This window comes from Nothobranchius furzeri, chromosome 4 (genome assembly GCF_043380555.1).
Source record: "Nothobranchius furzeri strain GRZ-AD chromosome 4, NfurGRZ-RIMD1, whole genome shotgun sequence".
In the NCBI taxonomy this organism is placed as follows: domain Eukaryota; kingdom Metazoa; phylum Chordata; class Actinopteri; order Cyprinodontiformes; family Nothobranchiidae; genus Nothobranchius; species Nothobranchius furzeri.
The window spans coordinates 20,627,924-20,700,012 of record NC_091744.1 but is presented as its reverse complement, the minus strand read 5'-3'; the positions used below and the strand labels follow the sequence as shown (position 1 = coordinate 20,700,012).

Below are 72,089 nucleotides of genomic sequence, written 5' to 3'. Positions count from 1 at the left end.
GACGCTGGAAGAAATGTAAGATTTTTCAAACAGTAATTCCTGTGTCACAACTCAACATTCTAGATGTGATTGTGTGTGCTGCTCTAACAAACCTCTGTAAGAGCGTTGTTCCCAAAAAAAAACACACCAAAAATTATCAACTCCCATGATCCCATGCAGACAAGAAACAGTGCTACTGTCATTTGCTAGAATATGTAAAACTGATTTTGCATTAGTGTACGAAAATAATGTAAATCTGCTGTTTTTTTGTACTAAATAATAAATTTTAAATTTTCTTTGTATGTGATTGTCAGAAACATTTCGATTGTGCACTAATTAAATCTTTGTAGTTTCAACATTAGATGCAAACTAAAATACACACATACAAACACCGTTGAATCCTAAAGAATTGTTTATTTGAAAATAATTTGAGCATCAACACCATTCTTTTAAATCTAAGAATTAGCCAGAAGGCTTTTTATTTTAAAAAATAAATAAATACAATTAACAATAATCACATATTCTAAGTTAATTGTGTGTTTTGTAACAAAAATAAATCATATATATATATATTTCTATTTTGGTCTCTGCCGGTCTCTGCCGGTCTCTGCCGAGCGGTGGAGGCTGTGTGTTGTGTTTCAATCGGCCAAACGGGACGAGACCAGTCGTCCAATTGCTGACAAGAAAATCAAAGGGTAGGAATGGGAATGTATCCAATCAGCGTCGACGTTGTTTCAGAAGCATGACGGGCGATAGAGCTACCGCCAAAGGCTTTCGTTAGTGCTCGGTAGAACTCGGAGATCTACTCCAGCACGTTTTTGGTCGTGACTCGTGATGGTCGTGACGCATACGGAATAAACATGGAAGCCAGTGCGCCTACAACCAGCAGCAGCATGGATACCGGATCTCAGCAGCCACTGAATTCAGTTCGGTCTCTTCTCCAGTTCGAGAGGAGAACTATGGTGGAAAAACTTAATGTCAAAGAGCTTGGACCAGATCAGCCCGACGTAAAGATAAGCCAGCAGGAGGAGGAGAGAGGTAAACTGTACACACGAGGCTTCTGGGAAGGCTTGGCTAGCTGGATGCAATCATGCTAATGCGTTATTTTGCTTTCCAAACGACTGTGACAGATGAGGCATGGATTGAGTCAGGAGTTACGAACATGAAACATTTTTCTGAGAAGGTGAAGAAACATGAGTTATCCCGGGCGCACATGGACAACACGGTGAAGCTAGCTATGCTAGGCAGAGCTAACATAGCCATGCAGCTCGAGACGAGGGACGCAGGCTTGCAGTGAATAAACACAATGAAGAAGTGGATCAGAACCGGCACATTTTGTCCAAGAGAGAGAGATGTCAGCACAGTGTATGAGCACAATGATGACCTCCTCAGATTTTTCCAGATGATCAGACTCGGATGACTTTGATCCAGTCACTGAGAGAGAGGCAGGAGGCTTTGTGAGAATGCTGGAGGAAGAAGATTTCGGCTTTCTGCTGGCATTGTTTCACAAGATCATGCCACATGTGGACATGCTGTTCAACCAGCTGCAGAAGAGGAACATTGAGTCTGTCTCCATCACAGGGGTCATCCAGAGCTTCACCAACAGTATGCAAAAGATCAGGTACATACTTGTTTATTTAATATTATTGTGATAAATTCTCCAGTATGTTAGTTTCACAAACGGTAATGTGGATGTGGACCATATATGGTCATGTTATTTTATGTGCAATTCAATGCAGTATTTTTCAGCCTTGGTCCGCAAGGCAGCGTGCCAATAGTCAGACACACGTGGATTAATCCCTTTGTCCAATAATGTAAGACAGGAAATAAAAGAGCTGTGCTTAATTCAGGAAATAGTGAAGTTGTGCACAAAGGTCAGAAAGCATAAGTTTGTTAAAAAAAAATAGCACAGCCCCACCAAAAATATTTTTCACCAGCCGCCACTGTTCTCTTATACTGATATAATAAATATTTTCGGTAAGTATCGTACTTTATGTTTGCATTTAGTAATTTAGCATACATTGAGACTTTTGTGACATTTTTTGCCATGTTTGTTTTTGTTTTACCACCCGTATTTTTTTTTTCAGATGCATTTTTCACGGAGGCTTTTTATTGTTTTATGTTAGATTCGTTTTTGTAAATAATGAAAGAAATCAGGAAATCTTCTAGAAATAGGAAATGTTCCTCAAGATCTGTTGATGAGGAGCAAGATGTGCCCTCATCGTTTTTCCATCACAAACGCAGTAAGTTTCTCTGCACTAAATATTTCCACTAAAGACGTTCCAGTTTTTGTTGTCCAGTATTTGTGCTAATACTATTACTATTCTATTATACTACTACTGCTACTTCCAGGAAAACAAAACCTCCATATACATCTGTGGTTGAGGATTCAGGTGCGAGTGAAGATGATTTCCCATCACAGCTGCAGTAAGTTTATCTACAGTTCAAAAATATTTTTAACTTTAGTTCTGTGTTTAATTTTATTTTATTCAGTTTTCATTTACCAGTATTTACTGCTTGAAAATTTAAATGTTATATGATTTGATATATTTTTAATTTTAGAGATTCTTCTGATGAGCCATTCACCAGCAATGGGCAGTGTCAGAGGAAGGATCTTGCTGGAGATGCTCCACATCTTCTGGACTCCTGGACAACAAAGTCAAACCCAGGTACTGTCACCCCACGCCACCCAGATTTATCCCCAGAAGAACTCCTGGCTATCAGCTTCCCGTCATGGATAAACCAGGTACACGCAGTGCAAAAAAGCACTCCCTGGATGTGCTAAGAATGCAAGAAAGTATTTTGTCTGCAGCAGGACAGGAATTGCTCTGCAGAAGACCACAGCAGCTAAAAACGCCTGAACATTGACAGACAATATCACCTGAAAGTCAGACACTGAAAGTTGTAAATGTAAAAAAATCAATACAAGGTTGTAATCCATGTTAGGTTTGATTTCTGGTATTTCAGATTTTTTATTCATGTACATCTGTATTTTCTATTCATACATTTCTGAAGAAAAATGAAATCAGTTTTTTTCTGTTATTACATTTTTTTTTTTGGGTAATTTCAAACAAAATAGCTGCAAAATCTTTACAGATGATACGGAAAGCTAAGCTTGTCCTGAAAATGTTTTGTGCAGATACGACCTTTTTTGACAAATTTATTCAAAGATAAAGATAAACAAGGCCAGGCAGAGTTGAATAATGGCAGAACTAAAAGGTTTTAAGAGCTGGAATTACAGTAACATGAAGCTGAGCTCACAGCTGGTAATGGGGCTCAGGAGGTGACTGTGCTCATTACGTGCTTTATGAGAATACCTTTGATGAGCAATCAAATCACAGGTATGACGTAGAGGCTGCTAGAGCACGCAGAGAGAGTCGGGAGATGAAGAATCCAGCAGGAGAGATGGTCCGTTATGTAGGAAGGAAGAAAAATAGCGCGGCAGAGAAACAAAACACGACGTGTAAGTTCACCCTATTAAACACGTTGATTGTATGCATTTGTATGATTATACATTTTAACTGTATTCTATTGTTTTTCTGCTGTAGTTTAAAAACAGCTGCTGTGTGCTTCCTAACCTCAGTGAGCGTCCAGAGAAGAGTGAAAACAGCCAACATCCACAGCTATGTTGGATGTTTATCAGAGAGAACATATGTGTTGATATGAATTCACACTATTAAAGGTAAAATGTTCCTTTGGAAGTAAAGTGATGTTTACATGCTAAATACATATCCCATTACCTGACTAAGCTTGGTGTGAACATTCAAGTCACTATGAAATCTGCTGCAAGCCTCTAAGGTGACAGAGCTTCATTGCAAGTGCTATATGTGACTGATGGGTTAGAAAACATGTGAGAGTTTCTAAAATGTGTCACATGTGAGGTTAAAATGTAGAAAGTGGTGTGTGTGCTTTAAGCTGCCCAACATTTTTGAGTGTGTGACCTTTGTTAAATGTGATCCACTTCCTGCTGTAATGTGGACTTTTATAGAGCTGAGTAACTGGAGTAGATTACACACCTAAGTAGCTGTAGTACATTACACACCTTGTCGCGTGCCCGTCCCATTTACCGGTTCCTTTAAAACCTAGTTCCGTTAGAACTTATGAGACGGTGCATCCATCAGGGTTCGATGGGGATGTCGGTGAGTATTATAGTATTAGATCCTGGTTTGGGCGTCCTAAGTTAGAATCATATCTTTTATTTTAAAGGTGAAATAATATGTAAGACCTTTCCTTCTGTAGTAGCTCACTTCTTTTTAAGCAATCCCGTTATCTTAAGGTTTCTTTATATTAATCTGTCACAAACCGTAAAGTAAGTCCTGATAATTCCAGAACCCATAATTAATGTGCTTACCTCTGTGCAATTAATGATCAGAGCCCCCACTCGTGAAGCTTTAGAGAAAACCTGAAAGAATCAGGATTATGTTTCTTTTTCAAAAAAGGTTTATTACAAAATCAAAATACAAAAATGGGTAGATGAAAAAACAACTGCTATCCCCCACGGAGGAATTAGTTCAAAATGATTAAATAAGAGTTAGTTTACACCAGCTCTTGTCTTCTCAGAATCGAACTCTTTCTAGTCTCTCTCTCTCTGTCATCCCCCATCCAGGTTTGGACGGGGGATGACCCCTCCCCATCTGCTCTCCTCTCTGTCCTCTGCCCCAACTGCTGTCGAATCTCTCAATCTCCATCTGCTGTTCAGAGCTGTTCTTATATACCCTTCCTGGACCAGCTTAAGGTCATGGGGTCATTTACCAGATACACACTTTGTAGCTCAACACAAAACATTTGGTGTCATTTTCCTTCTTAACACAGGTCATTGCATCATCTTTTGCAGCATTCTTCAGTTTCTCTCCAATGTTCCCGAGAGGGCTTCTGGATCTGATGGGCTTGTCTTCATTCTGTTCTCCTCCAATCCCATCTTTCCAAGCCAGGGGTGGGGCAAAGAGGTGGGGTCAGTCTCCTGACCCTTCGCCCAGTTCTGTCCTCTTGTCCCTGTGACCCTTGTGTGACCCTTGTTTCTGACCACAGTTTTTTTGACCTGCAGCCCAGCTCCTGTCGACTGGCTGATTTTGCTCGCACAAGCCAGTCCAGTATGGCTCACCTTTTGACCCCGTACTTGCCACTGTCTTTGGCATGTGGGACTCGCAACATCCCCCATGCGAGAAAAATCTAGCCAGGGGACTGCAACAGCCTTCTTTGGGGTGGGGCTGCCTCCTCCTCTGGATCATCTTCATCTCCAGTCTCAGACCCAGAGTCTGACTAGCTCAGAGTCCAGATACACACCATCATCATCATCACTCACTTCAGTCTCTGAAGAACCAGATGTTTGTTCATGAGGGTTCAGAACTGGGTTCCTGCTTCTCCACCAGTTTCTACTTCCATCTGGTCAGCTGAGCTGCTGGTTGGAACATCTCAGTCTCCACCTTCAAGCAGAGACTCTCTCCCTCCAGACTGAAGACATCTTTTACTGCAGAGCTTCAAATATTCTCCTCACACACCTGAACAGCAACAAGCTAACTCTGCTTGCAGCTGCAGGTGGGAAGCTTACGCTAAAAACTATAAAGTGTGGCAAGGTGGTTTAATGAGGGCCCGGGCGGGATTCGATCCCGAGACCCCCGGGGTGGGAGTCATACGCTCTAACCACTCAGCCAAAGGGACATTCCCTTAGCTAACTAGCCAGGGCGCATCATCAATCAAGACATTGTGACAGAACGCTCACACTGTCACACCTTCCCCCCTCTTTCCACCAGCGCGTCCTCGTACTCCCGCGCAGGGTGCCACAAACTTCACATCCACGGACCTACTTGACAGTACTACATGGATCCTGCCAACAACACCAAATGTGGCAAGGTTAAAAATGCTTACGCCTTTTTAGTGTAGCTGTCTGTCAGGTCAGAATCATACGGAGCTGTTAGTTCAGGACTCTCCCTTCTCAACAGAACTAGTAGGGGGAGGGGTGATGTCACCACATCCTGCTTGTCTGTTGTTGCTCAGCTGACTGAGTGCTTTTTCTCTGTTCAGCTGTGGCTTCTCATATCTGCAGGCTGCCGAGAGCGGAAGCTAGGTGCTTGTTTCAAGCAGATCCTCTAAAAACAAAGTTTAATTGGAGCAGAGTTCCAATGCTCCCAGTTATAAGTCCGTCCTTTACAGGCGGCACGGTTTCTCCCCTCACGGAGCCCTTAAGCACAGAGGTTCACACATTATACATGTTCCCGGCTTCTAGCCTCCATTGCGCGTGACGATGCCCGACATGAGATTCTATGAAGCTAGGAAACATGATTACTTTACAGTTCGTGACAAATACCTCCCCGTGTTACCAGAAACGAGGCCCAAGTCACACAGATTCTTACATATCAGTCCTTCACTAGATTTTGATCCAGCCATGACGTTTAATCGCATCTCACTTGTGCCTCAGCACCCGGACAGCGCCCCGCTGCGGCTTGAGCCGTTCCGGCCTCGTTCTGAAAGCTCCGGTTACAGGATATTGAAAGATCTATCTGCCATGGCTGGTTAAAAGTTTTTCTTATTCTTTATTTATTTTTATTTTTTGCCTAGCTTTTATCCTTGGCTTTTCTTGCGTCGGAATGCCGTATTTTCTTTATACCTTTTTAAGTTGATCGTCCGTTCTCCCAGATTTCTTTCTTTTTCGAGAAACTGGTGCGGTTTTCACTCCAAGGTTATAAGCTTAATAGGTCCTTAGCGCGCAAGCTTTTATCAGCCTAAAAGACAGTTCTACGTCGGATAGCCCGGTATCTAATATTTAGACCTTCACTCCGTAGCCCCACGTTTGGCGCGCCATGTCGCGTGCCCGTCCCATTTACCGGTTCCTTTAAAACCTAGTTCCGTTAGAACTTATGAGACGGTGCATCCATCAGGGTTCGATGGGGATGTCGGTGAGTATTATAGTATTAGATCCTGGTTTGGGCGTCCTAAGTTAGAATCATATCTTTTATTTTAAAGGTGAAATAATATGTAAGACCTTTCCTTCTGTAGTAGCTCACTTCTTTTTAAGCAATCCCGTTATCTTAAGGTTTCTTTATATTAATCTGTCACAAACCGTAAAGTAAGTCCTGATAATTCCAGAACCCATAATTAATGTGCTTACCTCTGTGCAATTAATGATCAGAGCCCCCACTCGTGAAGCTTTAGAGAAAACCTGAAAGAATCAGGATTATGTTTCTTTTTCAAAAAAGGTTTATTACAAAATCAAAATACAAAAATGGGTAGATGAAAAAACAACTGCTATCCCCCACGGAGGAATTAGTTCAAAATGATTAAATAAGAGTTAGTTTACACCAGCTCTTGTCTTCTCAGAATCGAACTCTTTCTAGTCTCTCTCTCTCTGTCATCCCCCATCCAGGTTTGGACGGGGGATGACCCCTCCCCATCTGCTCTCCTCTCTGTCCTCTGCCCCAACTGCTGTCGAATCTCTCAATCTCCATCTGCTGTTCAGAGCTGTTCTTATATACCCTTCCTGGACCAGCTTAAGGTCATGGGGTCATTTACCAGATACACACTTTGTAGCTCAACACAAAACATTTGGTGTCATTTTCCTTCTTAACACAGGTCATTGCATCATCTTTTGCAGCATTCTTCAGTTTCTCTCCAATGTTCCCGAGAGGGCTTCTGGATCTGATGGGCTTGTCTTCATTCTGTTCTCCTCCAATCCCATCTTTCCAAGCCAGGGGTGGGGCAAAGAGGTGGGGTCAGTCTCCTGACCCTTCGCCCAGTTCTGTCCTCTTGTCCCTGTGACCCTTGTGTGACCCTTGTTTCTGACCACAGTTTTTTTGACCTGCAGCCCAGCTCCTGTCGACTGGCTGATTTTGCTCGCACAAGCCAGTCCAGTATGGCTCACCTTTTGACCCCATACTTGCCACTGTCTTTGGCATGTGGGACTCGCAACAACCTGAGTAACTGGAGTAGATTACACACCTGAGGATGAGAGCCAGTAGTTTATATTTAATGTGAGTAAACTGCATCTACCTGACATCACTCAGAGACAAAGTACTTCTGACTCTTAAAGTCATTTATTAAAAGCATGCCTGTTACAAACTCAAGTATTTCAGTGTAAAAATAACTTCACATGTGTGATATGCACGTGGAGTCACAAGTTAACTTTTATCTGCTAAGGTGTTCACTGCAGTCAAAACACCCTCCATGCTTCTGCTGGTTGGCTGCTTTGTCCAGGTGAGCTGTGTGTTTTTAGACTGCCTGTCTGTCAGTTCACAGAAGAACTGCATCATGGTATTAAACTGTTCATCTGCCCTGTTTTCAGCCTCTGACCCAAGCATCTGTACTGTCTTGTGGTTCTGTGTACAGTGAGTTTGCAGCGCTGCAGTGCTCTTGTTCAGGCTTGGTGTGGAGGCCTTTTACACCTGTTGATTTACTGTGATCTTGTCATGGCTCTGCTTTTCCTCTGCTGCTGTGCTCTTAACCCCTTCTTTCCACAGGAGTCGTCAGCAGCACGTTACTGCAGCAGCACGTCATAGCTGCTGATAGGAGCCGCTGTGGTCAACAGAACCTTTTCCACCGGAGCCGTCAGCAGCGCGAGTCGGCCGCGTCTCAGGAGCAGCATGTCGCGGCCTTTACGCGCCGGTTCTATTTTCTACGCGCGATGCCTCTGAAACTGGTCAAGTTCGACATTTTTGGGGAAGGAAAGACAGGAAATCGGACGCGGAAATGGAGAGAAGCTCCCGAGATTTTCAGAATAAAGAAACGTACTGCCTTCGGTTGCTTTACTTTAAAAAAGGTTACTAACTGTGCGGCCCCGTGAGAAGTTATCACCAGGCTAGCGGTCTCCTTTGTTTTTCAGGTCCGTATTGGCGATTATAAAACGGACAGAACATAAAACACAAACCATGTTGTAGTTTTCTCCTGCTTGTTGTTGTGTTTACTGACGAAGTCACTCGTGTGACTTCGTGCTCGGTCGGTGACAGCTGCTCCCCTGCTGCTTCACGTCTCGTGGGAAGGGCCGAGCAGCAGCTTGACGTGCTGCTGCAGTAACGTGCTGCTGACGGCTCCAGTGGAAAGAAGGGGTAAGTGTTTGCAGGTGAGCAGGTTGGAGAGCCCCAGCTGCAGCTGATGACCATCAGCCAGGCCAGAGGATATAAGGAGCAGTGTTGCCACACTTCAGCGCCGGTTGATACTCTATTGTTGGGTACTGTAGCTCTCCTCGTTCCTGTTTAAATCTAGCCTCGTATTTTTTCTCCCCCGTGCTTAGTTTTATTCTCCTTGTCTGCTGCAGTACCAGCCCTGGATTCTTACCTCAGCTTCCTGCTGTCTGAAGTGGATTTTTCACCCAACGCCGCTCAACTCCTCTGGTCTCCCGCTCTCCACCTCTCACCTGTCCTGGATTACTTCACTGCCTGCTACTCCTCTCCACCAGACCATCTCCAGCTCAAACCTGACTTGCCTCCCTCTCCTGCTCAAAACCCCACTTCACACAGTAAGACTACGCCACCATTACTCCGGTGTTTGCCTGGTTGTCAGTATTCATTTTGTTATCTTCTATTTTAGGATTGGAATACTCCCCCTGGCCCAGTTTGGATCAGCGCTTTTTGTTATTATTTTTCTTTATAATAAAACATGTATAATTTTACTCACCTCTCTCTCCGTGTGTGATTCTTTCATGTGGGTTAAAAGACTGCAGCCCTACATGACAAATCTGGATGAGCTTGTTGTGTCCTTAGTGTTCCCTGTGTGTAGCCTTGTTTGTAACTGAATAAATGTTGTGATTTCTGGTAGTGATTGAGTCCTTGTTGTTTGAGATATTCTCAGGTACCAACACAAACCTGGGTTTAATCGTGATGGTTATTACCATAAGTGAGGCTCGTAATTCCATAGACAAAGGATGGTTAAATGGTTAAAAATTTTAGAAAGACAAATGTTAATTTTACAGCACTGTAATTTGACATCAATGATGTATTGTGATGTAATTACAGTTGACATTTTGTGTAATTTACAGAAATTGAACAGAAACATGAAAATCAAATCATATTCAATAGGTGTAACATGGCTACAATCTTCATTAAATAATAGCTAACAGAAGTTATTTGACAAATGTTTGTTTTCAAAAGGGTTATGTAATGCAAATGTTCCTTATTTTCTTGTTGTCATTGGGGTCTTCATTATTACATGTAGCAAAAATTATGTATTTCAGTGTGGAGAAAGCAAAGTTGTGGGCAGGTGAGAAGATCCATATGGAATCAGGAAGTGTACATGAGCAACAGTCTATAAGAGAATGGTGATGATGCATTTAGGAAACAGCTTACAGTGTTTATTTGGAGTGTGGACAGGACATGCACTGAAGACCAGATGATTTAAGTAAGGGAGGCCATCCATGGAGCCAGGGAACAGATTCAAACGTGGTTCTGGAGGAGAGGATGGTAGCTATTAAGGCGTCATGAGTTGCTGGAGTTTTGCAATCCTACGGAATGAACAAAGGCAGATGAAGAGGTAAAGTTTCAAAAAGATAAACTGACTGGATGCTACCCCTTAGGAATACAATCTGGTGGTGAGGAGCTGTTGATCTGATTCCTTTATTCCTCCTATCTGATAGGTGGGCCAGCCCCCTGTGTGGAATTACCATCCAACAGCCTACAGGACAAAATGAAAAGTTCACATGGGTTACAGACTACATTTTGACATGTGTGTTATTCTTCTGGTATTATTTAATGTGTATATATTACTGATATTAGTAAATTTTTCATTTTAAAGGTAATGTCATATGCAAGGATCAACTCATTTATATGTGATGTACGTTAAAAACGGTATAAATAATTAAACTCTAATGCAAGATATGAGAGTACTGTAGAATGTTGTAAAAGCTGAATGTCAGGCTCTATCATGGAGAATGAAATGACTATATATTAAGCGTTCTTGCAAGAAAAGGCAAAGCACAGTAGACTGATATCCTAGTATAAAATTACTCACATAAAATAACTGTCACATATTTTAGCATGTGCAAATGGGGTAGGAACCTGCAGCATGCTGATATGATCATTTGTGCAGCTGATTCCTTTTTCTAGTAAAAAATCACGTGTAAAACATACACAGCATTGTAATTTAAAGAGATGGGGAAAAAATCTAATTTATGTTTAATGCTCAGTTAATCATTACAGTGTTTGAATTGAAACATGATGTCAAAGTATTCGGTAAAACCAGTAGGAAAATGGCTGCAAGTTCAGCGAACTTATAATTGTTTATTCGACAGGAAAAAAGAACACCATAAATCTGGCGATGTGGTAAGTAGCACCTACGCTATGGGAGACGTTTCTACGTGCTGATTTTCGATTTGTAGTGTTTTTTTTTTTCAAAACTTTATTGAACAAGGTGAAACCGATTTGTAGCGTTACTAATTGTGAAAAAAGTAAAGTAACGTCAAGTCCCGGAGTTCTATTGGTTGTTTGGTTTCAAAAACCGTCTTCCGCCCCACTGATTGGTTGAGACAACCTTTAACTGAAATAGGCACCCAAAACGCTTCAGTCTTTTACAGACCCGCTTTGAGTGTACCTCGTGTATATTCAGAGTACTCCCTAACCCTCGTTTTCCAAGTTGGTATCAACCATATTTGGAGAGCTTCCTTCACCTCTGTTCCTCTGTTTGCATTTAACGCAGCGCATCGTCTTCTGTTGAGGTGAGTCAAATTTGCTTGTTTTTTGGCGGTGTTTAAACATGATAAGATTTGGCTGTTGTAAGTTAGCTTCTCTGCTATTCTGCTGGCTCTAAATCCATGTTAATAGCCTGTGTGTGCAAATTTATTTCAGTGGGGTGTTTGTGTAGGCTTGTAAATTAGACTGCTAGTTTTGCTGTAATTGTCAGGGAAAGCATTCTTTGGAAGCTGCGGAGGTCTGGTTTAGCAATGTTCGAAGACTGGGATCAAGGCCGGATTAAACATATGGGCAAGTGGGCAATTGCCCAGGGCCAGAGGTGGAAAGTAATGAATTACATTTACTCACGTTACTGTCATTGAGTAGCTTTTTTGTATATTTATACTTTTTAAGTCGTTTTTAAAAGCTGTACTTTTACTTTTCCTTGAGTAAGTTTTTAAAAAAGAATTGTAATTCGCTACATTTTAAATCATATCCGTTACTGAGTAAAAATAAATTATAGGCTAAATAAATTACAAATATTACGTGAAGCAGCGTCGGAACGGAAAGAGACACCTGCATGAGCGCCACGTCTAAACCGTTGGGGGTGTGTGGGTGTACACTTTTGCTCAAAGACATAAGTTCAGTCGATCAACTTGCTGTTCACCTCCTCTCTCCCTCCTCCTGTGGGTTGGAACCCGCACTTTCGCGCACCGGTGTGACGTCATCGGAATTCTGCTCGGTTCGGTAGCCGGACTCGGTTGCGTGTTTGAAATGTGTTTCCCTACCGCTCCGCACGGCAGCGGCAAAGTAACGTTTAGCGCTCATAACAAGCGGATTCTCAGCGCTCTGCTCATAAAACAGAAGACCTGCAGGCCTCTGTGATTTAAAACATTCTCATACTGTTCAGGTGTAAACATTGTGCTCCATCCCTGTGTTTGAACTCAGAAGATGCTTCTTGATGCCAGATATGTGATGATTTAGCTTGTTTCTTTATTTTAGTCCAGAATAAGTGATTAAATTATTACAAAAGCAGTTCAGTGTAGTTAAATTAGTCATTCAAATTATTCGAACATGCTGCAGTGTGTGTGTGTGTGCGCGCGCGCTTGCGTGTGCATGTGCGAGCGTGCATGTGTGTGTGTGTGTGTGTGTGTGTGTGTGTGTTACACATGTAGAACTGCTTGAGACAGCGTGGTTTCATTAAATGCATCTTATATCTTGGCTGAAGTAATGGCTCAGGAAAATAACTTATATTTCATAAATAATGACATCTTAATAGTGTCTATGATAATGTTTTATCTTATCTTTGGTCTGGGAGGTGTAACTTATCATGATACATGCCTTTTAAAACATGTTAATGTGCTACAAGAGGAGATGAATGCAGTGTGTGTGTGTGTGTGTTACACATATAGAACTGCATGAGACAGCGTGGTTTCATCAAATCCATGCATCTTATATCTTGGCTGAAGTAATGGCTCAGGAAAATAACTTATATTTCATAAATAATGACATCTTAATAGTGTTTATGATAATGTTTTATCTTATCTTTGGTCTGGGAGGTGTAACATATCATGATACAAGCCTTTTAAAACATGTTAATGTGCTACAAGAGGAGATGAATGCATTAATTTAAAGTTCATGTTTGGAGTCCAACTTTCACAGACTGGCTCACGCTGGTGAGGAGACACCATTAGTTCTAGTAACACCTGGGCTCCCAAGGCCTGTTCTGACAGGATGGACGTTACGGGACCCTTAAGGATTCCAGTTGGATGATTGGAGGATTATTTAGGAGGACTGGAATGAACAAACTGATTTCAGTGGTGAAGGGTTAAATGAGTGAGTGAACCCACTACCAAGGATGAACTCTGCTAACTTTAAAAATCAGCTACTCTAAATAAGCATGAAGGTCAGAGAGGAGCTCTAGGATGGACATGGATAAAGGAACTGTAATGTAGAGGTAAAGTAGGGCAGGGCCAACGTTAACAGCTGTCATACGGTCCATCTGAAATATTTGACTTTCATTTAGCTTGTTATGTGACAGGTTAGAGCACAGTCTCATGTTAGAGTTTTGTCATGAAAACATTGAGATAGCTCACATACTGATGGCATCTAAAAAATATATTTTTTTCTCAAAATAAAGAATAATGTTAATCACAATTGAAACTAACCATCCTAGAAAAACCTCGTCCAGTCAATGTGCACGTCCTGTTCTCACTGATTGAATAGAAATCCCTCCTTCAAGCCTTGCGGGTTTGAGTGTGTGTGTGTGCGCACACACGAGCGCATTGTGAACTGGCGTTGTGATTTAGCACTACTTAGATGTAGCCATTTTTACGCTTACAAAAATGTAACTAAGTAACTTTTACTTTGAGTACATTTTGTTTACGATACTTTTTACTTTTACTTGAGTAAAAATTTAGGCAAGTGCTTTTACTTGTAATTGAGTAAAAAATTATCAAAGTATTGGTACTCGTCATTAAGTAGGTAATTTTAGTAGTCTTTCCACCTCTGCCCAGGGCGCAAGATCTCTAAAGGGCCCAGGGCAGCAAGGGCACGAGCAAAATAGTGTAGGCCTATGTGTAATCTCCCGCTTTATATTAAACTAGGGTGACCGTACGTCCGGTTTTCCCCGGACATGTCCACTTTTCACTCTGTCCGGGCAGATAGGACAAGAAAATAGTTAAATAAAGACAAGAAAACAAAACAAAGTGTTGAAAAGTAAAATGTAGGTAGATTTATCTCCACTACACGTTTTTACCTGTACAAAACAATAAGTTCTACACATATTTATACATCTGATACAATTCAGATCACCTTCAAAACTCAGTCACACACCCAGGGCCGTTTCAAGACATTTTGGGGGCCAAGGCAAAATGACCCCGCCCACCCCCACCCCCCATAACTGGGCTCCCTAGAAGCCTCTGTGTAATTCATACCCTCTCCAGGAGTGTTAGTTATACAGTGTTTATAAAAGCTCCTCAGACATCGCTGACATGTTATCAGATGGAAAACTAAATTATCAGACACGCTGTCTCATCTGCTGCTTTTCTGAACCTGCAAAAAGTAACAAAACCATTTGAAAGCCACTATTTGTGGATTCTCTGAAAGTTTCCGTGGAGTGTGTGAACACTTATTTTTTCATTGATCCTATCGTCTAATCTCACAGCTGAAACAAGCATCCTTAATAATCTGTGCACAGGAAGCTTACCGTTGCTGTAGTAAAACAAAAGGTATAATAATTTATTATTAATAAAACCTTGTTGCAGCACTAAAGCAGAAAAATTAGATTTTGCAATAAATATGCTAAATATGTACATATGAATTGTTTTGGAGCCCTTTTATTGGCAGAATTTGATATTAATTTAGTTCTTACAAAAAATGGGTCCCAACGTGGTTTGTGTGGCGTTGCCATAGTGTGATGTCATAGGCACAGATCCCCTGTCCTCTTGTTTGGAAATGGAAATATGGTCACCCTATATTCAACTAACTCCACCTGGGCTTTTGCGCTGCACAGAGACGCTTCGCTGCCTATGACTTTGAACGTCAGTTGAGAGTCAGTCTCATGCAGACTGACCAATGAAGAGAGGGCCTCAAGTTAAGACCCTCTCCTCATTGGTCAGTCCACACGAGGTGGGTCAAAGGTTACCCTGAGCAGGTTACGTGATGTCAGGCATTCAAGTATTGAGTATATTTACTGCATATTACAGTAAAATATTCTGTATGTGACCATATTGTGGTGATCCTTGGGTCGTGATGATGGGGCCCTTGAATATTGTTGCCCAGGGTACAACAAAGTGTTAATCTGGCCCTAACTGGGATGACAGGCTGGAATAAAATGGCGGCTTGTTTAAAGACAGTGTTGGCTGGCAGCCCTGTAACAGTGCTAACCACCGTGCTGCCGTAATAATAACATTAAATAACATTCATGATGACATTTAAAGGGGCATGCCAGTAGGTGTGTATCAGTTTATAACTACATAAGGTATTTTGAGCCAATAAGTTGGTTGTGGATCACTGACTACCATGTTTCTTAACATTACCTTACTCCATCTAGAGTGCTACCAGCAGAGTATGTGGTAAAATGGTAATGGTTGTTAAAACATTAACCTAATATGTGAACTGTAGCTTTTAAGTCAAATGCTACTGGCATAGCTCACCTTCAGTCTGCTGTTGAACAAGGGCTAAACCTTCTAGAATTACCATGTCAAAGACCAATCAAAAGTCCTGATCCATCTCCAACAGCATTTAAAACAGATTCATCTGGAAAGCAACTTTGCACAGGGATGGTTTGTCACAGTTACAGCCTGAGAGAGCTTGTATGGATTGACACAGACCTTGGAAAATGCTCAACAGAAACTTTGGGGCACCATTTACACAGTCCAAAAAAGGTTTTGCTTATTGAATTCCCATCCACTCTGCTACTTCAAGGCGAGAAATTCACACTGAAAGCAGTCATTACATTTCAGGAGGGCCCAACACCATAAACACTCGGGCATTATGTGACGTTCTGTAACAGGACCTCGTACAGTAGCGGCGTTTAAAACAAAGCTAAAGACCCACTTTTATGGTTTTGCTTTTAATTCTGCAGGTTAGATGTTTATATATATATATATTTACATGAGTTTATTCTGCTTTTAAATGATAGTTTTTATTTTTAGTCTCTCAGTCTTACTGTGACACACACAGAAAGATGTGGTCACATTTTTCGTATTGATGCTTTAACCATCTGATGTAATTTATTCCTGTGTGAAAAAAATATATATATTTAATGGATTCAGGCTAAAAGGAAAAGAAAAAAAAAACTTAGAGTCTCTAAGGACATTGTCTTTGTAAACTGTTCTGTAAAGGTAATGCACCTTAATGCCAGTAGAGGGCAGTATGATACTTGGCAGCTGACCGGGACAGTTTGGTGCGGACATTGGCACAGCCGTTAGCTTTTCCTCATTCTGCAATGAAGAGCTAACTCAGCAACACCATACTGATGTCCTGTCTGCTCATTTGACTGTTTTTAACAGGTTAGTGTCCTCATATAAGAGCGATAAACAGGTGAAAATGGGAGAAAACCGTGTCAAGATGTGTTTGTCAAGCACCTGTTAATCGGTTTGGGAGGAAGTTTTGTTCTTAATGTGTGGTTTAAATGTGCTGTACGCCTGGCGCCCCCCGATGGTGAAGTTGATATGGCGGCACAATAACGGCTTCATGTTTACTTGGATTTTATCCTGTGTGCTCCATGTAAAATGAATGGCATTGCTGAGAAAGAAGTGTTATTTTGTTCATGTAGGTGAAATAGTGAAAATAAGCAAGGTAGTTGATGAGAAAGAGTTATTTAAACTGGTTTGCATTTATATTATTTTAAAGCTCAAGTGGGGTAGAAATATTAAGTTTGTTCCATGAGTGTCTTATTATATTATGAACATGTAGTGATGAACCAGTATTGCAAGAAAATGTCAAATGCGGTAAAATAAGTGTCTGACTATTCAGAATTTGTCAAAAGGGAACTGCTTAAACAAGGTGAATGGTAGAAAATATGCTGCTTGACATGGTTGAAAGTGTTAATAAAATTCTGCAATGAAGAGCTAACGCAGCAACACCGTACTGATGTCCTGTCTGCTCATTTGACTGTTTTTAACAGAATCACCTGTTGCATGGTCACATACCTGGGACCTGTAACATTAATTTACTGTGCAGCACATTGGTGGCATGCCTCATGCTTGTAAGAGGCTCCAAAAATCAAGGTTGATGATAATGCAGGGTATCCGCGGGTCCTTAAAGTCTTAAAAAGGCTTAAATGAGCTTTTCCAAATTTAAGGCCTTAAAAATCCTTAAAAATTAAAAATAATCCTTAAATACAGTTTCCAAAGGTCTTAAATTACCAAGGACCCAATAAACAAGACTTATTTCTATAAAAATTCCATGAATTTCTAGTTGGTGTTCAGCATTTTTTGTGTATGATATTGGCATAAGCGGAACCGTACACATTCAGTCTGTTGTGAAAGGGGGCTATTTTTAGATTAGCATATTCAGGGTTTTACCTGGCTCAAATTGAGGCAGAGGTGGAACCATCTTGACCATGCGCCAACACATGCATACTCTGTGTATTCAACTGCATCACTTTTTTAAAGGCAAAATATTTTTTTGTTAAGTGTTCTAATCTAAGCTTCTGTTGATTAATTGAATATTCCATTTGACAATGTTTCAAGTGAAACAAAACAGGTTTGCTGCTAAAAAATATGAAATGAAACAAACAAAATTGTCAGGCTGAAATAATGGACTTTTATTATGAAAGGCCCATTAATATGCACTAGATTGGTGTTTAGTTCCTTTTTTCCCATCTGATATTTATAGTTAAAATATTTTTAAATATTTGACCTACATTTCAGTAACATTTTAGGTTTGTATTAAAAACACTCATCTCAGTCTAAATGACATAAATATATTCAGTAAAATATCATTAACATGCATTTTTATTGGATATGGTAATAACATTTAATTTCTGCTGCTAACAATGTAACAGTGGCGTGTCTGTTATGTACGGCTTGTGAATAATCCAGTTCAAATTATGTTCAAAGATGGAAGCGTTTGTGAATTATATACTACAATGGCTTGCCTTAGACTTGTAGCAGTAATGTGACTCGTATCTGCAGCGGTTCTGATGAGTACTGCTGCAGGATGCAGAATAAACAGGATGGTGGGGACTTTTCATCCGCTTGTAGAGTTTAGTCTTTCTTAATTTTACGATCATCCTGTATTTTTCTGTGTGCCACTTGATAATGAGACTGCTACCTGTTAGCTTTAGCATTAGCCAGTCTGCGTGTAGCTGCACTTTTGATCCCAAACTTTGGACCGGTTCTGCCTTTGTGCCTTTGCTGGTTCCTTTATTTTCCTCCACTGCATCCAGATTTCCACACTGTGCGCCAGCAAAAAGCATTTTTCTTACACGTAACTTACCTTTGTTCAATAAAGTTCTGGGGAAAATAGAAATTCGAAGATGTTGCACCAGTGCTTTGTTTAAAAATAGACAGACACGCACAGACAGTTTTTGTCGTCGCACTGTACAGCTCTGCTATGGAAGAGCCTGGGTGAAATCAGGACGTCAATAGCACCAACCATAGATATGTACCAACTAGTGAGAAAAGCAAGTTTTGATCTTTGTCTGCTGCGGTTTTGCCGCTTTTCAGTGAACCGCTGCTCATACAATGCCCTAGTGGCGCAATGGTGCATCTGCTGTTAAAATAACATCAATATAGCTGGGGGCAGAGTGAAATCAGGCTGGGGCGGCACAAAATTAGCTGGAGGCAGCCACCACACAAATTAGAATGCAGGAAAAACCCTGGCACATTAGTTGGTTAAGCTAGTGGGAGCTTGCGCCATGGGGAAGTGCAAGTTTTATGGTAACTGGAAGGCTAATCCCACGTTCGTGACGTGGTTAACACCGGTTCCAGGCAATAGCTGGAAATTATAGCTTGAATTTAATTTTAAAAATAGCTTAAATTTGGTCAAAGTGGCCTTAAAAAAGGTCTGAAAAAGTCTTAAATTTGGCTCCCTTAAACCTGCACATACCCTGTAATGAAGACGAGTATTAGAATTTGTCTTAAACCCGAAATTGCATTTTTTTTAATTATTATTACCCTCTTCAAAGGGTAGAACCAGAAAAATGCCCTTTTCAGCATGTTGGCATGGCAGCTTGTTAGCAGTCAGAGAGGAGAGTCTGACACATGAGACATATGTGATACCAGGAAGATTTGTTTAATTTCTGCAGCAGCATTGTTGTATCAGCTGTAATAGAAGTTGGTGTTTTGGAATAAATGATTAATAAAGTCTCATTTTGCATTTGCTTTCAGGGCAACCAGCAGTGAGCATGTAGCTAATGTTGGCTGACTAGGAGGTGCTGCTGGTGAACATAAATGTAGTATAGCAATGTTATATTTACTAAATAGAAACAACAAACATGATCAAATGTACTTGTGAAAAGTAATCCCTGAGCTATGCAACTTCAGAGTATTCAGGCTGGTCCCTGTTCATCTCAGTAAAGTGTAGCTGACATTCTGGAGCTTGAGTCTGCTTCCATCGCATGTTGCCTACATGTCTTCAATGTTGAACACAGTTCATTTGTTTGATATAGTGAAACTGCTCCTGTACAAACTAATGAAGGCTGAGGACACATTTTAGCAGTTAGATGAAGTTGTTAAAAAGACAAATGCACAGCAAGAAGTTAAGTAGCATTTCTGCTTGTTAAACAGTCAATTACTTACAAACTTTAGGGGGTGTTAAAAGCAAGCAGGAATTGTATTGTTTCCCTTTAAGGTACAAAACTGGTTATTTTGTATGTTTACAACTTTACTTAAAGAGCAAGTCAACCCCTACCAGAGTCTAACTCCACTCTCACTTAGGGTTGTCACGGTATGAAAATTTAACCTCACGGTTATTGTGACCAAAATTATCACGGTTTTCGGTATTATCGCGGTATTTTTTAAACGGTGTTGCATATGTTCAGAAAGCATTGATAGTCCTGTTCTACACAAACTGAAATAGTTTTGAAAAGGTTTAACAGTGTTTATTAAACCTAAAATAACACAAGCCTTAGCAAAAGTGCAACTTTTCACAAGTAAAGGAACAAATAGCTTCTTTTTCTCGAACATGTTACAGTAGTCAATGCAGGTTTAAATTATACAAATCCAAACATTCAAAACATAAACAATATGTAAACAAATCAAAGAAACACCACTTGTTTTCTCATATACTTGTTTTCTTCATCATAAAAATGAAAATCTAAAACTCCAGTCCACACTTGACTTGAGCACTGTACAAGTCAACCTTAAAAAATATGCATTTAAAATAAATAGCCACTTTAAACAAATTACTAAAATAACTACTACACTATGTAATCAAATCCAAATGTTCAAGTATAAATGGCATTGAATAAGTAAACAAATCAATGACAAGGAACTAACTGTATATTTCTCTTCATCATCAACAAATACGATGCTTCATCCAGCAACAGGGTGTCCGTGACACGGTTTAAATGCTGGCAGAGGACACTGCGGCTGCAGTATATAGTGACTAGTTGCATTCTCCCTCAACCAAAAGTCCTCGCGTCATGCATTTAAGCTAAAATGCTAATGTTATCTTACCTTGCACTGGCTGTAGAGACGTGGTTGATGGTCACGCAGATGTGCCATTAGATTCGAAGTGTTGCTGCCTTTTGCAGACACTTGTTTCCTGCACGTTCTGCAAACGGGATAGCAGTCTTCTATTAACTGTCCCTCAGCATTTTTCAGAAATCCAAAATATGCCCATACTTCCGAGTTAGTCTTCTTTGAGGGCTGATGGATGTCCTGGGCGCTGCCGTCTCCTCCTTCGGCCATTATTTCAGTTTCAAAGTTTTGGTGCCGTTGCAAACTAAAAAGTGCGTGTGCGCGCCGCGGGAACTTCAGCTGAAGCGACGGTGGCTGGTAAGGGTCACCGCGCTGAAACCGCGGCCACGGTAAACCCACCGAGATAATTTAGTTTTTTAAAAACTGGACGGTTATTTTTATTGTCAACTTTTTTACCGGGGTTTACCGCTATACCGGTTACCGTGACAACCCTACTCTCACTTCATGTTTGAAAAATGCAACAAATGCTGTTGCCTGGCAGACCGAGAAGGCGGAGCTGCTAACAAATGCACACACACACACAGGCTCACAACAGCATTGTGACATCATAATGTACCAGTTTACATCATAGCATATAGGGCTGTAGCGAAGCTTCGATGACGTCGACGGCTCGATTCTAAAAATTCGTCGACGTCAGATCCGGTAGTCGACGCACCGCGCCCACTTGTTGCATCCCCAGGAGTTTGTAAATAGAGGTGGAATCTGCCTGTTTTTCCTCTAGTTCGCCCTCTTCTCCGCCTTCACTAACATCTCAGCCAAATACCGAAGACCCGGAACAAAGTCCATCCGCTACTAGGTTCCTTTCCTGTTTTGCCCGCCTTCGTTTCCCGGCAACGGACAACAACTTCCGGGGTCAGATGCGCTGCTCCGTCTCTATAGCAGATGTAGAAAATCACCGGGAGCGTTTCTCCCTTCATAAAGGAGCTTCTTTCAGACATTAGGAGAGCTGTTTTGGTGGTAGCAGTCTCTCCTCCGAGCTGGTCTGTTTGCTGCTGGGTGTTTTTGGTTTATTTAAACTTGGCAACTTAACGTTGGTAAAGCTACTGTTAGCATTTTTGCTAACAGCTTCTTGCGTTTGGATAAGCTATTACGTTTTGGTTTAGAGTTCATCTTTTTACAATCCAATCCAATCCAATTTTATTTATAAAGCGCATTCTCAAGGCATTACAACCAAACAAGGCGCTGTACACTAGAAATGTTGGTTAATTAAACAAGCGATATTTAAACATGTTGAACACATATAAAAAATAATAATTTGTGATACAAATTAATAAATGTCTAAATGTAATAAAATCTCCCTTTTGTTACATTTAGAGTGTTTTGGGTTTTCGGTTTAGTTTAAAATATCACCTTGAGGTTGGTTTAACCGCCCAGTTTAGAGTTTGGAACTTTGGAGATTCTTATTTTGGTCCAAAACCCTGTAATCTTTGCACAGTGGGACATCCCTAGTTATCTGTACTTTTGTTTTAATTCCCCACAGGCAGAATTAGTTTTATTACTCCCAACCTGTGGATGGAAAGATTTGGTTTTTTGTAGTTGTAAATAAACCCGATCATCATTTTAACTTTTAAATCCCATATTATTGTCCCTTCCTTTTTGCACACGAGCCAAACTCCCCAGGAAGAGTCGTAACACCACTCGCCTCACGCACATAAGTGACCAAGACGAAGCAGCATGGAGACACTCCGTCTCCAACCACCTCTCAGGCAGCAGCCTGTACTCCCAAGTTCTACACGTCACCAGAACATAACCAACCAACACAATAAAAGCAGTGTTATACAAAATGGGAGGCCTGTAGTGTTTATTCTCTTACAGTAACAATTTATCCATTTTTTTGAGGAATTTATTAGAGATTTTTTGGTTTTTATTAACTGTGCAATAGAAAAATAATCATTAGATTAATTGTATAAATAGTCATTAGAATAGTCGACTATTCGATAAAATAATCGTCAGAATAATCGTTTTAAAAATAATCGTTTACCCCCAGCCCTAATAGCATACCTCTTAGCCAATAGCGGTGGCAGATTTAAATTAAAATACAGTGCAGAGTTTTTACCTGACAACGACACAACACTGCCAGTTTTAGGGAGAATATTGAAATTTGAACTAAGATGCACTGAAGTGCCAAATTATTGACTACACGTGTCTGCAGCACGATTAGACACTCGTTTATTTAGTTTATCAGCGAAAAAAAAGTTTAGTTGGGGGTGACTTGCTCTTTAATGTTTAACAAGTGACAGGCAACTTGTGTGACAGTCAGTTGTGTACTGCTTGGAGCTAATGTGGGGTTGCCTTCTAAATAATTAACTTACTTCATTTGTTTCAAACAGCATTCACCATGCCTGGCAAAGTGTCCAAACGCAAGGCGGATGCTGCCAAGCGCAGCACACGTCCACCTCCGCCCCTTCGTATTGGGATTCCAACGCCTAGCAGTGACGACGTTCATCGTATGTATTATTTAGTAGAACAAATTAATGTAGTGTTATACAATTCATTTAATTTATACTGTATTTATGTAAGGTGAAAAAATTATTGGACAAAAAAAGATTGAATTTTTTTTTAAAATTATTATTGTGTGTGTTTTTAAGTCTCTGGTACCGGCTGGCGCCATAGAGTTCGTCGTTGGCCAACTAGTGCAGTGTCCAACAAATCTCACAAGTTGGTCCTTCCGGGTGGGATTCCTGACAAGAAAGTGAGTGTAATGTTCACAAATATTTACAATGTAAACATAGATTTCCTTCCAATACTATGTAGCAGTACTATGGGATCCTAAGGAAACAGTCAGATGGTGTTGAAGCTGCTGTCAGTTACAGTGCTGCAAACGGATTGAATCGGCTTCTTTTAGACTTGTGCCCCAAGTCTACCAACTTTTGAATCTTAATAGAAAACCGAGTTGTAATCATCTTCCTTTTTATTCAGTGCTTCTCAATCTGTGATTTAGAACTTAAACTGCTCAGTTATTTACATGTCTTTATTTTTATTTACATGTCGTTATGTTGGTGTATTTTGTAATTGGTTTTACCATTTCATGTTTTATTGTTTGTAAACTTCGACTGTTTAATGTTATCTCTTTCTTCCTGACAAGCATATTGCATTGTCTTTTGTATGAAATGTCATTTAATACAGATTGTTTTATATGAAAATGTATTTATTTCTTTTTCTAATTTAGTTCGTCCTACTTGTTGGGGACTCCCACTTGAGGTCCGTGGCAGACGGCATAGTCCCTATGCCGGTTGGCGGCCTCGCTTTTGGAGTGATGTCCACTCCAGGAGCTTGTGCAGATCTTCTGCGCCTTGAGGTTTCACAGGCTGTGTTACCTCGGGAGCCTGATGCTGTTTGCGTCATGGCTCCTTCTAACAACCTTACGGCCAGCAGAACAGTTGAAGAGGCAGGGGATGCTTTTGAGCGGTACCTTTTGGCTATTCTCAGTCGCTGGCCTAAGGTGAGGAGCTGATTTGTGTAATTTTGGAGGTATAGAAAGTGACTGTAAACGTACATTAAAAAAAATAATTTCTTTATTTTTTTAGGTTTTCTGTACCGCCATGATTCCCCGTTTAGTTGGATCCTGGGAGCGTCAAGACCTGTTTCAGCAGGAGTACCACCGCAGATCGGCTAAGCTACGTAAGTTGCAACATAATTGGATAAAAAGGTAGTATTGACGACATGTGTTATTGCTATATACTCTTAGGCATCAAACAATCACATTTCATAACTTTACATAAATTTTTTCCTTCTGCTTCGAAGGTGTAAGTTACGTGCCGATCCACGATGACCTACCCAGGTACCGTCGCGAACTGTGGTGCCGTGATGGTGTAAGTATATTGCTTGGAAGAAAACAAGGTAAAGATTCTTAAATTTGAGGTAATAAATTTGTATTTTCTTTTGTTTGTGGTTGCAGATCCACCTCAGTGATGACCACGGGATGCCTATACTCACGCAACTGATGTGGAATGCCTCCTATCAGTTCTTGGAGACACCCGCACCAAAGCCACTGGTGCAGCACCAGGTGTCTCGTCCGCTGAAAGCGAGTATTGTGCCCCGTGTGGTTGTGAAGGGTGTGGAACGCATTCCACCTCCACGCCCTTCCGAATGGACATTTGTGAGACCTAGCGGGAAGGTGAGACACTTTATAAAGTATAAATATTGTAAAATGTTTATAATTTTAAGCAGCTGTGCCACTAATGCTTCTAAATGTGTTTTCTTTTATTTACCATTGCAGAGGAACCATTCAGGGGAATTTGAAAAGGCTTCTAATTCCCCCAAGAAACGAGTGGTTCTTTCTGAGGTTTGTGAATGTTTTTGATTGATCTTTTTCAAAGAATTTTGATTAGATGATAATATGTGGTGAATTTTCTTCAATAGACTGATGACACTTCAGTGGCCTTGAAGGAGTGTTTCATCCCCCTGAATCCCGTTAGGTTCTCACCTACAATTCTGGCTGCCATGGACACGCTAGCTCCATCGGCTCTTGGTGATGTCCCCACAGACATCCAGGTATCTTTAGACAAAGGGTTTATTATCTCTTAATGTATAGTGTAATGGTGTTCCTGATGGTTGTAATATGGGCTGTCGGTATGTCATTTTTAAAAGTATTACACTAAACTAAAAAATAATACTTTTGTGTTTGTAGACTACGTCTGTGGGACATCACAAGAAGCCTGCTGTCTTGAAGCCCAGGCCAGTAAAGCAGCGGGTAAATAATTGTTTGATTAATTAAAGACTCTTGCACACAAATACATTATGGTGTCAGTGATCATACAACTGTTGTGAATTACTTCAGTTCTTGGAGACATCCTCACCAAAGCCACTGGTGCAGCGCCAGGTGTCTCATCCAGTTACGGCAAGTAATGTGCCACGCGTTGTTGCGAAGGTTGTGGAAACCATTACACCTCCACCCCCTTCCCAATGGACACCCGTGAGACCTGATGGGATGGTAAGATACTTTGTAAAGTATAAATATTCTTAAAAGTGTATGAGTTTAGGTGACACTGCTAGTAATGCCTTTCAATGTGCATATTATTTTTTTATTTAATCATTACAGAGGAACCATTCAGGGGAGTCTGAACACGCTTCTGATTCCCCCAAGAAAGGAGTGGTTCTTGGTGAAGTTAGTGAATGTTTTTGATTACATTTTTTTAGATTATTTCCATATAGATGGTAATATCTGGTCATTCTTGTTCATTAGATTGGCACTCCAGTGGCTGTGAAGGAGTGTTCCATCCCACAGTTCTCACCTGACAATGTGGTTGCCATGGACACACTTGCTCCATCGGCTGGTTCAGATGGTCCCACAGACATACAGGTAACTTCAAAGTAAATGTTTATTATTATCTTCTAATGTTAAGTGTAATGTACTTCCTGATGTTTGTAATATGGGCTGTCTGTATGGTATATTTGAAAGTATTGTACTTAAACGTATTATTTTCTGTTTGTAGACTACGTCTGTGCGACATTTTAAGAAAGCAGCTAGGCGTGTCCAGCAGGAGGTTGATTCATTAAATTATCTGGCATACAAATACATTGTGGTGTTATTTTTGTTGACTGTTGTTGTTCTTGAATTATAGGTTGCATCCCCACCTTGCATAAATCCTCTTGCAGACGAGGAGTCTGTTCATTTTAGGAAGGAGGTAAGAAGTGTGTGTTTCAAACATAAAAACTAAACAAATCTTGATGGTGTTTAGGATGTATTGCCCTTTAATTTCTTTTATATAGGCGTTGGACTGTGACTGTTCACAGGTTTTGCTATCGTCTCTAGTTCCAGAGACAACTGTTCAAGAACCTTCAAGCAGTTCTGTTGTAAATAATTTTGATGAAGATGATACAATCTTACACAAGGATGATACAGTTTTAGACTCTATCCTAGGATCATTTCACCAGGGCGATAGGCGTTTTAAATATGGGGGAGTTCAGTGTGCAGCTATTACTGTTGTTGCTTTAACAAAGCACAAACAGAAGAGTGTTTTTTCTTGGGATTTTGCCGTGTTGGATAAGGTTGTTGAGTTAGGAGATGAGCTGTACACAGATTTGCGTGACAACAAAAAGATTAGAGGTGGGCATGAGTTTCTCTCTGTTCCAGACTTGCCAAAGGAAATTGACATAGAATAACAGCATTTTAAGCTTGTTTATGGGGATTTTGTTTCAGGAGATGTAGATGTAGTTGAAGGCGAGTTGATAGATGCTGGTGTGTACACTCCTCTCCTGGATGGATTGCAGAAGATGTGCACACAGCATAAAACTTGCATTATGACATTAAGTGGCAATACTTGCGCTATCATTTGTGATAATGGACGTTATGCTGTAGTAGATTCCCATGCACGCTCTGCAGACGGCATGGTAGACCCGACAGGACAGAGTGTAGTTCTGTACTTTGCAAACCTTGATAATGTTTTTCAACATTTTCAGAGGTTTGCTAGTAAACTAGTGGGATCTCAGAAGTCATTTGAGATCACTGGAGTGGATATTGTTCAGATGGACACATTTAAAAATGTATCTGAACAAACAAGCGCAGTTCCCACGAAGGCCAAAGGGGAGAAGCGCAAAAGGTCATCCACATCCACAGCATGCAAAAGGATGAAGATTGATGATATTAAGGATATGGACTCTGTTGTTTTTGTTAGTGATGTTGCGACAAAGGTTTTGCAGTTTGATCCCATCTCTAGTGATGTGTCAGAGGTTCTGTGTAAACGGTTGAATGTGGAGTGTGAAAAGTGTGATTATGCTTTTTGTGGTGTTGGTGAGTTGGGTGTACCATGTGTGAATGAGGAAATAGTGGGTGACGGAAACTGTTTTTTCAGGGCAGTAAGTCGAGCTGTTACTGGCACCCAGAAACATCATAGAAAAATTCGGCTCGCTGTGGTAAATCAGTTAAAAAGGAATCCTCAAACATATCAAAGTATTTTAAGAAGTGAGTATTCCTCGGTTCCACACTATCTTAACTTGTCTAGGATGCAATATGTAGGAAACTGGGCAACTGAGGTAGAAATTCAAGCTGCTGCTGATTATTTTGGCATTAACATTTTCACTTACTGTAATGATAAATGGCTTGAATACAGCTCCACCAGCAGCATATCTAATCAAGGTGTTTATTTACAAAATTGTAATGGTAACCATTATGAGACAGTCATTTGTGTTAAGCAGCCTAACATGGAAACATGTTATGGGTATTGCAAGACTGTAGATGATGATTCTGGAAAATATAACACTCGACAAGCTGCTACTGAACCTTGTTCCATAGAAGCACATGATGCCAGTGCCATTGATGATTCCAATACTTTTAGTCCTCTGTCAGCAGATGTTTGTAAAACTCTTTGTAACATGTTGAAAATAGATTATGACAAACACACTTCCCAAGACACTACATCATGTGGGACTTTAGGAAATATGTGTAAGACAGAGGATATTGTAGAAGATGGTAATAGTTTTTTCAGTGCTGTAGCTCATTCAATTAATGGGTCACAGAAAGGCCATCGTAAGGTCAGACTTTCTGTTGTTTCCAGGGTGTCCGCGGGGTTTTAAAAAGTATTAAAAAGTGATAAATAAAAATAGTCAAATTTAAGGCCATTAAAAGTGTTAAATTTGGTCTCAGAGGTATTATATTTTCCAAATTAGGTATTATTTTTTTCAGACTATCAGATGTCGTATTCTGAACATCGACATAGAAATATATTCCGAATGAAATGTTTTGAACGATTATAAAAACAAAACAAGCCGATTAATTGCACTGCCCACTTGCGCTGCTATGAGTTGCAAATGAAGCGCTCCTCCACAGTGTTGCCAACTTGGCGACTTTGACGCTATTTCTAACAGCTTCTCAGACCCCCTTCTTGACTTTTTGAATCTTAAAAGTACCTACTACCTAGCGAACACCTCAGAAACATCTCTGGTAACCCTTAGCTACTTTCTGGATAGCTGTCGTTGACGTTTCCTGCAGGTTAGCTAAACACTCCGCCTGCGCTCCGGACCGTTCTTCAGGACATTAGGAAAGGGAATGATGTAGTGATGTGTCAGTCGCTAAAGAAACAGCTCTCAGAGCCGGTTCCCTGTTGGATTAATCAGAGTAAGTGAGTGACACACACACCGCACCTGCGGACTCCTCGATAAAAACGGCTAAATGTGTGCGTGCGGCGTGCTAAACACACGTGCAGCTTGCCCCTGATTGCTGTGAGACCGGGTTGGGGGGTGGGGTGCAGCTGTGGTTGGGACAATTATTACATTAACTGATGGACTTGTAAATAGTTTATAAATAAGGTAGAAATAAGTTCCTCACGCTGATAAATAACTAATCTCTCTGAGGACACGGTGCTAGTGCACTCTCCTATAGCACCTTGACATGACTAAATAAATGTTATGCAAAATTTAGTGAACATCAATTTGCATGTATTTGTTATAAATGCCACTGTATAATTCTTGCTGTCAGTATTTGCAAGATATTGGTATTTGGGTCTGTACTGGTTAGACTTAAATGAGTTAAACCAAGGTCTATAGCCCTTGGGTCATAAACTATGAGCTATAAGCATATTGGTCTTTTTATACTGGGAATCAGGAGTTATTTTAGTGATCATCTTGTTTCTTGTTTATTTTTGCCCTGATTGTGCCCTGAGCAATTTTATGACTGAATAAAAATAAAAAAAATAAAAATCTACATAAATTGAAACATCGTCTTAAATAATCGAGATCTCAATTTCAGTCACAATAATCGTGATTATTGTTTTTGCCATAATCGAGCAGCCCTACTTTAGCATATCCGGTCACATAATGATGACGTCATATTCAGTGGTCATTCTGCATCATTTCAGGCCTCGTGGTCAACTGTCTGAACCGCTGAAACGAAGTGCCTGGCTTATTTTCTAAGTAAAATAAATATATGCAATACGTTGTCAACATCAGTGAGTCTCTAAGTCTATTCTTTTTGTATGTTATATATGTTAAAATATGTGTAAATAGGTCGGTGATTAACACTTGCAATTTAGTGTTGTGATGGTTTTAAAAAAATTCTGAAGGTAGTAAAAAAAAGTATTAAAAAGTAGTAAATTTTACTTAAGGATTGCTGTATATACCCTGTGTTTCATACATGTTAAAAAATACTGAACATTGTCAACAGTTCCTGGGAAAACATGCTTCTGTGTCACAATACATAGAACACTCACAGATGAAGTATGTAGGTCACTGTGCTACAGAAGTAGAATTTAGGGCTGCAGCTAATATGTTAGGCGTGCACATATTTATTAATAATGGCACTGAGTGGATCAAATATAGTCCTAAATCCAGTAATTTCATCATTGAGGGACTATATTTGTCAAACTGTAATAATATTTTTAAACCTATTATTTGCACTAAGCAGGGTGACAAAGAAACATGTTTGGGTTTTTGTAAAGTTGAGTCTTTGTCAGACACTGTAAACAGGTGCAGAAGGTCAACAAAAAAGCAGTTAAATGCTGACCCAAACATTAAAAGTGTCAAAATGAATACAGTTTTGTCTAAATATAAACAACAAAAAAGGTATTTTACAAAAGCCTTTCGATATAGAAATGAAAATGCATTTAATGAAAAAGTTAAAAGTCAGAACAAGAAATTATATAAGACAAGTTTTGTATGCAGGATGACAAAAATCAACTCCAGCAAATTTAAATACAAATTTGTTTCTACACATAAACAGAAAGTTAAACAGATGAGTTCATATAACTATCGTCATAAATTGTCTCACAGAGAAAACGTTAAACAGAGGAGTATTCATGAATACCACCATAATTTGCTTTATCAAGAAAGAGTTAAACAGAGGAGTAAACACAGGAGTATTCATGAATACCACCATAATTTGCCTCATCAAGAAAGAGTTAAACAGAGGAGTATTCATGAATACCACCATAATTTATCTCATCAACAAAAAGTAAGAGAGTTGAGTAGAAGGCAGTATCTTAAAGTTGAACATAAAACACGATTAATAGAAAGTGTAAAACAGAAACGAGAGCTGATTAAATTAAAGTCACAACACTTTGATTTTGTCACTGAGCAATTTTTGGAGAAGGTAGAAGATGGACCTGATTTTGTGTGTTGTGTATGCTCTCGATTGTTATTTAAACATCAGGTCTTAAATTGTCGCAAAGATTATTATAAAAAAAAACAAAGAAATGTCACTTATAGCAGATAAATGTATAAGTGAAGATTATGTGCATAGATGCACCTGTGCCTGCAAGTCACCATGTGAGTATTTCAATACATCTAGAAATTCATTGTATATCTGTTACACTTGCCATTATAAAATTAACAATTGTCAAATACCTCCACAGAGTTCAATCAACAAACTGACTGTTGATCCCATCCCACCTCAGTTGGCACGATTAAATACATTAGAGCAACATTTGATAGCTTTAAATATACCATTTATGAAAATGTTGGCTCTGCCTAAAGGTGGTCAGAATGGAATTCATGGTCCTGTAACTTGTGTACCAGCAAATATAGTTGAAAGGTGCAGTTTGTTACCATGCACCAACATGGAGGGGTCTTTATTACCTGTAAAGTTAAAACGTAAATTAACATATAAAGGCCATTATGATTATCAGTATGTTGACGCAGTGCATGTCCAGGAAGCTCTTCAGTATTTAAAACATCATAATTTACATTACAAAGATGTACAGTTCAATGAAGCGTGGATTAATGAATTTTCTCGTGTGGATGACCATTCTGTATCAGAAAAGGACAGTGTTGCTGATAAAGATGAGGGTGCATGCATAGAAGAGGATGAAGATGAACTGCTGCATGATCGACAGCAACACTGTATGTTTCAGGACACCTGTCTCATGCCAGTGGATATAGGACAAGAAGCATTAGATCAGTATGTTGACAACGTGTTAAATGTTGCTCCTGGTGAAGGTAATAATCCAGTGAAATTGCTTTCTGATATTACAAATGAGGCAAAATGTTTCCCTGTATTATTTCCTTCAGGATCAAAAACGTACCACGAAAGCCGGCAGTATAATTTGACATTGAATCGTTATTTTAATACTAGACTTCTTCACGCTGATGGGCGATTTGCTCATAATGTCGAATATATCTTTTTTGCGCAGTACATGTCTGAACTGGAGCAGGTTGTGTCTAAAGTTTCTATAGCTCTGCGTAAAGGTAAAAGTGGTGAATCCCATGACTTGCGTAATTTGGTAAAGGATCAGGATTCCTTAAATAAGCTGTTGGAGTTTGATGATGGGTATCGTTTCCTCAAACCCATTCGGGGCACACCTGCATTTTGGCAGACTGCACAACGCGACCTGCTGGCATGTGTTAGAATGCTGGGCAAACCTACATGGTTTGCATCGTTTTCATCAGCAGATATGAGATGGACTAATCTCCTGTACAGTATTTTGAGACAGGAAGGCAGAACGGAGACGGTGGAACAGCTGGAGTGGGCTGATAAATGTGAACTGCTGCGTAGAAATCCTGTCACTGCTGCCCGAATGTTTGATTTTCGATGGCACGTCTTCTTAAGAGAAGTTCTTATGTCTCCTGCCAATCCCATCGGTAAGATTGTAGATTACTATTATCGTGTTGAGTTCCAGCAGCGTGGTTCTCCACACTGTCATTGCCTGTTTTGGGTTTCTGGTGCTCCAGTTTTAGACAAGAACACAGATGAGGAGGTCACTGCATTCATTGACAAATATGTGACATGTGAACTTCCTCCTGAAGAAGATTCACTGTCTGAAGTAGTCTCATCTGTGCAGCAGCATTCAAAACGACATTCAAAGACTTGTAAAAAGAAAAATACTGTTTGTCGTTTTAATTTTCCACGACCTGCATCTACTAGAACTTTTATTAGTCATGGTGAAAAGTATCAAGATGCAGCGAAAACTTGTAAATGTGATAAAACCGATTCTACTGTGCAGTGTCCCTGTTTGTCTCAAGATAAAGCACGTAAACAAGAAATGGACAAAGATGTAGCTAGTGCCATTTTAACTAAAGTAAAGACTGCTATTTCTAGTGACGACTGTCCATATACCAGTGTGGAAGATCTGTTTAGAGGCCTGGGTATTAGCCAGGAAGTATTTGAAACGGCATATAAACGATTTTGTAGAAATACACATGTTGTTTTGAAGAGGCAAATTAACGAGATTTGGATTAATCAGTATAGCAGGTTGCTGTTAAAAGCTTGGAATGCTAATATTGATATCCAATATTGTGTAGATGCTTATGCATGTTGTGTTTATATAGTATCTTATATGTCCAAAAGCGAGCGGGAAATTGGCCTTCTGCTTGCTAATTTTCAAAGAGAAGCAGCTAAAGATAATGTTAGTGCTAAAGAGGCTTTGAAGACACTCGGAAATGTTTATCTTCATAACCGAGATGTTTGTGCACAGGAAGCTGTGTACAGACTAACCAACATGCATCTAAAAGAGTGTTCTAGAAAAGTAGTTTTTGTTCCCACTGGTGATAATGTAGTTAAAATGAGTTTACCCATTGCTGTTTTGAGACAAAAGGCAATGTCACAGGATCTCAGTACCGACGACATGTGGATGTGCGGCATAGCTGACCGTTATAAGAACAGACCTAACGATGATACATTTAATGACATGTGCCTTGCGACATTTCCTTCAGAATATCGTGTTTTGAGTAAAAACGAGAAATGTAAAAACCCCATACAGTTGAGTAGTGATTTCGGATTTGTCGCAAAAAGAACTCGGACTAAGCCAGCTGTTGTTCGTTACGCCCGTTTTTCTGAAACCAGAGAGCCAGAGAAGTTTTATCAAAGCATGTTGCAGTTGTTTCTGCCACATCGCTTCGATACTGAACTTAAGCCTTCAACCTGTGAAACATTTGAGGAGTTTTACCGAACCGGTTTTATTAGATTTGTTGATGGAGCAAACCGTTCTGTACAGTCTGTTGTAGATTTAAATCGGGGTAAATATGAAATGGAATCTGATCATTTGGAGGCTGTGGACAATATTGTTGGTGATGCATTGTTAGAGAATGCTTGGTGTGAGTTGTGTCCAGAGTTGGAGGTTGAGCGTTTGGAATGTGTGGAAATATTGAAAGAGAGCTCACAAACGGTTAACGATGATCCAGAAATCATCCCAGATTTGGCTCCGTCATCTAAGGACATTGGACGATTAGAGAAGAGAAATGTCATGAGTAGAACTGAAGGCCTGGCATTAATTAGATCTTTGAATGAGAAACAGTTCTCCGTTTTTAATCGGATCCGGCAGTGGTGTATAGATAAAGTTAATGGCGTTAATCCTGAACCACTGCATATTTTTGTTACTGGCGGTGCGGGCACAGGGAAAAGTCACTTAATTCGCGCAATAGAGTATGAAGTTAAAAGATTACTCTCACCTACTTGTAAACATCCCGACAACACGTGTGTGCTCTTAACAGCTCCCACAGGTATAGCAGCATATAATTTGGAGGCCACAACAATCCACTCAACATTTTCTATAGGAAAGGATGTACGCTTACCGTACACTCCTTTGGGTGAAGAGAAGCTCAATTCTTTGCGTTCTCGATTTTGCGATCTCCAGCTTCTCATTATAGATGAAATATCAATGGTAGATCACAACCTCTTATCCTATGTCCATGGTAGATTGCGGCAGATTAAACAAACGGGGAATTTTTCACCTTATGGGAACATCAGTGTTGTGGCTGTTGGAGATTTTTTCCAGCTACCTCCTGTTAAAGGGAAACCACTCTATTCTGATGGTGTAGGTAGCAGCATATGGACTGATCTATTTAAGGTTGTTGAATTAACAGAGATAGTTAGACAAAAAGATGCAGTGTTTTCCCAGCTGTTAAATAGGATTAGGACTCATTCCAAAGGTCAACCGCTGTTACCTGAAGATTTACAGATTCTAAAAACTTGTGAAACCGGTGAGGTGAGCTCAGCCTTGCACATATTTGCGACGAATAAACAAGTAAATGAGCACAATATTATTCAGTTATGTCAGACTTGTCCTGATTATATATCGTTTAAAGCCAAAGATTACGTTAATGATAAAAAAACTGGCAAACTGAAGTTGTTGGAAGGTAATCATGCTAGAGCTTCGAACACAAATTTGGCTGAAGAGTTGTTGTTGGGTAAGGGTGCGCGCGTGATGTTGTGCAAAAATGTGGATGCTGCCGATGGTTTGGTAAACGGGGTCTGTGGTATTGTGACGGAGATTATAATGCAGGACAATGACACCTTTCCTAAAAAGGTTTATGTTCAATTTGATGACCATCGTGTAGGCTTGCAGAGGAGGAAAACCTCCCAGTCTCTGTCATCAAATTTAGCTGGTTCCACACCTATTGAACCAGAAGAGGAAAAAGCCACTGTTAAAGGTGGATTACGACGTCAATTTCCTCTCAAACTGGCATGGGCATGTACTGTCCACAAAGTACAGGCCTTGACTGTTAACACAGCTGTGGTCAGTCTCAGTAAAATATTTGCGCCTGGCCAAGCGTATGTTGCCCTTAGCCGTGTGACGACTCTTTCTGGGCTCACGATTCAGAAGTTTGATGCAAAAAGAATCTACTGTAAAGATGACATCACGGTTGCTGTCAGTAGGATGGCACCCCTTCTGAGTGGACATACACAGTGGGACAGATTTAACACATCTGTCTTTACTTTCTTTTTAATGAATGTCCAAAGTTTGAATAGACATGTTAAAGACTTGCCTTTCTGCACACGGCATTTGCAACCAAGTTGTATTGCTGTAACAGAAACATGGCTGACTACAGCCTGTTCAGATGCGGTAAAGATTGATGGGTACAGTTTTTACAACTGTCCACGACATTTATCGTATACTAGTAATCAAGCGGCATTGGCGGTGTTGCAAGACCAACAACGTGGTGGTGTTGGCATCTATACTGCACATGGAGTGGCCTTTGAACATTTAAAGCTTCAAGACGTGAACTTGGAGTGTTTAACTTACAAATTTGTTAGCTTGAACCTACTAATGGCTGTAATTTATCGGCCCCCTTTGTATCCTCTTTCTGTATTCCAAGCAAATTTAGTAAAGTTGCTTGACTGGTTGGAGCCTCAAAGTGATAATGTATTGCTAATGGGGGATTTTAATGCTGACATTTTAAAGTCATCTGCGGTGTTGAAAATTGTGACTGACAGAGGCTATGCCCAAATAGTCACAGATCCAACCACAGAAAGGGGCACTTTAATAGATCACATTTATATAAAATCAAAGGTTTATGAAATGGAGGCAGTTGTTATGCCAACATATTTTAGTGACCATCAGGGAATTTTTTGTGGATTTAAACAGTTGTAGCTTTTTATCCTGATTGGGTCATCATGTATGTCGTAAAATGGTTTTAGTACTTTGTGGTGATAATAGTGATGTGTCATTGGAAATGGCTGTAGTGACTTTTATAGGTGAACTGGGAATCATGTGTGGTGTTAAATGGCTGTAGTGATTTTTATAGGTAATCTGGGCATCATGTGTGGTGTTAAATGGCTCTAGTGATTTTCATAGGTAATCTGGTTATCATGTGTGGTGTTAAATTGCTGTAGGAATTTTTATAGGTAATCTGGGCATCATGTGTGGTGTTAAATGGCTGTAGGGATTTTTAAATCATATATTATGTGCTTTTTACTGTGTCGTATGTATATAGTTGTTATATATTGTATTCATATGCATTATACAAACATGTACCATATGTTCTGAAATGTAAAAAAAAAACAAAAAAACCCCCAAAAAACCAAAAAACAAAAAAAAAATATTGTTATGGTTTCGTTACTTGCAATAAGACAGCATTGCATAACATAACAAGTTAGATAATATACGTATACGTATTGAACACATATTTTAACACTAATTGAATTGCAATTGGACCGTCATTAAATTTTTTCACAACTAATAAAGTGTAGTGGTTAAAGCTTCAGTGGCTTACTGTGATGCTGTTCTTAATGCAGGGTTTGCTTTACCTGGTCATATTGCACAAAAAAAGCAAAGGCAATGGTACAGGTACTCCCACTTGTTGGGACGGGGTTCGACTCCCTGTGTTGCCCTGCTGATAGTGCAAACTACTTTATCAAGTATGATTTTACAAGAAGACAAACCTTATATTATTTAAATATGTCATTACACATAAAAATCCAAATAGCCTAATAGTCATATACAATTTAGGTCAAACCTGTTAGTGTTTTAATTGTTACAACTATAAATTACATAAAATAACAGTGTAATGTATAATGCTTGAACTTGAACATGATGGAGAAAGTACAAACAGTGGCAGCTTATCCAAAAGACGTTCTGGGCCAAACCCAAAAGGAAACTGCATTGGTGTGTGCTTGTGTATATATTTTGTGTCTGTATTTGCAATATAGCTGTCAAGTATAAATTAATAATTTCTTACATGCAATCAAAATAATATTAACTGGCTGTCTCTCGTTAAAGACTGAATGTCCCCCAGAAAATGCATATTGACACATTAAGTCATATATGATTGCTAGGGAGAATGGGAGAATGGTTGACAATTGGGAGTCTGAGTTTAATGTTGATAGTCTGTAATAATTTGTTGTGTAGAGAAGATGGCCTAGTGGAAGGGGCTGAATTTTCCTCTTATGTGACTCCCTCATTCCCTCACAAATATTAGAGAGAAATAAATTTTAGTTTGCTGCTTTTTGGCTGCATCCTGCAATACGTGTGTCTTGTCCCTTTATCTGGGGAACAAGTATTTGTCCTCTGTTACCATTGAATATGAGCAGGTCAGCTGGAATAGTAATTGGCAGTAGCTATGACTTAGTGATTTTGTTGCAGCTGTCTTAGATACTGCTCCGTCTGTTGCTGCCTCAACTACATGTCTCGCTCGCATGCTTGCTCATCCCATAGAAGCACCAGATTGCAGTACTGATGTCATCTAAGGTAGGCAATGATGGTTTTGTGTTAGTTTGGCGTAAATCAGATGTTGCGTGTGGTATGTAGAGCTAAAGGCCTAAAAGGTGGAAGATCTAAAGGTCTTTGAATCATCGATGACCTATAACTGTTACAGTGAAGTGATGACACAAACCAAGTTTAATGCAATTATGGCCTTTACCTTTGAAGGTATTGAAGAATGAAGTTAGGTTTGGCCGCTAAAACCGATAACATTCATTTCCCATTTAGGTCATCTTTGGTTGACAAAGATGGTTTTCTGTTAATTTGGCATCAATCAGACGTTGTTTGTGTTATCTAGAACCAGAGACCTGAAAGGAAGTGGAGCTAAAGGGGTTTTAACCAACAACCACATCAATGTGTTTGGTGCAGTCACGTGATGACACAAGCCAAGGTTAGTGCCATTCTGACCTTGTATTAGGAAGTTATTAACTTTTAGTCTTGTCTAGAGGGTGCTGTGACCAATTACATAAACATCCCATTGAGGTTATCTTTGCTCATCAAAGATGGTTTTCTGTTAATTTGGCATCAATCAAACGTTGCTTGGGTCATCTAGAGACAAAACGCTGTAAGTGGGCGGAGTTAAAGTGATTTGAATGAGTGAGCACATACATGTGTTGATTGAAGTTGTGTGATGACTCCCACCATGTTTGATAGTTTGAAGCTTTTTTCTAGAAGTTACAAAGGTTTTATTGTATCTAGGGGGCGCTGTCCCAAATTTAGGAAAATATCCCATGGAGCAGTTTGTAGGTTGACAACAATCATTTGCATGCAGTTTGGTGTGAATTGCATTATGCATGTATTATTCAGGGCCTAATATCTGTCAGGGGGCGGAGCTAAAGCAATATCAACCAATAACCACAGGATTGTGTTGGGTGCCTTTGTGTGATGACACATAGCAAGTTTGGTGAAGTTACGACCTCGTCTGTAGGAGTTATTACAGTTTTAATTGTGTGTAGGGGGCGCTGTGGTGACATTATATAACATTCACCAACCGTTTGTGCCTCATTGGCTAAAGGGCATGATTGTTCATTACCATTTTCAGTTTCGGCAAATCAGAGGCCGTTTGTGGAAGTTACAGTCAAACGTAAGGTCATGGCGTCACGCCAGCATTCGCCATGGCATCAAAGCCCCTCCCTTTCTGGAAAGCTATCAGATCTGAATGGTCATTACAACATCATGAAGACAGTGCATGTCCTTAGTGTCATGTTCACTAAATTAGAGGGGACAAATATGGGCATTTCACTATAAAACAATAGACTTCCTGTTGTCAGGGGGCAGGGCTTAGGTGATGTCAGCTGTCCACATTGTCGTTGTCTTCAGATGTGGTCAGTGATCACACAGACAAAGTTTGATATACGATCTGATCATGCACATAGGAGTTATTACGTCAAGTAATGTAATGGCGAAAGGTCAAAGTTTGAGACTTGGCCACGCCCACACCTTTCAACTTTTGAAAAATCCGACGGTTGAATTTTTTCCTCTATGTCTTAAGAGTGTATTGCAGAAGTTTAAAGGCGATTGGTCAAAAGGGCGACGGAGCATCACTCTCCAAACAACGTGTGCGAAAACCACTAAATCACGTACTTGGACCAAAATGGCCGACTTTCTGTGCGACTTTGCACTTGGCTCCAAGAGACTTTTTTGTAGGTCCTGAGACACCACATTAGTGTACCAAATTTCGTAATCCTCAGTCAAAGCATGGCTTGGGGCTGTTTGTTTAAATGGTCCTAGGGGGCGCTATTTCAGAAAATAGGCCACGTCCACAAACTTCAGCTGTCTATTTCTCTTGGGGGTCAGAATATGATCACTCACCAGCAGTTTCGTAGCGATATCACCATAAATGAAGAAATGAGAGGCAAACGTATTTCCATGGCGTGATGGCGATTTTCGCCATGCTCCCAAAGCCCCGCCTTTTTTCGAAACCTGCCAGTACTGGAGATTAAGTGACCTCAAGTTGTCTACTGCTATCTTCCAGAGATTCCTGGTGATTGGGTAAAAGGAGTCCAGTAGGGAGCTGTGAAAAAAAGAGTGGCGTGGCGACAGGTCAAAGTTTGAGGCTTAGCCACGCCCACACCTTTCAACTTTTGAAAAATCCGACGGTTGAATTTTTTCCTCTATGTTTTAAGAGCATATAGCAGAAGTTTGAAGGAGATCGGTGAAAAGGGCGACGGAGCACCACTCTCCAAACAACGTGTGCGAAAACCACTAAATCGCGTACTTGGACCAAAATGGCCGACTTCCTGTGCAACTTTGCACTTGGCTCCAAGAGACTTTTTTGTAGGTCCTGAGACACCACATTAGTGTACCAAATTTCGTAATCTTCAGTCAAAGCATGGCTTGGGGCTGTTTGTTTAAATGGTCCTAGGGGGCGCTATTTCAGAAAATAGGCCACGTCCACAAACTTCAGCTGTCTATTTCTCTTGGGGGTCAGAATATGATCACTCACCAGCAGTTTCGTAGCGATATCACCATAAATAAAGAAATGAGAGGCAAACGTATTTCCATGGCGTGATGGCGATTTTTGCCATGCTCCCAAAGCCCCGCCTTTTTTTGAAACCTGCCAGTACTGGAGACCAAGTGACCTCAAGTTGTCTACTGCTATTTGCCAGAGATTCTTGGTGATTGGGTAAAAGGAGTCCAGTAGGGGGCTGTGAAAAAAAGAGTGGCGTGGCGGCAGGTCAAAGTTTGAGGCTTAGCCACGCCCACACCTTTCAACTTTTGAAAAATTCGACGGTTGAATTTTTTCCCCTATGTCTTAAGAGTATATAGCAGAAGTTTGAAGGAGATTGGTGAAAAGGACGACGGAGCATCACTCTCCAAACAACGTGTGCGAAAACCACTAAATCGCGTACTTGGACCAAAATGGCCGACTTCCTGTGCAACTTTGCACTTGGCTCCAGGAGACTTTTTTGTTGGTCCTGAGAAACCACATTAGTGTACCAAATTTCGTACTCCTCAGTCCAAGCATGGCTTGGGGCTGACAGTTTTAATGGTCCTAGGGGGCGCTATTTCAGAAAATAGGCCACGCCCACCGGATGTTTACATCAGATCTTTTGGGGGGCCGGACTAGGATCACTCACAACAAGTTTCGTGACGATATCTTTAGAAATGATGAAATGGAAGGCAAACGTAAGGCCATGGCGGTATGCCTGACTTCGCCGCGCCGCCACAGCCCCGCCTTCTGCCGAAAACTCCCATAAAGTGACGCCAAGCAACCTCCACTTGTCTTGAGTTACCAGCTACAAATTTGTGGTGATTAAGTGAAATGGGGCAATTTGGGACCTTTCACATTAAAACTTGATCTTTTTGGTCCTGAGGGGGCGGGGCTTGTGTGATGTCATCATCCGACCATTCAGTTTACTTTGTGGGTGGATAACGAATGACCACAGAAAGTTTGGTAACTCTATTCCATTCAGTTATGAAGTTATAGCAATTTAAATATTTTTGGCGAGTAGTCAAACTTCGAGGCCTGGCCCCGCCCCTTCAACATATACGAAAACTCAGAATTCTCATCTCATTTTGTTCGCCCATCCCTTCTTAGCAATTTTACACAATTTTTGAGATGATCGTGCGAAAAATGATCGAGCAATCCAATCAGAAACGGACCCTAAAAACGGCAAAAACGGCAAAAAAATCGCCATTTCAACCCAAAATGGCCGACTTCCTGTTTGATATTGACCATGCTTGCAAGAGACTTTTCTGTGCGGACTATTGAGTACTACAAGTATACCAAATTTCATAACTGTACGATAAACTAAGCTTTATGGAGAGGGTTTTTTTTCACTTTCTAGGGGGCGCTGTTCAGTCATTTTCTGTGCGATTTTTTTGGGACCTTTAAAATATCAAATTTTTCACCGCGCCTGACAAGTTTGCAAAATATTGTGAGTTTTGGGGTATGCTAAGGTCCCCAAAAAGCCGTTCAAAGGGGCACGAGAATAACAAAAAATAATAATTAAAGCTGCAAGCAGCGTCGTTCGGCCCTCGCAGCTCCGCGCCGCTCCGGCCTGGCCAGCAGCCCGGGGAACCAGGGCACGTCCGCGCAACAGAAATGTCGACCACCCCGACACCAGAAACCGCAAACGATCACCTCGTCCGCACCTCACCCTGACTCAGCATCCCCTCTGAGCCCACCAAGTTTGGTGCAGTTAAGACCTCGTCTGTAGGAGTTATTACAGTTTTAATGGTGTGTATGGTGAGCTGTGGTGACATTATACAAATTTCACCAACCGTTTGTGTCTCATTGGCTAAAGGGCATGATTGTTGATTGCCATGTTCAGTCTCGTGCAGATGGGAGGCTGTTTGTGGAAATTACGACCAAACGTAAGGTCACGGCGTCATGCCAGAATTCGCCATGGCATTAAAGCCCCTCCCTATCTGGAAAGCTATCAGATCTGAATGGTCATTGCAATATCATGAAGACAGTGCATGACCTTAGTGTCATGTTGACTAAATTGGAGGGGACAACTATGGGCATTTCACCATAAAACAATAGACTTCCTGTTGTCAGGGGGCGGGGCTTAGGTGATGTCACCTGTCCACAATGACGTTGTCTTGAGATGTGGTCATTGATCACACAGACAAAGTTTGATATAGATCTGATCATGCACATGGGAGTTAAGTCAAGGAATGTAATGGCGAAAGGTCAAAGTTTAAGGCTTAGCCACGCCCACAACTTTATACTTATTTAAAATCCGACGGTTGAATTTTTTTCTGTACGTCTTAAGAGTATATAGCAGAAGTTTGAAGACGATTGGTGAAAAGGGCGACGGAGCATCACTCTCCAAACAACGTGTGCGAAAACCACAAAATCGAGTACTTGGATCAAAATGGCCGACTTCCTGTGGGTCTTTGCACTTGGCTCCAAGAGACTTTTTTGTAGGTCCTGAGACACCACATTAGTGTACCAAATTTCGTAATCCTCAGTAAAAGCATGGCTTGTGGCTGACAGTTTAAATGGTCCTAGGGGGCGCTATTTCAGAAATTAGGCCACGCCCACAAACTTCAGCTGTCGATTTCTATTGGGGGTCAGACTAAGATCACTCAGAACAAATTTCGAGGTGATATCACCATAAATGAAGAAATGAGAGGCAAACGTATTTCGATGGCGTGATGGTGAATTTCGCCATGCTCCCAAAGCCCCGCCTTTTTTCAAAACCTGCCAGTACTGGAGAACAAGTGACCTCAACTTGTCTGCTGCTATTTGCCAGAGATTCCTGGTGATTGGGTAAAAGGTGTCCAATAGGGAGCTGTGAAAAAAAGAGTGGCGTGGCGACAGGTCAAAGTTTGAGGCTTAGCCACGCCCACACCTTTATACTTATTTAAAATCCGACGGTTGATTTCTTTCCTCTATGTCTTAAGAGTGTATAGCAGAAGTTTGAAGGTGATTGGTGAAAAGGGCGATGGAGCATCACTCTCCAAACAACGTGTGCGAAAACCACTAAATCGAGTACTTGGACAAAAATGGCCGACTTCCTGTGCGTTTTTGCCCTTGGCTCCAAGAGACTTTTTTGTAGGTCCTGACACACCACATTAGTGTACCAAATTTCGTAATCCTCAGTAAAAGCATGGCTTGGGGCTGACAGTTTTAATGGTCCTAGGGGGCGCTATTTTAGAAAGTAGGCCACGCCCACAAACTTAAGCTGACCATTTCTATTGGGGGTCAGACTAGGATCACTCACAACAAATTTCGAGGTGATATCACGATAAATGAAGAAATGAGAGGCAAACGTATTTCCATGGCGTGATGGCGAATTTCGCCATGCTCCCAAAGCCCCGCATTTTTTCAAAACCTTCCAGTACTGGAGACCAAGTGACCTCAACTTGTCTGCTGCTATTTGCCAGAGATTCCTGGTGATTGGGTAAAAGGTGTCCAATAGGAAGCTGTGAAAAAAAGAGTGGCGTGGCGACAGGTCAAAGTTTGAGGCTTAGCCACGCCCACACCTTTATACTTATTTAAAATCCGACGGTTGAATTTTTTCCCCTATGTCTTAAGAGTATATAGCACAAGTTTGAAGGCGATTGGTGAAAAGGGCGAAGGAGCATCACTCTCCAAACAACGTGTGCGAAAACCACTAAATCGCGCACTTGGACCAAAATGGCCGACTTCCTGTGCGACTTTGCACTTAGCTCCAAGAGACTTTTTTGTAGGTCCTGAGACACCACATTAGTGTACCAAATTTCGTAATCCTCAGTCAAAGCATGGCTTGGGGCTGACAGTTTTAATGGTCCTAGGGGGCGCTATTTCAGAAAATAGGCCACGCCTACCGGATGTTCACATCAGATCTTTTGGGGGGGCGGACTAGGATCACTCACAAGAAGTTTCGTGGCGATATCTTTAGAAATGACGAAATGGGAGGCAAACGTAAGGCCACGGCGGTACGCCTGACTTCGCCGCGCCGCCACAGCCCCGCCCTCTGCCGAAAACTCCCACAAAGTCAGGCAAAGCAACCCCCACTTGTCTTGAGTTATCAGCTACAAATTTGTGGTGATTGAGTGAAATGGGGCCATTTGGGACCTTTCACAGTAAAACTTGACCTTTTTGGTCCTGAGGGGGCGGGGCTTCTGTGATGTCATCATCCGACCATCCATTTTACTTTGTGGGTGGAAGATGAATGACCACAGAACGTTTGGTAACGCTATTCCATTCAGTTATGAAGTTATAGCAATTTAAATTTTTTTGGCGAGTAGTCAAACTTCGAGGCCTGGTCCCGCCCCTTCAACATATACGAAAAGTCAGAATCCTTGTCTCATTTTGTTTGCCCATCCCTTCTGAGCAATTTTCCATAAGTTTTGAGAGGATCGTGCGAAAAATGATCGAGAAATCCAATCAGAAACGGACCCTAAAAACGGCAAAAACGGCTAAAAATCGCCATTTCAACCCAAAATGGCCGACTTCCTGTTTGATATTGACCATGCTTGCAAGAGACTTTTCTGTGCGGACTGTTGAGTACTACAAGTGTACCAAATTTCATAACTGTACGATAAACTAAGCTTTATGGAGAGGGGTATTTTTCACATTCTAGGGGGCGCTGTTCAGCCATTTTCTTTGCGATTTTTTGGGGACCTTTAAAATATCAAATTTTTCACCAGGCCTGACAAGTTTGCAAAATATTGTGAGTTTTGGGGTATGTTAAGGTCCCCAAAAAGCCGTTCAAAGGGGCACCGGAATAATAAATAATAATTAAAGCTGCAAGCAGCGTCGTTCGGCCCTCGCAGCTCCGCGCCGCTCCGGCCTGGCCGGCAGCCCGGGGCACCAGGGCACGTCTGGCAGAACAGAAACGTCACCCACCCCGACACCAGAAACCGCAAATGGCCTCCTAGTCCGCACCTCACCCTGACTCAGCATCCCCTCTGAGCTCACCATTAAATTGAATTGTAAGGTCACGACGTCATGCCAGAATTCACCATGGCATCAAAGCCCCTCCCTATCTGGAAAGCTATCAGATCTGAATGGTCATTACAACATCATGAAGACAGTGCATGACCTCAGTGTCATGTTGACTAAATTAGAGGGGACAAATATGGGCATTTCACCATAAAACAATAGACTTCCTGTTGTCAGGGGGCGGGGCTTAGGTGATGTCAGCTGTCCATAATGACGTTGCCTTAAGATGTGGTCAGTGATCACACAGACAAAGTTTGATATAGATCTGATCGTGCACATGGGAGTTATTAAGTCAAGTAATGTAATGGCGAAAGGTCAAAGTTTGAGGCTTAGCCACGCCCACACCTTTATACTTATTTAAAATCCGACAGTTGAATTTTTTCCACTATATCTTAAGAGTATCTAGCAGAAGTTACAAGGCGATTGGTGAAAAGGTCGACGGAGCATCACTCTCCAAACAACGTGTGCGAAAACCACTAAATCGAGTACTTGGACCAAAATGGCCGACTTCCTGTGCGACTTTGCACTTGGCTCCAAGAGACTTTTTTGTAGGTCCTGAGACACCACATTGGTGTACCAAATTTCGTAATCCTCAGTCAAAGCATGGCTTGGGGCTGACAGTTTTAATGGTCCTAGGGGGCGCTATTTCAGAAAATAGGCCACGCCTACCGGATGTTCACATCAGATCTTTTGGGGGGGCGGACTAGGATCACTCACAAGAAGTTTCGTGGCGATATCTTTAGAAATGACGAAATGGGAGGCAAACGTAAGGCCACGGCGGTACGCCTGACTTCGCCGCGCCGCCACAGCCCCGCCCTCTGCCGAAAACTCCCACAAAGTCAGGCAAAGCAACCCCCACTTGTCTTGAGTTATCAGCTACAAATTTGTGGTGATTGAGTGAAATGGGGCCATTTGGGACCTTTCACAGTAAAACTTGACCTTTTTGGTCCTGAGGGGGCGGGGCTTCTGTGATGTCATCATCCGACCATCCATTTTACTTTGTGGGTGGAAGATGAATGACCACAGAACGTTTGGTAACGCTATTCCATTCAGTTATGAAGTTATAGCAATTTAAATTTTTTTGGCGAGTAGTCAAACTTCGAGGCCTGGTCCCGCCCCTTCAACATATACGAAAAGTCAGAATCCTTGTCTCATTTTGTTTGCCCATCCCTTCTGAGCAATTTTCCATAAGTTTTGAGAGGATCGTGCGAAAAATGATCGAGAAATCCAATCAGAAACGGACCCTAAAAACGGCAAAAACGGCTAAAAATCGCCATTTCAACCCAAAATGGCCGACTTCCTGTTTGATATTGACCATGCTTGCAAGAGACTTTTCTGTGCGGACTGTTGAGTACTACAAGTGTACCAAATTTCATAACTGTACGATAAACTAAGCTTTATGGAGAGGGGTATTTTTCACATTCTAGGGGGCGCTGTTCAGCCATTTTCTTTGCGATTTTTTGGGGACCTTTAAAATATCAAATTTTTCACCAGGCCTGACAAGTTTGCAAAATATTGTGAGTTTTGGGGTATGTTAAGGTCCCCAAAAAGCCGTTCAAAGGGGCACCGGAATAATAAATAATAATTAAAGCTGCAAGCAGCGTCGTTCGGCCCTCGCAGCTCCGCGCCGCTCCGGCCTGGCCGGCAGCCCGGGGCACCAGGGCACGTCTGGCAGAACAGAAACGTCACCCACCCCGACACCAGAAACCGCAAATGGCCTCCTAGTCCGCACCTCACCCTGACTCAGCATCCCCTCTGAGCTCACCATTAAATTGAATTGTAAGGTCACGACGTCATGCCAGAATTCACCATGGCATCAAAGCCCCTCCCTATCTGGAAAGCTATCAGATCTGAATGGTCATTACAACATCATGAAGACAGTGCATGACCTCAGTGTCATGTTGACTAAATTAGAGGGGACAAATATGGGCATTTCACCATAAAACAATAGACTTCCTGTTGTCAGGGGGCGGGGCTTAGGTGATGTCAGCTGTCCATAATGACGTTGCCTTAAGATGTGGTCAGTGATCACACAGACAAAGTTTGATATAGATCTGATCGTGCACATGGGAGTTATTAAGTCAAGTAATGTAATGGCGAAAGGTCAAAGTTTGAGGCTTAGCCACGCCCACACCTTTATACTTATTTAAAATCCGACGGTTGAATTTTTTCCACTATATCTTAAGAGTATCTAGCAGAAGTTACAAGGCGATTGGTGAAAAGGTCGACGGAGCATCACTCTCCAAACAACGTGTGCGAAAACCACTAAATCGAGTACTTGGACCAAAATGGCCGACTTCCTGTGCGACTTTGCACTTGGCTCCAAGAGACTTTTTTGTAGGTCCTGAGACACCACATTGGTGTACCAAATTTCGTAATCCTCAGTCAAAGCATGGCTTGGGGCTGACAGTTTTAATGGTCCTAGGGGGCGCTAATTCAGAAAATAGGCCACGCCCACAAACTTAAGCTGACCATGTCTATTGGTGGTCAGACTAGGATCACTCGCAACAAATTTCGAGGTGATATCACGATAAATGAAGAAATGAGAGGCAAACGTATTTCCATGGCGTGATGGCGAATTTCGCCATGCTCCCAAAGCCCCGCATTTTTTCAAAACCTTCCAGTACTGGAGACCAAGTGACCTCAACGTGTCTGCTGCTATTTACCAGAGATTCCTGGTGATTGGGTAAAAGGAGTCCAATAGGGAGCTGTGAAAAAAAGAGTGGCCTGGAGAAAGGTCAAAGTTTGAGGCTTAGCCACGCCCACAACTTTATACTTATTTAAAATCCGACGGTTGAATTTTTTCCTCTATGTCTTAAGAGTATATAGCAGAAGTTTGAAGGCGATTGGTGAAAAGGGCGACGGAGCATCACTCTCCTAACAACGTGTGCGAAAACCACTAAATTGCGCACTTGGACCAAAATGGCCGACTTCCTGTGCGACTTTGCACTTGGCTCCAAGAGACTTTTTTGTAGGTCCTGAGACACCACATTAGTGTACCAAATTTCGTAATCCTCAGTCAAAGCATGGCTTGGGGCTGACAGTTTTAATGGTCCTAGGGGGCGCTATTTCAGAAAATAGGCCACGCCCACCGGATATTGACAACAGATCTTTTGGGGGGCCGGACTAGGATCACTCACAAGAAGTTTCGTGACGATATCTCTAGAAATGACGAAATGGGAGGCAAACGTAAGGCCACGGCGGTACGCCTGAATTCGCTGCGCCGCCAAAGCCCCGCCCTCTGCCGAAAACTCCCATAAAGTGACGCCAAGCAACTCCCACTTGTCTTGAGTTACCAGCTACAAATTCGTGATGATTAAGTGAAATGGGGCAATTTGGGACCTTTCACAGTAAAACTTGATCTTTTTGGTCCTGAGGGGGCGGGGCTTGTGTGATGTCATAATCCGACCATTCAATTTACTTTGTGGGTGGATGACGAATGACCACAGAAAGTTTGGTAACTCTATTCCTTTCAGTTTTGAAGTTATAGCAATTTAAATATTTTTGGCGAGTAGTCAAACTTTGAGGCCTGGCCCCGCCCCTTCAACATATACGAAAACTCAGAATCCTCATCTCATTTTGTTCGCCCATCCCTTCTGAGCAATTTTACACAATTTTTGAGACGATTGTCCGAAAAATGATCGAGCAATCCAATCAGAAACGGACCCTAAAAACGGCAAAAACGGCAAAAAATCGCCATTTCAACCCAAAATGGCCGACTTCCTGTTTGATATTGACCATGGTTGCAAGAGACTTTTCTGTGCTGACTGTTGAGGACTACAAGTGTTCCAAATTTCATAACTGTACGATAAACTAAGCTTTATGGAGAGGGGTATTTTTCTCCTTGTAGGGGGCGCTGTTCAGCCATTTTCTTTACGATTTTTTTGGGACCTTTAAAATATCAAATTTTTCACCAGGCCTGACAAGTTTGCAAAATATTGTGAGTTTTGGGGTACGTTAAGGTCCCCAAAAAGCCGTTCAAAGGGGCACCGGAATAATAAATAATAATAAACAGAGCAAAAACAAGAGGCCTTCGCAGCGCTTTCGCTGCTCGGGCCTAATAAACAGAGCAAAAACAAGAGGCCTTCGCAGCGCTTTCGCTGCTCGGGCCTAATTAAAGCTGCAAGCAGCGTCGTTCGGCCCTCGCAGCTCCGCGCCGCTCCGGCCTGGCCGGCAGCCCGGGGCACCAGGGCACGTCCGCAGAACACAAACGTCGACCACCCCAACACCAGAAACTGCTAACGGCCACCTTGTCCGCAACTCACCCTGACTCAGCATCCCCTTTGAGCCCACCATTATATTTTATGTCTCACCACTAGGGAATCCTCTATCTTTACCACACTGGTGGTGTGATGACAGTGACCAACTTTAATGCTATTCTGACCATGTTTTTTAAAGTTATCGAAGGATAACGTTATCTAGGTGGCGCTGTGACCAACTACAGAAAAGTCCCATTGAGGTCAGCTTTGGTGACATTATATAACATTCACCAACCGTTTGTGCCTCATTGGCTAAAGGGCATGATTGTTCATTGCCATATTCAGTTTCGGGCAAATCGGAGGCCGTTTGTGGAAGTTACAGTCAAATGTAAGGTCATGGCGTCACGCCAGCATTCACCATGGCATCAAAGCCCCTCCCTTTCTGGAAAGCTATCAGATCTGAATGGTCTTTAAAACATCATGAAGACACTGTATGACCTGAGTGTCATTTTCATTAAATTAGAGGGGACAAATATGGGCATTTCACCATAAAACAATAGACTTCCTGTTGTCAGGGGGCGGGGCTTAGGTGATGTCAGCTGTCCACATTGTCGTTGTCTTGAGATGTGGTCAGTGATCACACAGACAAACTTTGAATTAGATCTGATCATGCACATGGGAGTTATTAAGTCAAGTAATGTCATGGCGAAAGGTCAAAGTTTGAGGCTTAGCCACGCCCACACCTTTATACTTATTTAAAATCCGACGGTTGAATTTTTTCCCCTTTGACTTAAAAGTACATAGCATAAGTTTGAAGGTGATCGGTGTAAAGGGCAACGGGCCATCAATGTCCAAACAACGTGTGCGAAAACCACTAAATCGAGTACTTGGACCAAAATGGCCGACCTCCTGTGCGAAATTGCGCTTGGCTCCAAGAGACTTTTTTGTAGGGCCAGAGACCCTACATGAGTGTACCAATTTTCGTAATCCTCAGTCAAACCTTGTCTTGGGGCTGACAGTTTTAATGGTCCTAGGGGGCGCTATTTCAGAATATAGGCCACGCCCACAAATCTCAGATGCCCATTTCTATTGGGGGTCAGACTAGGATCACTCACCAGACATTTTGTGGCGATGTCACGATAATTGAAGAAATGAGAGGCAAACGTATTGCCATGGCGTGATGGCGAATTTCGCCATGCTCCCAAAGCCCCGCCTTTTTTCAAAACCTGCCAGTACTGTAGACCAAGTGACCTCAACTTGTCAGCTGCTATTTACCAGAGATTCCAGGTGATTGGGTAAAAGGAGTCCAATAGGGAGCTGTGAAAAAAAGAGTGGCGTGGCGAAAGGTCAAAGTTTGAGGCTTAGCCACGCCCACACCTTTATACTTATTTAAAATCCGACGGTTGATTTTTTTCCTCTATGTCTTAAGAGTATATAGCAGAAGCTCGAAGGCGATTGGTGAAAAGGGCGACGGAGCATCACTCTCCAAACAACGTGTGTGAAAACCACTAAATCGCGCACTTGGACCAAAATGGCCGACTTCCTGTGCGACTTTGCACTTGGCTCCAAGAGACTTTTTTGTAGGTCCTGAGACACCACATTAGTGTACCAAATTTCGTAATCCTCAGTCAAAGCATGGCTTGGGGCTGACAGTTTTAATGGTCCTAGGGGGCGCTAATACAGAAAATAGGCCACGCCCACAAACTTAAGCTGACCTTTTCTATTGGGGGTCAGACTAGGATCACTCACAACAATGGTCGAGGTGATATCACGATAAATGAAGAAATGAGAGGCAAACGTATTTCCATGGCGTGATGGCGAATTTCGCCATGCTCCCAAAGCCCCGCCTTTTTTCAAAACCTTCCAGTACTGGAGACCAAGTGACCTCAACTTGCCTGCTGCTATTTACCAGAGATTCCTGGTGATTGGGTAAAAGGAGTCCAATAAGGAGCTGTGAAAAAAAGAGTGGCGTGGCGAAAGGTCAAAGTTTGAGGCTTAGCCACGCCCACACCTTTATACTTATTTAAAATCCGACGGTTGAATTTTTTCCTCTATGTCTTAAGACTATATAGCAGAAGTTTGAAAGTGATTGGTGAAAAGGGCGACGGAGTATCACTCTCCAAACAACGTGTGTGAAAACCACTAAATCGCGCACTTGGACCAAAATGGCCGACTTCCTGTGCGACTTTGCACTTGGCTCCAAGAGACTTTTTTGTAGGTCCTGAGACACCACATTAGTGTACCAAATTTCGTAATCCTCAGTCAAAGCATGGCTTGGGGCTGACAGTTTTAATGGTCCTAGGGGGCGCTATTTCAGAAAATAGGCCACGCCCACCAGATGTTCACACCAGATCTTTTGGGGGGCCGGACTAGGATCACTCACAAGAAGTTTCGTGACGATATCTTTGGAAATGACGAAATGGGAGGCAAACGTAAGGCCACGGCGGTACGCCTGAATTCGCCGCGCCGCCGCAGCCCCGCCCTCTGCCGAAAACTCCCATAAAGTGACGCCAAGCAACCCCCACTTGTCTTGAGTTACCAGCTACAAATTTGTGGTGATTAAGTGAAATGGGGCAATTTGGGACCTTTCACAGTAAAACTTGATCTTTTTGGTCCTGAGGGGGCGGGGCTTGTGTGATGTCATCATCCGACCATTCAATTTACTTTGTGGGTGGATGACGAATGACCACAGAAAGTTTGGTAACTCTATTCCATTCAGTTATGAAGTTATAGCAATTTAAATATTTTTGGCGAGTAGTCAAACTTCGAGGCCTGGCCCCGCCCCTTCAACATATACGAAAACTCAGAATTCTCATCTCACTTTGTTCGCCCATCCCTTCTTAGCAATTTTACACAATTTTTGAGATGATCGTGCGAAAAATGATCGAGCAATCCAATCAGAAACGGACCCTAAAAACGGCAAAAACGGCAAAAAATCGCCATTTCAACCCAAAATGGCCGACTTCCTGTTTGATATTGACCATGCTTGCAAGAGACTTTTCTGTGCGGACTATTGAGTACTACAAGCGTACCAAATTTCATAACTGTACGATAAACTAAGCTTTATGGAGAGGGCTTTTTTTCACTTTCTAGGGGGCGCTGTTCAGCCAATTTCTTTGCGATTTTTTTGGGACCTTTAAAATATCAAATTTTTCACCAGGCCTGACAAGTTTGCAAAATATTGTGAGTTTTGGGGTATGTTAAGGTCACCAAAAAGCCGTTCAAAGCGGGCTAAGAATAATAAAAAATAATTAAAGCTGCAAGCAGCGTCGTTCGGCCCTCGCAGCGAAGCTGCTCGCCCTCCTTCAGCACCCCCTCCGCTCTCCAAACCCAGCTCCGCGCCTCTCCATCCTGGCCGGCAGCCGGGGGCACCAGGGCACGTCTGGCGTAATAGAAAGTCAACCACCCCGACACAAGAAACCGTGAACGGCCTCCTCGGCCACACCTCATCCTTACTCAGCATCCCCTCTGAGCCCACCATTACACGTCTCACTACTAGGAGATACTCTATCTTTACCACACTGGTGATGTGATGTTCAGTCTCGGGCAAATCGGAGGCTGTTTGTGGAATTTCCTGTCAAACGTAAGGTCACAGCGTCACGCCAGAAATCGCCATGGCATCAAAGCCCCTCCCTTTCTGAAAAGCTAGCAGATCTGAATGGTCATTACAACATCATGAAGACAGTGCATGACCTTAGTGTCATGTTGACTAAATTAGAGGGGACAAATATGGGCATTTCACCATAAAACAGTAGACTTCCTGTAGTCAGGGGGCGGGGCTTAGGTTATGTCAGCTGTCCACATTGTCAATGTCTTCAGGTGTGGTCAGTGATCACACAGACAAAGTTTGAAATTGATCTGATCATGCACATGGAAGTTATTAAGTCAAGTAACGTAATGGGGACTGGTCAAAGTTTGAGGCTTAGCCACGCCCACACCTTTATACTTATTTAAAATCCGACGGTTGAATTTTTTCCTCTATGTCTTAAGAGTATATAGCAGGAGTTTGAAGGTGATCGGTGGAAAGGACGATGAGACATCATTCTCCTAATAACGTGTGCGAAAACCACTAAATCGAGTACTTGGACCAAAATGGCCGACCTTCTGTGCGACATTGCGCTTGGCTCCAAGATACTTTTTTGTAGGTCCTGAGACACTACATTAGTGTGCCAAATTTCGTGATCCTCAGTCAAACCATGGCTTGGGGCTGTCAGTTTTAATGGTCCTAGGGGGCGCCATTCCAGAAATTAGGCCACGCCCACAAACTTCAGCTGTCCAGTTCTATTAGGGGTCAGAGTAGGATCACTCATCAGAAATTGTGTGGCGATGTCAAAATGATTGAAAAAATGAGAGACAAACGTATTTCCATGGCGTGATGGCGAATTTCGCCATGCTCCCAAAGCCCCGCCTTTATTCGAAACCTGCCAGTACTATAGACCAAGTGACCTCAACTTGTCTGATGCTATTTGCCAGTGATTGCTGATGATTGGTTAAAAGGAGTCCAATAGGGAGCTGTGAAAAAAGAGTGGCGTGGCGACAGGTCAAAGTTTGAGGCTTAGCCACGCCTACACCTTTATACTTATTTAAAATCCGACGGTTGAATTTTTTCATCTATGTCTTAAGAGTGTATAGCAGATGTTTGAAGGTGATTGGTGAAAAGGGTGATGAAGCATCCTTCTCCAAACAACGTGTGTGAAAACCACTAAATCGCGCACTTGGACCAAAATGGCCGACTTCCTGTGCGACTTTGCACTTGGCTCCAAGAGACTTTTTTGTAGGTCCTGAGACACCACATTAGTGTACCAAATTTCGTAATCCTCAGTCAAAGCATGGCTTGGGGCTGACAGTTTTAATGGTCCTAGGGGGCGCTAATACAGAAAATAGGCCACGCCCACAAACTTAAGCTGACCTTTTCTATTGGGGGTCAGACTAGGATCACTCACAACAATGGTCGAGGTGATATCACGATAAATGAAGAAATGAGAGGCAAACGTATTTCCATGGCATGATGGCGAATTTCGCCATGCTCCCAAAGCCCCGCCTTTTTGCAAAACCTTCCAGTACTGGAGACCAAGTGACCTCAACTTGCCTGCTGCTATTTACCAGAGATTCCTGGTGATTGGGTAAAAGGAGTCCAATAAGGAGCTGTGAAAAAAAGAGTGGCGTGGCGAAAGGTCAAAGTTTGAGGCTTAGCCACGCCCACACCTTTATACTTATTTAAAATCCGACGGTTGAATTTTTTCCTCTATGTCTTAAGACTATATAGCAGAAGTTTGAAAGTGATTGGTGAAAAGGGCGACGGAGTATCACTCTCCAAACAACGTGTGTGAAAACCACTAAATCGCGCACTTGGACCAAAATGGCCGACTTCCTGTGCGACTTTGCACTTGGCTTCAAGAGACTTTTTTGTAGGTCCTGAGACACCACATTAGTGTACCAAATTTCGTAATCCTCAGTCAAAGCATGGCTTGGGGCTGACAGTTTTAATGGTCCTAGGGGGCGCTATTTCAGAAAATAGGCCACGCCCACCAGATGTTCACATCAGATCTTTTGGGGGGCCGGACTAGGATCACTCACAAGAAGTTTCGTGACGATATCTTTGGAAATGACGAAATTGGAGGCAAACGTAAGGCCAAGGCGGTACGCCTGAATTCGCCGCGCCGCCACAGCCCCGCCCTCTGCTGAAAACTCCCATAAAGTGACGCCAAGCAACCCCCACTTGTCTTGAGTTACCAGCTACAAATTTGTGGTGATTAAGTGAAATGGGGCAATTTGGGACCTTTCACAGTAAAACTTGATCTTTTTGGTCCTGAGGGGGCGGGGCTTGTGTGATGTCATCATCCGACCATTCAATTTACTTTGTGGGTGGTTGACGAATGACCACAGAAAGTTTGGTAACTCTATTCCATTCAGTTATGAAGTTATAGCAATTTAAATATTTTTGGCGAGTAGTCAAACTTCGAGGCCTGGCTCCGCCCCTTCAACATATACGAAAACTCAGAATCCTTATCTCATTTTGTTCGCCCATCCCTTCTCAGCAATTTTACACAATTTTTGAGACGATCGTGCGAAAAATGATCGAGCAATCCAATCAGAAACGGACCCTAAAAACGGCAAAAACGGCAAAAAATCGCCATTTCAACCCAAAATGGCCGACTTCCTGTTTGATATTGACCATGGTTGCAAGAGACTTTTCTGTGCGGACTGTTGAGTACTACAAGTGTACCAAATTTCATAACTGTACGATAAACTAAGCTTTATGGAGAGGGGTTTTTTTCACTTTGTAGGGGGCGCTGTTCAGCCATTTTCTTTGCGATTTTTTTGGGACCTTTAAAATATCAAATTTTTCACCAGGCCTGACAAGTGTGCGAAATATTGTGAGTTTTGGGGTATGTTAAGGTCCCCAAAAAGCCGTTCAAAGCGGGCTAAGAATAATAAAAAATAATTAAAGCTGCAAGCAGCGTCGTTCGGCCCTCGCAGCTCCGCACCGCTCCGGTCTGCCGTCGCACCAGTGCACGTCTGACAGAACAGAAACGTCAACCACCCCGACACCAGAAACCGCGAATGGCCTCCTAGTCTGCACCTCACCCTGACTCAGCATCCCCTCTGAGCTCACCATTAAATTGAATATTAAGATTACGGCGTTACGCCAGAATTCGCCATGGCATCAAAGCCCCTCCCTTTCTGGAAAGCTATCAGATCTGAATGGTCATTACAGCATCATGAAGACAGTGCATGACCTTAGGGTCATGTTGACTAAATTAGAGGGGACAAATATGGGCATTTCAGCATAAAAAATAAATTCCTGTAGTCAGGGGGCGGGGCTTAGGTGATGTCAGCTGTCCACATTGTCATTGTTTACAGATATGGTCAATGATCACACAGACAAAGTTCGAAAAAGATCTGATCATGCACATGGGAGTTATTAAGTCAAGTAAAGTAATGGCGAAAGGTCAACGTTTGAGGCTTAGCCACGCCCACACCTTTCAACTTTTGAAAAATCCGACGGTTGAATTTTTTCCCCTATGTCTTAAGAGTGTATTGCAGAAGTTTGAAGGTGATTGGTGAAAAGGGCGACGGAGCATCACTCTCCAAACAATGTGTGCGAAAACCACTAAATCACGTACTTGCACCAAAATGGCCGACTTCCTGTGCGACTTTACGCTTGGCTCCAAGAGACTTTTTTGTAGGTCCTGAGACCCCACATTAGTGTACCAAATTTCGTAATCCTCAGTCAAAGCATGGCTTGGGGCTGAAAGTTTTAATGGCTCTAGGGGGCGCTATTTAAGAATATAGGCCACGCCCACAAACTTCAGCTGTCTATTTCTCTTGGAGCTCAGACTAGGATCACTCACCAGAAGTTTCGTAGCAATATCACGATAACTGAAGAAATGAGACAAACGTATTTCCATGGCGTGATGGCGATTTTCGCCATGGTCCCAAAGCCCCGCCTTTTTTCAAAACCTGCCAGTACTGGAGACCAAGTAACCTCAACTTGTCTACTGCTGTTTGCCACAGAATCCTGGTGATTGGGTAAAAGGAGTCCAGTAGGGAGCTGTGAAAAAAAGAGTAGCGTGGCGACAGGTCAAAGTTTGAGGCTTAGCCACGCCCACACCTTTCAACTTTTGAAAAATCCGACGGTTAAATTTTTTCCCCTATGTCTTAAGGGTATATAGCAGAAGTTTGAAGGAGATTGGTGAAAAGGGCGACGGAGCATCACTCTCCAAACAACGTGTGCGAAAACCACTAAATCGCGTACTTGATCCAAAATGGCCGACTTCCTGTGCGACTTTGAACTTGACTCCAAGAGACTTTTTTGTAGGTCCTGAGACACCACATTAGTGTACCAAATTTCGTAATCCTCAGTCAAAGCATGGCTTGGGGCTAATAGTTTAAATGGTCCTAGGGGGCGCTATTTCAAAACATAGGCCACGCCCACAAAATTCAGCTGTCTATTTCTCTTGGAGCTCAGACTAGGATCACTCACCAGAAGTTTCGTAGCAATATCACGATAACTGAAGAAATGAGAGACAAACGTATTTCCATGGCGTGATGGCGATTTTCGCCATGGTCCCAAAGCCCCGCCTTTTTTCAAAACCTGCCAGTACTGGAGACCAAGTAACCTCAACTTGTCTACTGCTGTTTGCCACAGAATCCTGGTGATTGGGTAAAAGGAGTCCAGTAGGGAGCTGTGAAAAAAAGAGTAGCGTGGCGACAGGTCAAAGTTTGAGGCTTAGCCACGCCCACACCTTTCAACTTTTGAAAAATCCGACGGTTGAATTTTTTCCCCTATGTCTTAAGGGTATATAGCAGAAGTTTGAAGGAGATTGGTGAAAAGGGCGACGGAGCATCACTCTCCAAACAACGTGTGCGAAAACCACTAAATCGCGTACTTGATCCAAAATGGCCGACTTCCTGTGCGACTTTGAACTTGACTCCAAGAGACTTTTTTGTAGGTCCTGAGACACCACATTAGTGTACCAAATTTCGTAATCCTCAGTCAAAGCATGGCTTGGGGCTAATAGTTTTAATGGTCCTAGGGGGCGCTATTTCAGAAAATAGGCCACGCCCACCAGATGTTCACATCAGATCTTTTGGGGGGCCGGACTAGGATCACTCACAAGAAGTTTCGTGACGATATCTTTGGAAATGACGAAATGGGAGGCAAACGTAAGGCCAAGGCGGTACGCCTGAATTCGCCGCGCCACCACAGCCCCGCCCTCTGCCGAAAACTCCCATACAGTGACGCCAAGCAACCCCCACTTGTCTTGAGTTACCAGCTACAAATTTGTGGTGATTAAGTGAAATGGGGCAATTTGGGACCTTTCACAGTAAAACTTGATCTTTTTGGTCCTGAGGGGGCGGGGCTTGTGTGATGTCATCATCCGACCTTTCAATTTACTTTGTGGGTGGATGACGAATGACCACAGAAAGTTTGGTAACTCTATTCCATTCAGTTATGAAGTTATAGCAATTTAAATATTTTTGGCGAGTAGTCAAACTTCGAGGCCTGGCTCCGCCCCTTCAACATATACGAAAACTCAGAATCCTTATCTCATTTTGTTCGCCCATCCCTTCTGAGCAATTTTACACAATTTTTGAGACGATCGTGCGAAAAATGATCGAGCAATCCAATCAGAAACGGACCCTAAAAACGGCAAAAACGGCAAAAAATCGCCATTTCAACCCAAAATGGCCGACTTCCTGTTTGATATTGACCATGGTTGCAAGAGACTTTTCTGTGCGGACTGTTGAGTACTACAAGTGTACCAAATTTCATAACTGTACGATAAACTAAGCTTTATGGAGAGGGGTTTTTTTCACTTTGTAGGGGGCGCTGTTCAGCCATTTTCTTTGCGATTTTTTTGGGACCTTTAAAATATCAAATTTTTCACCAGGCCTGACAAGTGTGCAAAATATTGTGAGTTTTGGGGTATGTTAAGGTCCCCAAAAAGCTGTTCAAAGGGGGCACGGAATAACAAAAAATAATAATAATCAGAGCAAAAACAAGAGGCCTTCGCAGCGCTTTCGCTGCTCGGGCCTAATTAAAGCTGCAAGCAGCGTCGTTCGGCCCTCGCAGCTCTGCGCCGCTCCGGCCTCGCTGGCAGCCCGGGGCACCAGGGCACGTCCGCGGAACAGAAACGTCGACCACCCCAAAACCAGAAACCGCAAGCGATCACCTCATCCGCATCTCACCCTGACTCAGCATCCCCTCTGAGCACACCATTATATTACACGTCTCACAACTAGGGCATACTCTACCTTTACGACTCTGGTGGTGTGATGACACAGACCAACTGTAATGCTTTTCTGACCACGCTGTTTGAAGTTATTGTAGGTTAAACTTATCTTGGTGCACTGGAAAGCTTTCAGATCTTGACAAATATGGGCATTTCACCATAAAACAATAGACTTCCTGTAGTAGGGGGCGGGACTTAGGGGATGTCAGCTGTCCACATTGTCATTATCTTTAGATGTGGTCAGTGATCACACAGACAAAGTTTGATATAGATCTGATCATGCACATGGGAGTTATTGTCAAGAAATGTAATGGCGAAAGGTCAAAGTTTGAGGCTTAGCCACGCCCACACCTTTCAACTTTTGAAAAATCAGACGGTTGAATTTTTTTCCCTATGTCTTAAGAGGATATAGCAGAAGTTTGAAGGCAATTGGTGAAAAGGACGATGGGGCATAATACTCCAAACAATGCCTGCGAAAACCACTAAATCGAGTACTTGGACCAAAACGGCCGACTTCCTGTACGACTTTGCACTTGGCTCCAAGAGACTTTTTTGTAGGTCCTGAGACACCACATTAGTGTACCAAATTTCGTAATCCTCAGTCAAAGCATAGCTTGGGGCTATTAGTTTAAATGGTCCTAGGGGGCGCTATTTCAGAAGTTAGGCCACGCCCACAAATTTCAGATGTCTATGTCGCTTGGGGGTCAGACTAGGATCACGCACCAGAAGTTTCGTAGCAATATCACGATAACTGAAGAAATGAGAGGCAAACATACTTCCATGGCGTGATGGCGATTTTCGCCATGCTCCTGAAGCCCCGCCTTTTTTTGAAACCTGCCAGTACTGGATACCAAGTGACCTCAAGTTGTCTACTGCTGTTTGCCAGAGATTCCTGCTGATTGGGTAAAAGGAGTCCAGTAGGGAGCTGTGAAAAAAAGAGTGGCGTGGCGACAGGTCAAAGTTTGAGGCTTAGCCACGCCCACACCGTTAAACTTTTGAAAAATCCGACGGTTGAATTTTTTCCCCTTCGTCTTAAGAGTATATAGCAGAAGTGTGAAAGTGATTGGTGAAAAAAGCAACGGAGCATCACTCTCCAAACAACGTGTGCGAAAACCACTAAATTGCGTACTTGGACCAAAATGGCCGACTTCCTGTGCGACTTTGCGCTTGGCTCCAAGAGACTTTTTTGTAGGTCCTGAGACACCACATTAGTGTACCAAATTTCGTAATCCTCAGTCAAAGCATAGCTTGGGGCTATTAGTTTAAATGGTTCTAGGGGGCGCTATTTAAGAAAATAGGCCACGCCCACAAATTTCAGATATCTATGTCGCTTGGGGGTCAGACTAGGATCACGCACCAGAAGTTTCGTAGCAATATCACGATAACTGAAGAAATGAGAGGCAAACATACTTCCATGGCGTGATGGCGATTTTCGCCATGCTCCTGAAGCCCCGCCTTTTTTTGAAACCTGCCAGTACTGGATACCAAGTGACCTCAAGTTGTCTACTGCTGTTTACCAGAGATCCCTGCTGATTGGGTAAAAGGAGTCCAGTAGGGAGCTGTGAAAAAACGAGTGGCGTGGCGACAGGTCAAAGTTTGAGGCTTAGCCACGCCCACACCGTTAAACTTTTGAAAAATCCGACGGTTGAATTTTTTCCTCTTTGTCTTAAGAGTATATAGCAGACGTTTCAAGGAGATTGGTGAAAAGGGCGACGGAGCATCACTCTCCAAACAAGGTGTGCGAAAACCAGTAAATCGCGTACTTGGACCAAAATGGCCGACTTCCTGTGCGACTTTGCACTTGGGTCCAAGAGACTTTTTTGTAGGTCCTGAGACACCACATTAGTGTACCAAATTTCGTAATCCTCAGTCAAAGCATGGCTTGGGGCTGACAGTTTTAATGGTCCTAGGGGGCGCTATTTCAGAAAATAGGCCACGCCCACCAGATGTTCACACCAGATCTTTTGGGGGGCCGGACTAGGATCACTCACAAGAAGTTTCGTGACGATATCTTTGGAAATGACGAAATGGGAGGCAAACGTAAGGCCACGGCGGTACGCCTGACTTCGCCGCGCCGCCACAGCCCCGCCCTCTGCCGAAAACTCACATAATGTGACATCAAGCAACCCCCACTTGTCTTGAGTTACCAGCTACAAATTTGTGGTGATTTAGTGAAATGGGGCAATTTGGGACCTTTCACAGTAAAACTTAACCTTTTTGGTCCTGAGGGGGCGGGGCTTGTGTGATGTCATCATGTGACCATTCAATTTACTTTGTGAGGTGATGACGAATGACCACAGAAAGTTTGGTAACTCTATTCCATTCAGTTATGAAGTTCTAGCAATTTAAAAAATTTTGGCGAGTAGTCAAACTTCGAGGCCTGGCCCCGCCCCTTCAGTATTTACGAAAAGTCAATTTTATTGTCTCATTTTGTTCGCCCATCTCTTCTGAGCAATTTTACAGAATTTTTGAGATGATCGTGCAAAAAATGATCGAGCAATCCAATCAGAAACGGACCCTAAAAACGGCCAAAACGGCAAAAAATCGCCATTTCAACCCAAAATGGCCGACTTCCTGTTTGATATTGACCATGCTTGCAAGAGACTTTTCTGTGCGGACTATTGAGTACTATAAGTGTACCAAATTTCATAACGGTACGATAAACTAAGCTTTATGGAGAGGGGTTTTTTTCATTTTCTAGGGGGCGCTGTTCAGCCATTTTCTTTGCGATTTTTTTGGGACCTTTAAAATATCAAATTTTTCACCAGGCCTGACAAGTATGCAAAATATTGTGAGTTTTGGGGTATGTTAAGGTCCCCAAAAAGCCAGTCAAAGCGGCACCGGAATAATAAATAAAAAAAACAATAATAAACAGAGCAAAAACAAGAGGCCTTCGCAGCGCTTTCGCTGCTCGGGCCTAATAATAAACAGAGCAAAAACAAGAGGCCTTCGCAGCGCTTTGCTGCTCGGGCCTAATTAAAGCTGCAAGCAGCGTCGTTCGGCCCTCGCAGCTCCGCGCCGCTCCGGCCTGGCCGGCAGCCCGGGGCACCAGGGCACGTCCGCAGAACACAAACGTCGACCACCCCAACACCAGAAACTGCTAACGGCCACCTTGTCCGCAACTCACCCTGACTCAGCATCCCCTTTGAGCCCACCATTATATTTTATGTCTCACCACTAGGGAATCCTCTATCTTTACCACACTGGTGGTGTGATGACAGTGACCAACTTTAATGCTATTCTGACCATGTTTTTTAAAGTTATCGAAGGATAACGTTATCTAGGTGGCGCTGTGACAACCTACAGAAAAGTCCCATTGAGGTCAGCTTTGGTGACATTATATAACATTCACCAACCGTTTGTGCCTCATTGGCTAAAGGGCATGATTGTTCATTGCCATATTCAGTTTCGGGCAAATCGGAGGCCGTTTGTGGAAGTTACAGTCAAATGTAAGGTCATGGCGTCACGCCAGCATTCACCATGGCATCAAAGCCCCTCCCTTTCTGGAAAGCTATCAGATCTGAATGGTCTTTAAAACATCATGAAGACACTGTATGACCTGAGTGTCATTTTCATTAAATTAGAGGGGACAAATATGGGCATTTCACCATAAAACAATAGACTTCCTGTTGTCAGGGGGCGGGGCTTAGGTGATGTCAGCTGTCCACATTGTCGTTGTCTTGAGATGTGGTCAGTGATCACACAGACAAACTTTGAATTAGATCTGATCATGCACATGGGAGTTATTAAGTCAAGTAATGTCATGGCGAAAGGTCAAAGTTTGAGGCTTAGCCACGCCCACACCTTTATACTTATTTAAAATCCGACGGTTGAATTTTTTCCCCTTTGACTTAAAAGTACATAGCATAAGTTTGAAGGTGATCGGTGTAAAGGGCAACGGGCCATCAATGTCCAAACAACGTGTGCGAAAACCACTAAATCGAGTACTTGGACCAAAATGGCCGACCTCCTGTGCGAAATTGCGCTTGGCTCCAAGAGACTTTTTTGTAGGGCCAGAGACCCTACATGAGTGTACCAATTTTCGTAATCCTCAGTCAAACCTTGTCTTGGGGCTGACAGTTTTAATGGTCCTAGGGGGCGCTATTTCAGAATATAGGCCACGCCCACAAATCTCAGATGCCCATTTCTATTGGGGGTCAGACTAGGATCACTCACCAGACATTTTGTGGCGATGTCACGATAATTGAAGAAATGAGAGGCAAACGTATTGCCATGGCGTGATGGCGAATTTCGCCATGCTCCCAAAGCCCCGCCTTTTTTCAAAACCTGCCAGTACTGTAGACCAAGTGACCTCAACTTGTCAGCTGCTATTTACCAGAGATTCCAGGTGATTGGGTAAAAGGAGTCCAATAGGGAGCTGTGAAAAAAAGAGTGGCGTGGCGAAAGGTCAAAGTTTGAGGCTTAGCCACGCCCACACCTTTATACTTATTTAAAATCCGACGGTTGAATTTTTTCCTCTATGTCTTAAGAGTATATAGCAGAAGCTCGAAGGCGATTGGTGAAAAGGGCGACGGAGCATCACTCTCCAAACAACGTGTGTGAAAACCACTAAATCGCGCACTTGGACCAAAATGGCCGACTTCCTGTGCGACTTTGCACTTGGCTCCAAGAGACTTTTTTGTAGGTCCTGAGACACCACATTAGTGTACCAAATTTCGTAATCCTCAGTCAAAGCATGGCTTGGGGCTGACAGTTTTAATGGTCCTAGGGGGCGCTAATACAGAAAATAGGCCACGCCCACAAACTTAAGCTGACCTTTTCTATTGGGGGTCAGACTAGGATCACTCACAACAATGGTCGAGGTGATATCACGATAAATGAAGAAATGAGAGGCAAACGTATTTCCATGGCGTGATGGCGAATTTCGCCATGCTCCCAAAGCCCCGCCTTTTTTCAAAACCTTCCAGTACTGGAGACCAAGTGACCTCAACTTGCCTGCTGCTATTTACCAGAGATTCCTGGTGATTGGGTAAAAGGAGTCCAATAAGGAGCTGTGAAAAAAAGAGTGGCGTGGCGAAAGGTCAAAGTTTGAGGCTTAGCCACGCCCACACCTTTATACTTATTTAAAATCCGACGGTTGAATTTTTTCCTCTATGTCTTAAGACTATATAGCAGAAGTTTGAAAGTGATTGGTGAAAAGGGCGACGGAGTATCACTCTCCAAACAACGTGTGTGAAAACCACTAAATCGCGCACTTGGACCAAAATGGCCGACTTCCTGTGCGACTTTGCACTTGGCTCCAAGAGACTTTTTTGTAGGTCCTGAGACACCACATTAGTGTACCAAATTTCGTAATCCTCAGTCAAAGCATGGCTTGGGGCTGACAGTTTTAATGGTCCTAGGGGGCGCTATTTCAGAAAATAGGCCACGCCCACCAGATGTTCACACCAGATCTTTTGGGGGGCCGGACTAGGATCACTCACAAGAAGTTTCGTGACGATATCTTTGGAAATGACGAAATGGGAGGCAAACGTAAGGCCACGGCGGTACGCCTGAATTCGCCGCGCCGCCGCAGCCCCGCCCTCTGCCGAAAACTCCCATAAAGTGACGCCAAGCAACCCCCACTTGTCTTGAGTTACCAGCTACAAATGTGTGGTGATTAAGTGAAATGGGGCAATTTGGGACCTTTCACAGTAAAACTTGATCTTTTTGGTCCTGAGGGGGCGGGGCTTGTGTGATGTCATCATCCGACCATTCAATTTACTTTGTGGGTGGATGACGAATGACCACAGAAAGTTTGGTAACTCTATTCCATTCAGTTATGAAGTTATAGCAATTTAAATATTTTTGGCGAGTAGTCAAACTTCGAGGCCTGGCCCCGCCCCTTCAACATATACGAAAACTCAGAATTCTCATCTCACTTTGTTCGCCCATCCCTTCTTAGCAATTTTACACAATTTTTGAGATGATCGTGCGAAAAATGATCGAGCAATCCAATCAGAAACGGACCCTAAAAACGGCAAAAACGGCAAAAAATCGCCATTTCAACCCAAAATGGCCGACTTCCTGTTTGATATTGACCATGCTTGCAAGAGACTTTTCTGTGCGGACTATTGAGTACTACAAGCGTACCAAATTTCATAACTGTACGATAAACTAAGCTTTAAGGAGAGGGCTTTTTTTCACTTTCTAGGGGGCACTGTTCAGCCAATTTCTTTGCGATTTTTTTGGGACCTTTAAAATATCAAATTTTTCACCAGGCCTGACAAGTTTGCAAAATATTGTGAGTTTTGGGGTATGTTAAGGTCCCCAAAAAGCCGTTCAAAGCGGGCTAAGAATAATAAAAAATAATTAAAGCTGCAAGCAGCGTCGTTCGGCCCTCGCAGCGAAGCTGCTCGCCCTCCGTCCGCACCCCCTCCGCTCCATCCCAGACGCTTTCCAAACCCAGCTCCGCGCCGCTCCGTCCTGGCCGGCAGCCGGGGGCACCAGGGCACGTCTGGCAGAACAGAAACGTCAACCACCCCGACACCAGAATCCGTGAACGGCCTCCTCGTCCACACCTCACCCTTACTCAGCATCCCCTCCGAGCCCAGCATTACACGTCTCACCACTAGGAGATACTCTACCTTTGCCACACTGGTGGTGTGATGTTCAGTCTCGGGCAAATCGGAGGCTGTTTGTGGAAGTTACAGTCAAACGTAAGGTCACAGCGTCACGCCAGAATTCGCCATGGCATCAAAGCCCCTCCCTTTCTGAAAAGCTATCAGATCTGAATGGTCATTACAACATCATGAAGACAGTGCATGACCTTAGTGTCATGTTGACTAAATTAGAGGGGACAAATATGGGCATTTCACCATAAAAAATTGACTTCCTGTAGTCAGGGGGCGGGGCTTAGGTGATGGTCAGTTGTCCACATTGTCATTGTCTTCAGATGTGGTCAGTGATCACACAGACAAAGTTTGAATTGGATCTGATCATGCACATGGGAGTTATTAAGTCAAGTAACGTAATGGGGACTGGTCAAAGTTTGAGGCTTAGCCACGCCCACACCTTTATACTTATTTAAAATCCGACGGTTGAATTTTTTCCTCTATGTCTTAAGAGTATATAGCAGGAGTTTGAAGGTGATCAGTGGAAAGGACGACAAGACATCATTCTCCTAATAACGTGTGCGAAAACCACTAAATCGAGTACTTGGACCAAAATGGCCGACCTCCTGTGCGAAATTGCGCTTGGCTCCAAGAGACTTTTTTGTAGGTCCAGAGACCCTACATGAGTGTACCAATTTTCGTAATCCTCAGTCAAACCTTGTCTTGGGGCTGACAGTTTTAATGGTCCTAGGGGGCGCTATTTCAGAATATAGGCCACGCCCACAAATCTCAGATGCCCATTTCTATTGGGGGTCAGACTAGGATCACTCACCAGACATTTTGTGGCGATGTCACGATAATTGAAGAAATGAGAGGCAAACGTATTGCCATGGCGTGATGGCGAATTTCGCCATGCTCCCAAAGCCCCGCCTTTTTTCAAAACCTGCCAGTACTGTAGACCAAGTGACCTGAACTTGTCAGCTAATATTTACCAGAGATTCCAGGTGATTGGGTAAAAGGAGTCCAATAGGGAGCTGTGAAAAAAAAGAGTGGCGTGGCGAAAGGTCAAAGTTTGAGGCTTAGCCACGCCCACACCTTTATACTTATTTAAAATCCGACGGTTGAATTTTTTCCTCTATGTCTTAAGAGGATATAGCAGAAGTTTGAAGGTGATTGGTGAAAAGGGCGATGGAGCATCACTCTCCAAACAACGTGTGCGAAAACCACTAAATCGAGTACTTGGACCAAAATGGCCGACTTCCTGTGCGACTTTGCACTTGGCTCTGAGAGACTTTTTTGTAGGTCCTGAGACACCACATTAGTGGACCAAATGTCGTAATCCTCAGTCAAAGCATGGCTTGGGGCTGACAGTTTTAATGGTCCTAGGGGGCGCTAATTCAGAAAATAGGCCACGCCCACAAACTTAAACTGACCATTTCTATTGGGGGTCAGACTAGGATCACTCACAACAAATTTTGAGGTGATATCACGATAAATGAAGAAATGAGAGGCAAACGTATATCCATGGCGTGATGTTGAATTTCGCCATGCTCCCAAAGCCCCGCCTTTTTTCAAAACCTTCCAGTACTGGAGACCAAGTGACCTCAACTTGTCTGCTGCTATTTACCAGAGATTCCTGGTGATTGGGTAAAAGGAGTCCAATAGGGAGCTGTGAAAAAAAGAGTGGCGTGGCGAAAGGTCAAAGTTTGAGGCTTAGCCACGCCCACACCTTTAAACTTATTTAAAATCCGACGGTTGAATCTTTTTCTCTTTGTCTTAAGAGTATATAGCAGAAGATTGAAGGCGATTGGTGAAAAGGGCGACGGAGCATCACTCTCCAAACAACGTGTGTGAAAACCACTAAATCGCGCACTTGGACCAAAATGGCCGACTTCCTGTGCACCTTTGCACTTGGCTCCAAGAGACTTTTTTGTAGGTCCTGAGACACCACATTAGTGTACCAAATTTCGTAATCCTCAGTCAAAGCATGGCTTGGGGCTGACAGTTTTAATGGACCTAGGGGGCGCTATTTCAAAATGTCGGCCACGCCCACAAACTTCAGCTATCTATTTCTATCGGTGGTCAGACTAGGATCACTCACAACGAATTTCGAGGTGATATCACGATAAATGAAGAAATGAGAGGCAAACGCATTTTCATGGCGTGATGGCGAATTTCGCCATGCTCCCAAAGCCCCGCCTTTTTTCAAAACCTTCCAGTACTGGAGACCAAGTGACCTCAACTTGTCTGCTGCTATTTACCACAGATTCCTGGTAATTGGTTAAAAGGAGTCCAATAGGGAGCTGTGAAAAAAAGAGTGGCGTGGCGAAAGGTCAAAGTTTGAGGCTTAGCCACGCCCACACCTTTATACTTATTTAAAATCCGACGGTTGAATTTTTTCCTCTATGTCTTAAGAGTATATAGCAGAAGTTTGAAGGCGATTGGTGAAAAGGGCGACGGAGCATCACTCTCCAAACAACGTGTGTGAAAACCACTAAATTGCGCACTTGGACCAAAATGGCCGACTTCCTGTGCGACTTTGCACTTGGCTCCAAGAGACTTTTTTGTAGGTCCTGAGACACCACATTAGTGTACCAAATTTCGTAATCCTCAGTCAAACCTTGGCTTGGGGCTGACAGTTTTAATGGTCCTAGGGGGCGCTATTTCAGAAAATAGGCCACGCCCACCGGATGTTCACATCAGATCTTTTGATGGGCCGGACTAGGATCACTCACAAGTAGTTTCGTGACGATATCTTTAGAAATGACGAAATGGGAGGCAAACGTAAGGCCACGGCGGTACGCCTGACTTCGCCGCGCCGCCACAGCCCCGCCCTCTGCCGAAAACTCCCATAAAGTGACGCCAAGCAACCCCCACTTGTCTTGAGTTACCAGCTACAAGTTTGTGGTGATTAAGTGAAATGGGGCAATTTGGGACCTTTCACAGTAAAACTTGACCTTTTTAGTCCTGAGGGGGCGGGGCTTGTGTGACGTCATCATCCGACCATTCAATTTGCTTTGTGGGTGGATGACAAATGACCACAGAACGTTTGGTAACTCTATTCCATTCATTTGTGAAGTTATAGTAATTTAAATTTTTTTGGCGAGTAGTCAAACTTCGAGGCCTGGCCCCGCCCCTTCAGTATTTACGAAAAGTCAATTTTATTGTCTCATTTTGTTCGCCCATCTCTTCTGAGCAATTTTACACAATTTTTGAGACGCTCGTGCAAAAAATGAGCGAGCAATCCAATCAGAAACGGACCCTAAAAACGGCCAAAACGGCAAAAAATCGCCATTTCAACCCAAAATGGCCGACTTCCTGTTTGATATTGACCATGCTTGCAAGAGACTTTTCTGTGCGGACTGTTCAGTACTATAAGTGTACCAAATTTCAAAACTGTACGATAAACTAAGCTTTATGGAGAGGGTTTTTTTTCATTTTGTAGGGGGCGCTGTTCAGCCATTTTCTTTGCAATTTTTTTGGGACCTATAAAATATCAAATTTTTCACCAGGCCTGACAAGTGTGCAAAATATTGTGAGTTTTGGGGTATGTTAAGGTCCCCAAAAAGCCGTTCAAAGGGGCACGAGAATAATAAAAAAAAAGAAAGAATAATAAACAGAGCAAAAACAAGAGGCCTTCGCAGCGCTTTCGCTGCTCGGGCCTAATTAAAGCTGCAAGCAGCGTCGTTCGGCCCTCGCAGCTCCGCGCCGCTCCGGCCTGGCCGGCAGCCAGGGGCACCAGGGCACGTCCCCGGAACAGAAACGTCGACCACCCCGACACATGAAACCGCTAACGGTCACCTCGTCTGCACCTCACCCTGACTCAGCATCCCCTCTGAGCCCACCATTATATTACACGTCTCACCACTAGGGCATACCCCATCTTTGCCACACTGGTGGTGTGATGACAGTGACCAACTTTAATGCTATTTTGACCATGTTTTTTAAAGTTCCCGAAGGTTAAAGTTAACTAGGCGGCGCTGTGACCAACTACAGAAAAGTCCCATTGAGGTCAGCTTTGGTGACATTATATAACATTCACCAACCGTTTGTGCCTCACTGGCTAAAGGGCATGATTGTTCATTGCCATGTTCAGTCTCGGGCAAATTGGAGGCTGTTTGTGGAAGTTACAGTCAAACGTAAGGTCATGGCGTCATGGCAGCATTCGCCATTGCATCAAAGCCCCTCCCTTTCTGGAAATCTTTCAAGTCTGAATGGTAATTACAACATTATGAAGACAGTGTATGACCTTAGTGTCATGTTCACTAAGTTACAGGTGACAAATATGGGCATTTCACCATAAAACAATAGACTTCCTGTTGTCAGGGGGCGGGGCTTAGGTGATGTCAGCTGTCCACAATAATGTTGCCTTGAGATGTGGTCAGTGATCACACAGACAAAGTTTGAAATAGATCTGATTGTGCACATGGGAGTTATTAAGTCAAGTAATGTAATGGCGAAAGGTCAAACTTTGAGGCTTAGCCACGCCCACATCTTTATACTTATTTAAAATCCGACGGTTGAATTTTTTCCTCTATGTCTTAAGAGTATATAGCAGAAATTTGAAGGTGATTGGTGAAAAGGGCGATGGAGCATCACTCTCCAAACAACGTGTGCGAAAACCACTAAATCGAGTACTTGGACCAAAATGGCCGACTTCCTGTGCGACTTTGCACTTGGCTCCAAGAGACTTTTTTGTAGGTCCTGAGACACCACATTAGTGTACCAAATTTCGTAATCCTCAGTCAAAGCATGGCTTGGGGCTGACAGTTTTAATGGTCCTAGGGGGCGCTAATTCAAAAAATAGGCCACGCCCACAAACTTAAGCTGACCATTTCTATTGGGGGTCAGACTAGGATCACTCACAACAAATTTCGAGGTGATATCACGATAAATGAAGAAATGAGAGGCAAACGTATTTCCATGGCGTGATGGCGAATTTCACCATGCTCCCAAAGCCCCGCCTTTTTTCAAAACCTTCCAGTACTGAAGACCAAGTGACCTCAACTTGTCTGCTGCCTTTTACCAGAGATTCCTGGTGATCGGGTAAAAGGAGTCCAACAGGGAGCTGTGAAAAAAAGAGTGGCGTGGCGAAAGGTCAAAGTTTGAGGCTTAGCCACGCCCACACCTTTAAACTTATTTAAAATCCGACGGTTGAATTTTTTCCTCTATGTCTTAAGAGTATATAGCAGAAGTTTGAAAGCGATTGGTGAAAAGGGCGACGGAGCATCACTCTCCAAACAACGTGTGTGAAAACCACTAAATCGCGCACTTGGACCAAAATGGCCGACTTCCTGCGCGACTTTGCACTTGGCTCCAAGAGACTTTTTTGTAGGTCCTGAGACACCACATTAGTGTACCAAATTTCGTAATCCTCAGTCAAAGCATGGCTTGGGGCTGACAGTTTTAATGGTCCTAGGGGGCGCTATTTCAGAAAATAGGCCACGCCCACCGGATCTTCCAATCAGATCTTTTGGGGGGCCGGACTAGGATCACTCACAAGAAGCTTCGTGACGATATCTTTAGAAATGACGAAATGGGAGGAAAACGTAAGGCCACGGCGGTACGCCTGAATTCGTTGCGCCGCCACAGCCCCGCCCTCTGCCGAAAACTCCCATAAAGTGACGCAAAGCAACCCCCACTTGTCTTGAGTTACCAGCTACAAATTTGTGGTGATTGAGTGAAATGGGGCCATTTGGGACCTTTCACAGTAAAACTTGACCTTTTTGGTCCTGAGGGGGCGGGGCTTGTGTGACGTCATCATCCGACCATTCAGTTTACTTTGTGGGTGGATGACAAATGACCACAGAAAGTTTGGTAACTCTATTCCATACAGATATGAAGAAATAGCAATTTAAATTTTTTTGGCGAGCAGTCAAACTTCGAGGCCTGGCCCCGCCCCTTCAACATATACGAAAAGTCAGAATCCTTGTCTCATTTTTTTCACCCATCCCTTCTGAGCAATTTTACACAATTTTTGAGACGATCGTGCGAAAAATGATCGAGCAATCCAATCAGAAACGGACCCTGAAAACGGCAAAAACGGCAAAAAATCGCCATTTCAACCCAAAATGGCCGACTTCCTGTTTGATATTGACCATGCTTGCAAGAGACTTTTCTGTGCGGACTGTTGAGTACTACAAGTGTACCAAATTTCATAACTGTACGATAAACTAAGCTTTATGGAGAGGGGTTTTTTTTCACTTTCTAGGGGGCGCTGTTCAGCCATTTTCTTTGCGATTTTTTTGGGACCTTTAAAATATCAAATTTTTCACCAGCCCTGACATCTTTGCAAAATATTGTGAGTTTTGGGGTATGATAAGGTCCCCAAAAAGCCATTCAAAGCGGGCTAAGAATAATAAATAAAAATAAACAGAGCAAAAACAAGAGGCCTTCGCAGCGCTTTCGCTGCTCGGGCCTAATAATAAACAGAGCAAAAACAAGAGGCCTTCGCAGCGCTTTGCTGCTCGGGCCTAATAATAAACAGAGCAAAAACAAGAGGCCTTCGCAGCACTTTGCTGCTCGGGCCTAATTAAAGCTGCAAGCAGCGTCGTTCGGCCCTCGCAGCTCCGCGCCGCTCCGGCCTGGCCGGCAGCCCGGGGCACCAGGGCACGTCCGCAGAACACAAACGTCGACCACCCCA

General features: G+C 42.7%; 2 protein-coding genes, 1 long non-coding RNA gene and 1 pseudogene across 3 annotated transcripts; all 4 read left to right on the top strand.

Moving 5' to 3' along the window:
- The first annotated feature begins 2,233 nt into the window (after positions 1-2,233).
- Positions 2,234-3,661, top strand: LOC129160117 (uncharacterized). The gene is made up of 3 exons (XR_011520430.1): positions 2,234-2,406; positions 2,542-3,442; positions 3,528-3,661. It is a non-coding gene; the product is annotated as an uncharacterized lncRNA (long non-coding RNA).
- Positions 3,662-18,936: 15,275 nt separating this feature from the next.
- LOC129160811 (uncharacterized) lies at positions 18,937-25,847 on the top strand. Its single transcript, XM_070550729.1, has 12 exons — positions 18,937-18,958; positions 23,053-23,169; positions 23,311-23,414; positions 23,892-24,164; positions 24,250-24,343; positions 24,467-24,534; positions 24,621-24,856; positions 24,942-25,007; positions 25,141-25,216; positions 25,353-25,415; positions 25,503-25,655; positions 25,764-25,847. The coding sequence occupies exons 1-12, from the start codon at positions 18,937-18,939 to the stop codon at positions 25,845-25,847; spliced, it is 1,356 nt and encodes a 451-aa protein (XP_070406830.1).
- Positions 25,848-26,392: 545 nt separating this feature from the next.
- LOC139069781 (uncharacterized) lies at positions 26,393-28,237 on the top strand (annotated as a pseudogene).
- Positions 28,238-30,729: 2,492 nt separating this feature from the next.
- LOC139069739 (uncharacterized) lies at positions 30,730-36,299 on the top strand. Its single transcript, XM_070550634.1, has one exon. It carries the CDS (start codon positions 30,850-30,852, stop codon positions 35,959-35,961), a length of 5,112 nt encoding a protein of 1,703 aa, XP_070406735.1. The 5' UTR covers positions 30,730-30,849; the 3' UTR covers positions 35,962-36,299.
- The last annotated feature ends 35,790 nt before the right edge of the window (positions 36,300-72,089 follow it).

Bases quoted from the DNA above. Each gene is read 5' to 3' on its own strand.
- LOC129160811 (XM_070550729.1), top strand. From the start codon at position 18,937: ATGGGGAAGTGCAAGTTTTATG. The intron at 24,344-24,466 runs GTAAGTTGCAAC...TCTGCTTCGAAG, and splicing joins CCGCAGATCGGCTAAGCTAC to GTGTAAGTTACGTGCCGATC. The intron at 25,656-25,763 runs GTAAGATACTTT...TAATCATTACAG, and splicing joins CCGTGAGACCTGATGGGATG to AGGAACCATTCAGGGGAGTC.
- LOC139069739 (XM_070550634.1), top strand. From the start codon at position 30,850: ATGTCACTTATAGCAGATAAATGTATAAGTGAAGATTATGTGCATAGA.